Source organism: Ruditapes philippinarum, unplaced genomic scaffold (assembly GCF_026571515.1).
Source record: "Ruditapes philippinarum isolate M1 unplaced genomic scaffold, ASM2657151v2 ctg1180_1_1_1_1, whole genome shotgun sequence".
NCBI lineage: Eukaryota > Metazoa > Mollusca > Bivalvia > Venerida > Veneridae > Ruditapes > Ruditapes philippinarum.
Window position 1 is genome coordinate 1 of NW_026860099.1, and position 72089 is coordinate 72089.

At 32.9% G+C, this 72089-nt stretch overlaps 1 protein-coding gene across 1 annotated transcript; it reads right to left on the minus strand.

The window, feature by feature from the left end:
* Positions 1–14: 14 nt before the first annotated feature.
* On the minus strand, positions 15–53545 carry LOC132758894 (uncharacterized; the record flags this gene model as incomplete). The annotated part of the gene is given in 16 exon segments (XM_060750603.1): positions 15–51; positions 4774–4980; positions 10453–10629; positions 10815–11045; positions 11555–11711; positions 15003–15196; positions 17239–17416; positions 18603–18757; positions 19075–19285; positions 20016–20143; positions 21429–21521; positions 27643–27843; positions 28163–28248; positions 39079–39160; positions 39484–39547; positions 53369–53545. Coding segments are annotated over 16 exon segments (2255 nt in total), but the record flags the coding sequence as incomplete, so codon positions are not given.
* Between the last annotated feature and the right edge of the window lie 18544 nt (positions 53546–72089).

Sequence of the window (72089 nt, forward strand, 5' to 3'; positions counted from 1 at the left end):
GTACACGTGGTACATTAGAGTTTGCTATTTGAGGTACTGGACAGGTTTTTTCTAAAATATTAGAATTTTAAAAGATATTCTTGTATATGATATGTACTAAATTAAATATCTTGGGCATACACTGTATAAGTACTTTTTTCTGCGGGAACTTTATTTCTTGTAAACCTACTAATATGCATAGTAGTAAAATGTGAATTTAAAACATCGTTCTAGATAAAAAAAAAAGACATGTAGAAAATTGATATTTAATGCAATTTTCATGTTTCATGCTTAAATTTTAATCCATGATATCCGTCTTGCATTTCGTTTCGGTAAGGCTGGTAGTTAAAATGGATGTAATTTGTATGTTCTTGTTATACTATATATATAAATATTGTTATTATTGTACTAAATTCATGCAAGGGTTATCTTTCTTTTTACGAGAAAGATAACATATTACTACATGTATCTCAATGTATATATATATATATATACAAATTCTGATTGTAATTTAAGGAGAAAATAATGTTTTTCAGATTACTAGTCTTAACAAATTTATATTAAAGTCATACTTTAAATGATATGAAATGAAATTATTAAGAATATTAAGATTTCTTATGTCATGCTTGACCTTCTCCAATGAAAAGTTTATGTAAATCTAATATTAATTTTGTTCGCTGTATTATGCACATAAATCATGCTCACTTTGTATTGTACATGTATATATGTATGCTTGTATTGCCATCATGGGCGAATAGCCTTATGGAATAAATGAAATAAACTCTAAAAAAAAACTCTTTCTGCTATTTCTGCGGTTCGTAACGACACCGCAAATTTAAAAACCGCAGAAAATTAAGCCTTCCCATATGTCTATGTCGGAATATGTCAACTACCGGTACTGTATAAGAACATTACCCTGTACTGTTATCGGCTTTAAAAGATATGTTTCTTTATGTATCTGTCATGAATAAAATATTAGAAAAAAAAGTAAATTTACTTGTTCTTTCTGTTTAAATAAATATCATGTTTGTATGATTTTCGCTCACACTAAGCTTGATTTTTTGTGTGAAATAAAACTATAATAGTGTGACGGGTGCAATAAACATACCCTTTTGTATTTGTACAATATTTTGTGTTTACGTGCAATTTTACCATTGTTTATTTTTCACACTACATATTTATAATACACATGCAGTATTACAATTAATTGTTGTCATTGCACGTTGTTCAATTCAATTCAAATATCTTTATTCACCCAGGTATTAATAAAATACATAAGGGGTTTACAAAATAATATTTTACAATATATATATATGTTCCGGTTGTAAAGTCCTGAAAAGATAATACAATATTAATAGTCATTTAGTTATTTTTAAACAGAATGTAAAAAATAATATACATTTTTAATGTTTTAAAGAAAGAAATGGGGGTTCAAGTGAGGATATATTAGCACCTTATATAACATAAATACTGGGAAGTACACAATGCCTTATTGCACGCTCTAGTAATTTTATTTACTACGCCGGGTTTTTTTTGTGTGTGAATGAATGCCTCGTGCAAATTGTTCTTGTCGCGCAGTAATTCGGTTCAGACAACACATGTGTAACCTTGTCAATTCCCCCCCCCCCCCCCAAAAAAAAAAAAAAAATAAATAAATTCGCATGTTTCACAGGCAATTGGAATAAATATTCACCGGATTTATTAGGATTTACGCAATAAGGTACCGTTTACCCCGTAAAAGTTAATATAATGTAATGTGTAATTCAGTAATGAGTAATTTTATAATGCATAAGTGCCGTCGAGGGTACGGGACCTCTTCGAAATTCTTTACTTTTCAAATTTGAAATGCTTTAACAAGATCGACGTACTCACGGCGGGACTTATCTAGCGTATTTCAGGACATGCATATCAAATGACACATTTAACACAATCATTTTTTTTTTCAACATTAATACAATAATAACAGATGAATTTATGTTTTCAATGGCTATACTTTTAATGTCTGCGGAACTCACCTAACGCACATGCTTGAGCAATATTGATAAGAATTTACAGAGTATCTTAAGATCATTTTCCGACTGTATGTTGACAATTCGTTTAAAGTTAAGATCATTATTTTCAAGGCAGAAAGTTTGTAAAATGTTTTGTCTTTGTTCTTCGAATTTTTCGCAACGTAATAAATAGTGTTTGCTATTGCCAATAGCGTTTTCTGAACAAAGTACGCATCGCCTATTTTCTGGAGACGTCCCGTCCCAGCGTCCCGTTTCTTCTGGAAAATGCGTGTTATTTGTTCGAAATTTAAACATTATTTCCCGTTCATACTTTGGTAAACGTATTAGATATTTTTCAATACTATGGGTTTCTTTATAGACTGCATAAGTTCTACCCTTATTAGATGACTGGAGTTGTGTGTTCCATTCCTGATAATACTGATCGATAAGGATTTGTTTTAAGAGAATTTCCAAAGATTGGGGTATTTAGGGCAGGTTGAAGTAACCACACATCTGCTCTACCACTAGATTCAAGTATAGTTTTAATATGTCTCAGCCATTTAAAATCTTTTTCTGGTTGTTTAAGCATATATTGATAAATTTTGTAAGATAACTTTGAGACTTTCCCCAGTAACTAACCTATTCCAGAACGAAATCATCCTATTTTTAATCATAATTGATATCGGTATTACTCCAGTCTCGCCAAATAACATATATTTAGGTGTTGATTTACGAGCACTAGTAATTTTTCTAAGAAACTCGCACTGAACTTTTTCAATAATTTCTAAAGATTCATAGCCAAAAATTTCTGATCCATACATAAGAATTGGGAGAACAGTATGGTCAAAAAGCTTAAGAATTAAATCAAATGGTAAACTTGAATTATTTACCTTTGTTAAAAGAAGGTATAGGCCCTTTTTTGCTTGTTGGACGATGTGTTTACGAGCTTGTAAAAAAGAACCATTACTAGAGAAAGTTATTCCGAGGTATAAATATTTTTCCGTTATTTCTAAATTTGATTCGCCTATATGAAATTGGAAATTTCTTACATTTCTTGCGCCGAATATCACTACCTTTGTTTTGTTTGTGTTAATATTTAAATGCCATTGTTCGCAGAATTGATTAAAGTGTAGTAGTGTATTTTGGAAATCAATTTTTGAATTGGATATAATCACTGTATCATCGGCATAGAGTAAAACTAGCAGCGTCGAGTGTATCTGTTAACTCTATCCCTACTGATCCTTTTGATTCTAAATATTCTTGTAAATCATTTAAAAAGATGGAAAATAAAACCGGACTTAAATTTTCACCCTGTCTGACGCCTGTATTTGAACAGAAACAATCAGAAAATTCTCCTAAATGCGTTATTCTTGATTTTATATTTTGGTACATATTAAAAATGACATTAAATATTTTCCCATTTATATTCGTTTTGATTAGTTTTTGCCATAAACCTATTCTCCATACTTTATCAAATGCAGAAGAAAAATCAACATATGCACAGAACAGTTTCTGTTTCTTTTTCTTTAGAATTTCAATGAGAGCATGTAATGTGAATATGGTCTGAGCAGCTGTAGTATTTTCTAAAACCAGCCTGGTTTTCATGAAGAAGGTTATTTGATTCTAAATATAACGTTATTCTATTATTTGATACAGAAGTAAATAATTTTCCAAGTGTACTTAAAATAGTTATTGGGCGATAGCATTCCGGTTTCTTCGAATCGCCCTTATTTTTATATATTGGTATAATATACCCTTCTAACCAGGAGTTAGGGATAAAACCAGTATCTAAAATTACATCGAAAAGTTTAGTGTAAATAGGCAATAAAAGGTCTTGAGTATATTTTATATACTCGTTTAAAATATTATCGGAGGGACTTGCTGCCTTTCCATTATTCAAATTTTTAATACATTTTAAAATTTTGTCTGCGCAAATTTCCTTATTTAAAAAGTAGTTCGCATTAGGATTGTTTACATATTCGCTCGGGTCGAATTCATTATTGTCAGTGTCCGAGTTGTTTATATTCTTGAAATAATCGTAAAATTCCGATACGGTTGGTGACTCATGCGCTTTCGAGTCATGTTTAAGGCCGTTCAAATATTTCCAATATTGCTTTGGGTTGTTGATTTTTGTTTATTAATGTTTATATACCGTTACATGATGATTATGACGAAACACATTATAAGTCGTCTGCATGTTTACCGGAAATATTGTACATGTTAAATCAACAAATCTTGAAATGTTGTCTGTTTGTATGGGTTAATTTTGAAAAATATCTAAATTAAAACGCAGAAATAAAACTCATCAATGCGAGAATGATGACACGGCAGAAATAAGATAATTAGATATGCAGAAATTTAAAACCCCTTATTTAACAAAAATCACAGAATATTAAACCCGCAGAAATAAGTACTTATACGGTATGCTATTGTTATATAAAGATATATTGGCAGAATGACAACTGTATTATAACACTCATTATTTCATATATTCTGAGAAATTTGAAAAAGGAGACATTTTAACAAGATAATTAATGAGTTATTTGCCTTTGAATTTGAAAATTTTACTATTTTCAAGGACAAATAATTTAAAATTTACATTATAACTGTAATCAGAAAAAATAGTGCCTCTTTTTTTAATGGTTTTTAGCTTAAGTATAGTGGGTTCATCTCTGTTAAATCAACTCATAAAATATTTCTTTATACTGTAAAATATTGATATGAGGGACAAATTGTTTGGTTTAAAATGATATAATCATGACAAAAAAACAACAACAATAAAAAACTAAAATTTTCTACATACTTTGACAAGTTGGAGGATTATCAATATGAGTCCATCCTTGTGAATCACAATGTGATAACTTTGGTCCCAACAGTTCATATCCTTCATTACATGAGAATTCTACAACTGTATCAAAGTCAGCATTGTTGTTGGTAAATTCATTACCTCGTATGATCTCATATTTTCCATTAGTTAGCATATTTTGACTCAATGCTGAACATTGGGAGGCTGAAAATAAATTATGTATCGATTTTATTTGACTTTTTGAAGTCTCACAAACTTATTTTTGTATACAATAAATAAATCTTGTTAGTTATTATATAATATTATAAAACAAAAAAGATAACAAAGACAAGAAAACTACTAACATAAAAATACTCTGATATAATTTCTATCTTCTAACACATGAAAACTTTGATGTTATAACATGATATAATCTATATCTCTTAACACATGAAAACTTTGATGTTATAACATGATAGAATCTCTATCTTCTAACACATGAACACTTTGATGTTATAACATGATATAATCTCTATCGTCTAACACATAAAATCTCTGATGTTATAACATGATAGAATCTCAATCTTCTTACACATGCAAAACTTTGATGTTATAATATGAAAGAATCTCTATCTTCTAACACATGAAACTTTTGATGTTATAACATGATATAATCTATATCTCTTAACACATGAAAACTTTGATGTTATAACATGATAGAATCTCTATCTTCTAACACATGAACACTTTCATGTTATAACATGATATAATCTCTATCTTCTAACACATGAAAACTTTGATGTTATAACATGATAGAAAATTATATCTTCTAACACATAAAAACTTTGATTTTATAACATGATAGAATCTCTATTTTCTTACACATGAAACTTTTGATGTTATAACATGATATAATCTATATATCTTAACACATGAAAACTTTGATGTTATAACATAATAGAATCTCTATCTTCTAACACATGAACACTTTGATGTTATAACATGATATAATCTCTATCTTCTAACACATGGAAACTTTGATGTTATAACATGATAGAAAATTATATCTTCTAACACATGAAAACTTTGATGTTATAACATGATAGAATCTCTATTTTCTTACACATGAAACTTTTGATGTTATAACATGATAGAATCTATATCTTCTAACACATGAAACTTTTGATGTTATAACATGATAGAATCTATATCTTCTAACACATGAAACTTTTGATGCTATAACATCATGATAGAATCTATATCTTCTAACACATGAAATTTTTGATGTTATAACATGATATAATCTCTATCGTCTTACACATGAAATCTCTGATGTTATAACATGATAGAATCTCTATCTTCTAACACATGAAAACTTTGATGTTATAACATGATAGAATCTCTATCGTCTAACACATGAAATCTCTGATGTTATAACATGATATAATCTCTATCTTCTAACACATGCAAAACTTTGATGTTATAACATGATAGAATCTCCATCTTCTAACACATGAAAACTTTGATGTTATAACATGATAGAATCTCTATTTTCTAACACATGAAAACTTTGATTTTATAACATGATAGAATCTCTATTTTCTTACACATGAAACTTTTGATGTTATAACATGATAGAATCTATATCTTCTAACACATGAAACTTTTGATGTTATAACATGATAGAATCTATATCTTCTAACACATGAAACTTTTGATGCTATAACATCATGATAGAATCTATATCTTCTAACACATGAAATTTTTGATGTTATAACATGATATAATCTCTATCGTCTTACACATGAAATCTCTGATGTTATAACATGATAGAATCTCTATCTTCTAACACATGAAAACTTTGATGTTATAACATGATAGAATCTCTATCGTCTAACACATGAAATCTCTGATGTTATAACATGATATAATCTCTATCTTCTAACACATGCAAAACTTTGATGTTATAACATGATAGAATCTCCATCTTCTAACACATGAAAACTTTGATGTTATAACATGATAGAAAATTATATCTTCTAACACATGAAAACTTTGATGTTATAACATGAAAGAATCTATATCTTCTAACACATGCAAAACTTCGATGTTATAACATGATAGAATCTATATCTTCTTACACATGAAACTTTTGATGTTATAACATGATAGAATCTCTATCTTCTAACACATGAAACTTTTGATGTTATAACATGATAGAATCTCTATCTTCTAACACATGAAATCTCTGATGTTATAACATGATAGAATCTATATCTTCTAACACATGAAAACCTTGATGTTATAACATGATAGAATCTATATATTCTAACACATGAAACTTTTGATGTTATAACATAATAGAATCTTTATTTTCTAACACATGAAATCTCTGATGTTATAACATGATATAATCTCTATCTTCTAACAAATGAAAACTTTGATGTTATAACATGATAGAATCTCTATCTTCTAACACATGAAAACTTTGATTTTATAACATGATAGAATCACTATTTTCTTACACATGACACTTTTGATGTTATAACATGATAGAATCTATATCTTCTAACACATCAAACTTTTGATGTTATAACATGATAGAATCTATATCTTCTAACACATGAAACTTTTGATGTTATAACATCATGATAGAATCTATATCTTCTAACACATGAAACTTTTGATGTTATAACATGATATAATCTCTATCGTCTTACACATGAAATCTCTGATGTTATAACATGATATAATCTCTATCGTCTTACACATGCAAAACTGTGATGTTATAACATGATAGAATCTCTATCATCTAACACATGAACACTTTGATGTTATAACATGATAGAATCTCTATCGTCTAACACATGAAATCTCTGATGTTATAACATCATGATAGAATCTCTATCTTCTAACACATGAACACTTTGATGTTATAACATGATAGAATCTCTATCGTCTAACACATGAAATCTCTGATGTTATAACATGATATAATCTCCATCTTCTAACACATGAAAACTTTGATGTTATAACATGATAGAAAATTATATCTTCTAACACATGAAAACTTTGATGTTATAACATGATAGAATCTATATCTTCTAACACATGCAAAACTTCGATGTTATAACATGATAGAATCTCTATCGTCTAACACATGAAATCTCTGATGTTATAACATGATATAATCTCCATCTTCTAACACATGAAAACTTTGATGTTATAACATGATAGAAAATTATATCTTCTAACACATGAAAACTTTGATGTTATAACATGATAGAATCTATATCTTCTAACACATGCAAAACTTCGATGTTATAACATGATAGAATCTATATCTTCTTACACATGAAACTTTTGATGTTATAACATGATAGAATCTCTATCTTCTTACACATGAAACTTTTGATGTTATAACATTATAGAATCTCTATCTTCTAACACATGAAATCTCTGATGTTATAACATGATAGAATATCTATCTTCTAACACATGAAAAGTTTGATTTTATAACATGATATAATCTCTATTTTCTAACACATGAAACTTTTGATGTTATAACATGAAAGAATCTATATCTTCTAACACATGAAACTTTTGATGTTATAACATGATAGAATCTATATCTTCTAACACATGAAAACCTTGATGTTATAACATGATAGAATCTATATATTCTAACACATGAAACTTTTGATGTTATAACATCATGATAGAATCTATATCTCCAAACACATGAAACTTTTGATGTTATAACATGATATAATCTCTATCGTCTAACACATGAAATCTCTGATGTTATAACATGATAGAATCTCTATCTTCTAACACATGAAAACTTTGATGTTATAACATGATAGAATCTCTATCTTCTAACACATGAAAACTTTGATGTTATAACATGATAGAATCTCTATCATCTAACACATGAACACTTTGATGTTATAACATGATATAATCTCTATCGTCTAACACATGAAATCTCTGATGTTATAACATGATAGAATCTCTATCTTCTAACACATGCAAAACTTTGATGTTATAACATGATAGAATCTCCATCTTCTAACACATGAAAACTTTGATGTTATAACATGATAGAAAATTATATATTCTAACACATGAAAACTTTGATGTTATAACATGATAGAATCTATATCTTCTTACACATGAAACTTTTGATGTTATAACATGATAAAATCTCTATCTTCTAACACATGAAACTTTTGATGTTATAACATGATAGAATCTCTATCTTCTAACACATGAAAACTCTAATGTTATAACATAATAAAATCTCTATCTATTGCTTTTCATTGGATAATCGTGACGTTTATATAGTTTTATATACAAGCTGCTATCGATTTAGAAAGAAATCTCGCTTTATTCCTGTAAAAATGATGCTTGCTGTATTATAAATTTGTTACAAATATTTCTGACAGATTATATGGCCGTATATAAACGGTTGTATTTACAAACAAGCATTTATATAGGGCCATATATATAACCTGTCAAAAATCTTTATAACTAAGACTACTTCTCTTATACCACTAATGCAATTTCAATGAAACTTTACAGGATTGATCTGTAGCTCAAGTCCTTGCGCATATTGCACGGGTTTTCCGGTTGAATGATTTTTGGCCGAGTTATGGCCCTTTGATAAAAAGGTGTTTTTTTTCTGTGTGTTGCCAGAAACACAAAAGCTTGTCCGGACTACTCCTCATAAACTACTGGTGCAATTTCATCCAAACTTTACAGGAATGATCAGTACCAAGTCTAGTTGTGCATATTGTCAGCATTTTTCGGTTCAATGATTTTTGTCAGAGTTATGTCCCTTTAATAATTTTTATTTTTAAAGTTTGTCCGGATTACTTCTCTTATACCACTAATGCAATTTCAATGAAACTTTACAGGATTGATCTGTAGCTCAAGTCCTTTCGCATATTGCACGGGTTTTCCGGTTGAATGATTTTTGGCCGAGTTATGGCCCTTTGATAAAAAGGTGTTTTTTTTCTGTGTGTTGCCAGATACGCAAAAGCTTGTCCGGACTACTCCTCATATACTACTGGTGCAATTTTATCCAATCTTTACAGGAATGATCAGTACCAAGTCTAGTTGTGCACAGTCCGTCTGTCTGTCCGTCTGTCAAAAAATTTGTCCCAATATGAAATTGGCAATCATGAGGCGACACATGTGATTACTGATCGCTCTTGTGTAAGAAAGATGTATTTAAGATTTATTAACCTTAAATAATTTGTGTAATAACATTTATTTTCAGCTGCAAGTAGGAAGGCAAACCTAAAACTGTTGTTAATGGTTACTGTTGTTACAGTCAAACTGTGATCAAATGACACCCAAGGGAGAGACAAATAATGGTCTTAATGCACAAGTGGCCTTTATTTGGAGGTTAGTTTATTCAATTATATCAATAAGGGTTATCAAAAATTACTCATAGTATTTGAACAATTAGATGATTGGTGGTTTGATTTGTGAATTGTCAGGTCTGGATTGTGGATTATGGAATGCCATCTAGCTGGCAAAACACAGCCCTCCATACTACTTATATGTATTTTTAATTGTATCAGAGCACAAGTATACTAGCATATACATAGCAACAATTAATATACATGCCAAAAGAAAGAAAAATGCGGCATTTTGAAGACAAAACTAATAATGTATACATTTACTTACAAGTACATGTTGGTACATTTTTCCAATTGCCATCCTCTCCACATGTAGCATTTATATTCAGTGGGTTCTTTGTAAATCCTTCATTACAGAAATATTTAGCAGCTTTGTTGTATGTAACCCCAGTTACTAACTCAATTCCACCATTCTGAATCTTATCAGGGGGTCCACAGTAAATCTCTGCAAAAATCAATTTCATTCTTTAAATCATATTTATACTTACAAAGCCTGTATTATCATGATAACTTATAAAGTATTCAATTTTCATTTTTACCATTACTTATTTTCATAGTTTTAAAAATCAATTTAAATAAGCATGATTTAACTAATATAACATTTAAGAAATCATCTGATATTTTATTTACCTTGACATTCAGGTATAGCTCCTGGATTTTCACCACCTATTGTCCACATGCCGGGACCTTTTGGGTCTGCATAATATGTCGGGTCACATTGAAGAGTAACTTTTTCAGAGTTACGGTATTTCTCCATGTGGAATTTATAACCAGTTGGACATTCAAGTTCAACATTTTCCTTGTAAAAGGTGTTGTTGGTGCTTTTCTCAGTTTCCTCGGATAAATCTAAATCTTCACAATCTAGAAATAAAAGTTCAGTATCATGATTAATAAATTTTGTCAGCTACAGTATACATGAGGCTCAAGTGGGCCTGTAACGTTTACCTTAAACAATGGACATTTTATCAGGATATATTAATTTCCCTTTAGCTAGGATATGGCTTTGGTAATTTTACAATACATATAATTTTAGTAGTGGTCTACTAGATAATGTTACATACATGTACTAATGAATAAATAAAAGTGGCATACTGTGTGGGTGTAGTTTTACTTTATAAATGTGTGAGTTTAACATAAAAGTGACTATGTCAAAAATGGGAAATCTGAAGGAATGTTACAGCTTTGCTCCCTGAAAATGAAATAAAGTAAAATATTATTTCACTTCTTCATTGTTAATTGTTAAGCAACACTATATTTTATCTATTAACCATTATGACATTTTTTGTGTCTTCAAAAATAAATGACAAAACGACTTTCAAGGGTTAGGGTTAGGTTTAAAACTGATGAAGTAAAATATCTGTAAGCCATACCTGTTCCAAAAGCAATTGTGAAACCTTTTGACATGAAAGCTGAGTTTGATTTGAATTCCACATTGAAATGTCCTCCAGGTGCATGTATAATATTGTCTATATCATTATTATACACATCAAGATATGGTACTTGTTCAGTGCTTTTATCAGCATAGATCTAGAAAAAATAGTAAAATCAGTTGAATTAAACAGTGTATTCTTATCATGGTACTACAAACAGTGTATTCTGATTGTTGAACAAACAGTGTATTCTGATTTTGGTACAAACAGTGTATTCTGATTGAAGTACAAACAGTGTATTCTGATTGTGGTACAAACAGTGTATTCTGATTTAAGTACAAACAGTGTATTCTGATTATGGTACAAACAGTGTATTCTGATTGAAGTACAAACAGTGTATTCTGATTGGGGTTCAAACAGTGTATTCTGATTGTTGAACAAACAGAGTATTCTGATTGTGGTACTAAAAGTGTATTCTGATTGTGGTACAAACAGTGTTTTCTGATTGTGATACAAACAGTGTATTCTGATTGTTTAACAAACTGTGTATTCTGATTGTGGTACTAAATGTGTATTCTGATTGTGGTACAAACAGTGTATTCTGATTGTGGTACTAAAAGTGTATTCTGATTGAAGTACAAACAGTGTATTCTGATTGTGGTACAAACAGTGTATTCTGATTGTGGTACAAACAGTGTATTCTGATTGTGATACTAAAAGTGTATTCTGATTGAAGTACAAACAGTGTATTTTGATTGTGGTACAAACAGTGTATTCTGATTGTTGTACAAACAGTGTATTCTGATTGTGGTACAAACAGTGTATTCTGATTGTGGTACAAACAGTGTATTATGATTGTGGTACAAACAGTGTATTCTGATTGTGGTACAAACAGTGTATTCTGATTGTGGTACTAAAAGTGTATTCTGATTGAAGTACAAACAGTGTTTTCTGATTGTGGTACAAACAGTGTATTCTGATTGTGGTACAAACAGTGTATTCTGATTGTTGAACAAACAGTGTATTCTGATTGTGGTACAGACAGTGTATTCTGATTGTGGTACAAACAGTGTATTTCTGATTGTGGTACAAACAGTGTATTCTGATTGTGGTACAAACAGTGTATTCTGATTGTGGTACAAACAGTGTATTCTGATTGTGGTACAAACAGTGTATTCTGATTGTGGTACAAACAGTGTATTCTGATTGTGGTACAAACAGTGTATTCTGATTGTGGTACAAACAGTGTATTCTGATTGTGGTACAAACAGTGTATTCTGATTGTGATTCAAACAGTGTATTCTGATTCTGGTACAAACAGTGTATTCTGCTTGTGGTTCAAACAGTGTATTCTGATTGTGGAACAAACAGTGTATTCTGATTGTGGTAGAAAAAGTGTATTCTGATTGTGGTACGAACAGTGTATTCTGATTGTGGTACAAACAGTGCATTCTGGTTATGGTACAAACAGTGCATTCTGATTGTGGTACAAACAGTGTATTCTGATTGTGGTACAAACAGTGCATTCTGATTGTGGTACAAACAGTGTATTCTGATTATGGTACAAACAGTGTATTCTGATTGTGGTACACACAGTGTATTCTGATTATGGTACAAACAGTGTATTCTGATTGTGGTAGAAAAAGTGTATTCTGATTGTGATACAAACAGTGTATTCTGATTGTGGTACAAACAGTGTATTCTGATTGTGGTACATAGAAAACATTTTAAACAGTCATTAAGATGTAACTTCTATGTAGATTTCACACTATGCATGTTCTTACTTCTTCTAGAATACCATTATCTTATAAAAAAATAAAATGACCATTTTCTGGAATAATGTATAATATTATAGATATCATTATTATACAGAGCAATTTCTCGTATTTGTTTAGTGCTATGGTCAGCATAGACCTAGAAAACACATAAAAACAGTGTATTCTGATGGTGGTACTCGCAACATAGTAAATGACAAGACATGGAAAGGTGTCCATTGGACACGGGTGTTCCCATACTCCACTGTTTTGTCAATCTTATGACTTAAGATCAAATATTTTTTAGGCTACATGTGCCGAGGTGCATTATTACATGGCTGACCAACATTCCTGAAAACAGGTGCACAACTCAACTACACATGCTGATCAAGATTTCTGTAAAGTTTCATGACTCTAGGTCAAATACTTTTTGAGCTACATGTGACACAAGTTGAAAATTGCAAACATTTACTAAGTCAAGGGCAAGATCTTTACAAATACTGAATAAATCCACAAGCAACCCCCAAGGTGCATAAGTACATAGCTGACCAACATTCTTGCAAACTTTAAGACCTACAGGTCAAATATTTTTCAAGTTATGCATGAACATGTTGAAAATTGTAAATTTTTACTAAGTCAAGGGCAATAACTCTAAAAATGCAGATGCACTACTTCACATGCTAATCAACATTTCTATAAAGTTCGATGACACTAGGTCAAATACTTTTCGTGCGATTTTTTTAGCTGAAATACTAAATATAGCCACACAAAAAATACCCAGGTGCGCAACTACACATGCTTATCAGCATTCCTGTAAATTTTCATGGCACTGGATCAAATACTCTTTGAGTTACATGCAACACAAGTTGAAAATTGTATATTTTTACTAAGTCAGGGGCAATAACTCTAAAAATATCCATACAACAATAACCAGGTGCACAACTTCACATGCTGATCAACATTTCTGTGAGTTTCATGACACTAAGTCAAATACTTTTTGAGCTACGTGCGACACAAGTTGAAATTGTAAATTTTTTACTAAGTCAAGGGCAATAACTCAACTAAATAATTATATCCACACGAAAATACCCTGGTGCACAACAACACATGCTGATCAACATTTCTATAAAGAATCATGACTCTAAGTCAATTTGACTCTAAGTCAAATACATTTTGAGCATGTGCGACACAAAAGAGAACGGATGGACGGACAAGGGTTAATCTCAATGCCCCCCCACCCCCTCCCTAAAGTGGGGGCACAAAAATCAAGAGGCCGAGGCCCTTTCCTAAATCAATTAAGAACATCCACTACAAGGAAATCTAAAATATCATACACATTAACTAGCTAAAGTAAAACACATTGCACTTTTTAACAACAAAATTGTTTTGATGTTTAAATCTAAAATCTTTTAATGAATAATAAATTTATCATACTTTCAGAATTTTGAACAATTTATCTCGCAGGGCCATGCCACTTAGATCAACATTATAGTTTTATACGTAGAGGATATGTTTACAAATTGATGGATGTCTGTATGCAGGGCATGGACAGAAAGGAGGGAAAATTACTCTTCAACTAACAATAAATGTTACAGCACAGAAATTTTGAGCACACTGAACTTATTCCATACACAAAAGAAGAATAAAAAAATCAAATAATTTTCTATTGTTAAACATGAAGTAAAACACCTTACCATAAATTTATCTTCTGATCGAGTAGTTGGATTGATTCTAGAATCCTGTGCCAGATTCAGAGTAAGAAATTTTAGAACCATTCCTCTGGATGCTTTTTCCCCAGCATCAAGTGTCCATGTACACATGAGGTCATTGGGTACAGGATGAGGAGAAACTATAACACCATATGTGTCCACTATTTCCACTCCACACCCTTCAGAAATCAGACCAAAGAAGTTAAAATGAAATAAATATGAAACAAGAATTAAAGAATTATTTATCATTATAAATTTGTTTTGAACAAAATAATTGGCATAATATTTTATGAAGGTCTTAAATAATTCTATTATAATGAGACAGATAAAATTAATAAAAAAAACTGAAATGTACCTAACATATAATCATCTGATATATATCTATAATCATTTATCCAGACAATCCTAAAACATTGAACACATCTAGGCAAGTATGATCATTTGTTCAATAGCCAAATCCAGTTTAGCATAATCATTCCATCAATGTACAGATCCTGGCCAGCATAATCATTTCATCAATGTACAGATCCTGGCCAGCATAATCATTCCATCAATGAACAGATCCTGGCCAGCATAATCATTCCATCAATGTACAGATCCTGGCCAGCATAATCATTTCATCAATGAACAGATCCAGGCTGGCATAATCATTTCTTCAATGTACAGATCCTGGCCAGCATAATCATTTCATCAATGTACAGATCCTGGCCAGCATAATCATTTCATCAATGTACAGATCCTGGCCAGCATAATCATTTCATCAATGTACAGATCCTGGCCAGCATAATCATTTCATCAATGTACAATTCCTGGCCAGCATAATCATTTCATCAATGTACAGATCCTGGCCAGCATAATCATTTCATCAATGTACAGATCCTGGCCAGCATAATCATTTCATCAATGTACAGATTTCCTGCCAGCATAATCATTTCATCAATGTACAGATCCTGGCCAGCATAATCATTTCATCAATGTACAGATCCTGGCCAGCATAATCATTTCATCAATGTACAGATCCTGGCCAGCATAATCATTTCATCAATGTACAGATCCTGGCCAGCATAATCATTTCATCAATGTACAGATCCTGGCCAGCATAATCATTTCCTCAATGTACAGATCCTGGCCAGCATAATCATTTCATCAATGTACAGATCCTGGCCAGCATAATCATTTCATCAATGTACAGATCCTGGCCAGCATAATCATTTCATCAATGTACAATTCCTGGCCAGCATAATCATTTCATCAGTGTACAGATCCTGGCCAGCATTATCATTTCATCAATGTACAGATCCTGGCCAGCATTATTATTCATCAATTAACAGATCCTGGCCAGCATGCATAATCATTGCATCCGGGTCAGCATAATCAATTGCTCAGTCTGCAGATTAAGGCAGGCATGCTCATTTTTCAATCTACAGATAAAGGCCAGCATAAACATCAGTGACATGCATATATCCAAGTCAGCATAAACATGCAAAGATCTAAGCCAGCATAAACATCAGTGACATGCACAGATCCATGCCAACATAAACATCAGTGACATGCATATATCCAAGTCAGCATAAACATGCAAAGATCTAAGCCAGCATAAACATCAGTGACATGTTTATATCCAGACCAGCCTAAACATCAGTGCCATGCACTTATACATGATTTTTACTTTTATTAAATTAGAGAATAATACATATGTTTACTTTATCCACCACCTTTGCTTTGTAAAGGTGTTTAGATAAACAAGCATGTGTCAGTCCAAAAATGTTGTCAGGCTTATACAAGCGACGCTCTGATTGGTCCATCTGATGATCATAAGTCAGAAGCGTTTACAACTCTCCACGCAGCATCACCGATTAATAATCGCTCATGACTAAATACTTTTTTGGTAAAGTTGATTTTCCTTTGATCTTTCAAAATAGTGAAATGGGGATACAGTGCAGATAATTTGTGCCGACTCCCTCGCAATAAGCCCTGAACATTTTTTATTTGTACATGTATTATAATTTATAAATAAAAAGAAAGTAATCATTTGCCAGTTAAATATACCGAGTATAGTACTAGTACCACCGCTTAAACTGTATTGTTTTGGTTTTTAGCAATTGTGTAAAAATTGTAACTTGGGAGCCTGTAACCCCCAAATAAAGGTGGCAATTTGTTCATTCATATTCGTAGAATAATATTTGTTAATAATTTTTATTATACACAATTTTGAACTGACCTATTTTGTATGTCAAAGTTACATGGCCATTGACAGGGACGTAGTAAGACATCAATTTTACTTCATTAGTTGTTGATGTATAATAATGGCGGTAAGTTAGAGAGTCTTCTATTCCGTCAACATTTAATTCATACTTTACTTCATCCACAGAAAACCCTGATTTAGGGGTAACTTGCACCTTTAAGCAGAAATAATATAATAACATCAATTTAATCAATCAAAGCGAAACTTGAGAGGCATTTATAGGGTTTCATTATTAGCTTGCTGTAGGAAACAAATGTAGGTGTAGGACAAAAGCCCTCCCGGACAAAAGCCCTCCCGTCAGAAAGTGACAAGGCGGACAAAAGCCCTCCCGTAAAAATAACAAGGCGGACAAAAGCCCTCCCGTGAAAATGACAGGGCGGACAAAAGCCCTCTCTTAAAAATGACTTGGCGGACAAAAGCCCTCCTGTGAAAATAATAGGGCGGACAAAAGCCCTCCCGCAGCAAATACATATGTACTTTGAATAGTTTATATTTTTCAATGCACTCAACATATTAAAATTGTAATCATGAATATTTTTGTTTTCCATTGGCATTAACAGTGTTTGTATGAGCTTGAGCACATTCCTGAGAGGCATCTGCATAATTAGTACTAAAGTCTGTAAGTGCATATTTATTCACGTAGATATGAATATTTACTCCTATATGAAGTTAAGATTAATAGAGAAATAAATGACGAAAAGAAGTTAAAATTACCTAACTTAAAAGTTAAAGACATTTATAATGTGCCTTGTAATGTGTCAATTACTTTTAAAAGTAACTTTGATTTTAACGACATTCGTGTAAAAAGTTACCTCGTTAAACATTTCAGGAAGGTATGTTCAGAATAAAAGGTGATTCTAGCTCAAACACATACTTAGGCCAGTTGAAAATAACAATAAATATATGTAACAATTTTAATATGACTGTTGAGTGCATTGAAAAAAACACAGGTATTTATCTTTGTTACGGGAGGGCTTTTGTCCGCCTTGTTAATTTCACGGGAGGGCTTTTGTCCGCCCTGTTATTTTCACGGGAGGGCTTTTGTCCGCCCTGTCATTTTCATGGGAGGGCTTTTGTCCGCCTTGTCATTTTTTGACGGGAGGGCTTTTGTCCGGGGGGGGGGGGGCTTTTGTCCGTTTCCCAAATTTACTCTCTTTATTACGGGTTGTTACTGATTTTTCTTATATGATAAAATACTAGTAGTGCCTAAAACAAGTATCAATGTGATTTAACTTATACAGTACACGTATTCATCATCTGTTCAAAATATGCAAAATATATTTATAATAGTGTATTGCGCTACATCTTATAGTACATAGACACAAGGATGAAATACATACAAAATAGGTTATCACATTTCCCTCGTTTGCATTAATTTGCCAACTCAGCTTCAGATTTTTTGGTGTATACTCCTCATTAGTAAATGGCATACTGATACTTTTCCAATTATTAATTGCCGTTTCTTGTTTTGTTCCCGCTGGTATTGATGGTATTTCTACAAAAAAAAAATAATTTTTCGTGTTTTTCTAATTTTTCTTCATTTTTATAAAAATATATATATTTTTGATTCAATCTTTCAACTCTATCTAAAATGAATAAATCAGGTATGGCAAAATAAATGAAACACTGCTTTACTTATTTGAAACATATAATTAATTGAAACATATAATTTAAAATTTTAAATTTTGAAACAGGTGCTGTATTGCTTTTACTATAATACTGTGAAAAATCATCACAATTAAATATGATTTAATATTTTCCATGCCGACATTTATGCCAAACAAAACCGCATACATCAGTGCTTTAGCATACCTGTAATCCATCCGAAACTGTATGTTCCCACATTTCTACTTAAATCACTAGCAGCATAAAATCTAATGGAAAGGTAATGGTTTGTTGAGTATAGATATTTGCTGCTGACACTGCCAGTAAAACGTCCCAACATCTCGGAATATTGAAATAAGAAGCTACCAGTCCAAATCTCTAAAAATACGACATTTTCTTCAAGATTCATCTGTGGTATCTGTATATGGGGAAAAGAAATGTAAATAATGTATAATATGTCAACTGTGATGAACATCTAGAAAATATGTTTGTAATATTGTCATACAATATTTTATATTATAATTTTATATACCTGACTGTGTCACAAAGAAATGCAAATATACTGAATGTAAATTAATAATTAAGCTGAGGTATCTGTTTGTGAAAACATAAATAATGTAAATAAAGTTTAGTATGTCATCCGTGATGAACTTCTAGAAAATATGTTTATAGCATTGAGATAGAAAATTTTATATTATACATGTATTTTAATTTTATAAATTTGGCTCATTGTGTGACAAAGAAATGTAAATGTTCTGAACGTAAACCAATGATTTCGCCAAATCATTTTAAAATTATATTTCTAATTACAAAGCCATTGTACAGATAAACATTTTTTAAACTCATGACCTATAACCTCTTGGTGAAACATTGACATTATAACAATCCACACGGCTGTATGATAAAATGTCTTATATTAATATTGTCAATATTTGTGCCAAGTTATTTCAAAGTAACTAATCAGACATAAATACATATGGCATATTGTTTTGATAGTTTAGATAAATTGTTTACATTGATCCTTTAAAAGTTACGTTGACACATAGATAACATACATAGAGTTTGACACACTAATTTACCAAGTTTCACAATATCTGTCTAAAGCTATTCCAAAATTCCCATTTTTAATCAAGAGATGCAACACTTACATAAAGTCTGATTCTTTTTCCTACTCCGGCTTCTAAGACCCATGTTTGTTCTTCAAAATCAGACATAGGCTGAGTCTGGACACTTCCAGTAGTTTCAGATAAGGTAAGATACCAAGTTCCAAGAGGTGCTGAAATAACAGCAATATTTGTTTATAATAATATATGAATAATCAGTATCAAATAAAGTATAAGAGAAATACATTTCAACATCAGGACAAGCTTATTAATAATGATGCCAATGAGAAGGCCGATGCCAATGACAGGGCTGTTGCAAAGGATAGGGCTGTGATAATAGCTCCATTTTTCTTCTTGGAAAATGATATAAATAAACACCCAAATAAAATCAAAGCTTGAGTGATAGATTAAATGACATAAGTATTTAGAAATAAAGGTTATATATTGATGGTTACTTGACACATGACGATATAGACATGTTTAGTCCTTATCCACATCATAAAATACCTTAAATAGAGTTATCCATCTTTCAATCTGGACAAAACCATTTCCTATTTTTTGGGAAAATGTGAAACATTTAGTGACTGAATATAGCAAACAGTGAATACCATGATCAACAGGGACATCCTTGGTCTGTACTGGTTCATGGGAATAATTAGCTGGCACTTTCCAGCTTATCATTTAACAGAAAATGATGAAAATACTTGAAATTACTCTAAATCGCGTTTTTCCATGTTTAAACATGGCCTGTCATATAAATTTGAAGAAAAATTGTTGTTTTGTAGATTTTTTGATTTTTTTTATTAACCCATTACTTCATGAGCATTTTGTGAAAAATGGCTGTTTTCATTGAAAAGTCTCCCGTTACAAGTTCAAATTGCTATAATACTATAAAAACTGCTTCAACACTAATCAAACTTGGCACAAATGTTGACTGGACCATTGTCCTTGCAACAACATGCTCAGGCTTAAATTTTCTGTTACCATGGCAACGAGGGGACATCTCAAAATTGCCAAAAATCACTATTTTGCGTTGATTTTTTCCATTATAATTGATTTCAAAGTGTTGCAACTTCTCAATGGATTGTGATAGAGTCAAATGCTTTTCAGCGTTGGTTACACGTTACCTTATGATCAATCTGGGGTCATTTATAGCCTCTCACAAGTCCAAAATTTTCTTGGCGATGAGGGGGACTCCGCCCCCCTTCAAACCCCCCAAACTGAAGGGGGCACATCCCCCTTCTGGCAACCCCCTGGTGTATCTTTTGGTTGGGGGGCCGCGCCGAAAAAGTGGTCACTTTTTTTAACAACATTTCTCAACCAAAAATAAGTGTTAAGGGCCTAAATAATGCATTTTTTCACCATTTGAGACAACAAAAAGGGGGGGGGGTGAAAAAGGCGTTAAAAGGCGTGTATATGAAGTAATGGGTTAAAATAATATTTGTATGATTGACTTACGACAATTGTTTTCATCTCTTTCATCTACACATTCAGGTAAACCATTACAGACCTGTTGTGAAGGTATGCATTTCGCATCACAACGCATGTAACCTGAAATTCAGAGGTATATAATATATACATATGATGCAGTGTTATTAGTTATAATGTTTTAAACAGGTTATATATAGCCCGATATAAATTATTGTTTTCATACAAATTGTATCGCAACCAACCATTTATATACGATCATATAACCGGTCAAGATTCTTTTATAACAAATTTATAATACAGGAAATTCCTTTGTTTACAGAAAAATAATTGTTCATAAATTAACAGCAGCCATATATATATAGAGAGAGAAAGAACGAGAGAGCTTGTTTCAATGTGTAGTGCAGTTTGTGACTGTATATAAAGCTGTTCTTAAACCATCATTTTTGTGATGGTGGATGAGCAGTGGCTGTGCTTTCATGACTTTTCTGCTAGGCGCTGTGCCGTAATTGGACTGGCATATCGATGTGGTGGTATGTGTGTATATATTCTCTCATTTCTATAACAATTTATCTGCACACTTGTATCTTTAGTGATCCCACGCAGGGGAAAGTATGACTGTATTGAATTTAATTATCTCCCTTTATATATACTTTATCTGTCTAAATTCATTGTATCCTATGGATATACTTGATCTTACGGGATCCACTGGACTTTCGGAAATAGATATATAGTTCTCTGGTCCCAATCAGTTAAGAAGACAATCAAAATGTCATCGTTGATTTGTGAGACATGATAACAGTGAACAAACTCTATATATGCGAATGTTGAGCTTGTTTCAATATGTAGTTCAGTTTGTGACTGTATATAAAGCTGTTCTGAAACCATCATTGTTTGCTCGCCCATATGGTCTCTTTCCGGTGGCGAGGGTAAACAAACACAAACACACACAATCATTGTTTGTATTCGGGGCCTCCGTGGCCGAGTAGTTAAAGTCGCTGACTTGAGATCACAGGTCCCTCACCACAGTAGGTTCGATCCTCACTCGGGTCGAAATCTTTCATGTGAGGAAGCCATCCAGATGGCTTACGGAAGGTCGGTGGTTCTACCCAGGTGCCCGCTCGTGCCTGAAATAATGCCCGGAGGGGCACCTTGGGTCTTCCTCCACCAATAAAGCTTGGAAAAAAATCGACAAAAAATCTCGGCGGGACGCTCTAGGGTGACCCGATTTGAGTGTACGGTCGCCCATATAGGCTTTCCGGCGACGACCTCTAATAAACGCAATTAAAAAAATCATTTTTGTGATGGTGGATGAGCAGTGGCTGTGCTAGGCGCTGTGCCGTAATCTGACTGGCATATCGATGTATATATTCTCTCATTTCTATAATTTATCTGCACACTTGTATCTTAAGTGATCCCACGCAGGGGAAAGTATGACTGTATTGAATTTAATTATCTCCCTTTATATATACTTTATCTGTCTAAATTCATTGTATCCTATGGATATACTTGATCTTACGGGATCCACTTGACTTTCGGAAATAGATATATAGTTCTCTGGTCCCAATCAGTGAAGAAGACAATCAAAATGTCATTGTTGATTTGTGAGACATGATAACAGTGAACAAACCCTATATATGCGAATGTTGAGCTTGTTTCAATGTGTAGTGCAAATTGTGACTGTATATAAAGCTGTTCTGAAACCATATTTTTTGTGATGGTGGATGAGCAGTGGCTGTGCTTTCATGACTGTTCTGCTAGGCGCTCTGCCGTAATTGGACTGGCATATCGATGTGGTGGTATATATATATATATATATAGTTCAAGATTATCAAATGAAAAGCATTGTTACAAACATGTAGTATTAGTTACAATGTACAGTAAGAGTCATGTTGATACATACTGTATACAATAAGCTAAAGATACATATAGTTGAGTTCATACTAAACTTTCAATCCTTGTGCACTTCTAGTGCACTAGACCATATGACAAAACAGGCCATGGAAGGTGACGCCTAAAGGGTTTATTGCATAACAAGTGACAGGGGTCATCTGTTGTTAGGCAGCTGTTGTAAGAAAAAAAACTTGGGGGATACAAAAATTATAAGTGTAGGAGAAAAGCCCTCCCGTTCAAAATGACAAGGGGGACAAAAGCCCTCCCATGAAAATGACAGCGCGGACAATTGCGCTCCCGTAATAATGACTGTGCGGACAATAGCCTTCGTTAAACATTTCAGAAAGATATATTCTGCATGAGAGGAGGTTCTAGCTCACACACATACTTAGGCCAATTGCAAACAACAACAAATATTTATGTTACAATTTTAGTATGTTGAGTGGATTGGGAAAAACAGGTATTTAACATACATACATTTTTTTGTTACGGGATGGCTTTCGTCTGCCTTGTTAATTTCACGGGTGGGCTTTTGTCTGCCCTGCCATTTTCACGGGAAGGCTTTTGTCCGCCTTGTCAGAACAGAACAGAACAGAACCTTCTCTCTATTTGGAAGACACATATTACAAAATATTTAATTCTGTAATAACATGTGTGCAAATTAATAAACAAAATTTTAAGCAGTGGGAATGGTCAGTTCATAACTGAGAAAAAATTAACATACAAACAAAGTAATAATGAAATAAATATTGATTATGAATAGTGCTATTACTACATCTAAGATGATATCATATCCAAAACTTGTGTTTCATTTTCTTTTCTTTGTATGAATGGTGTTTTTTTTGTTTTACCAATGTGATTCGATTGATATGAAAGTTGTCACTGGATGGACAAATTTTATAGTAAAAATATAATTAAGACTGGTAGATTTAGTATTAAAGAGAAACGGAAACTAAAATAGAAGGAAAAATGAAAATAATAATGATAAAAAGTAGTTGCGTAGTATTAATTAAATTTACATTTCAATAGTCATATAAGCATTTTAAACATATAAGACAATATCATGGTACATGAAAAGTATTGAACTGATTCAGTAAACATGCGGGTCATAATCATTATTGGACGGGAGGGCTTTGGTCCGGGGAGGCTTTTATCCGTTCCCCAAAAATTATGGCATTAAGTAAATTTAAACAGCAGTTTTAACATTTTATTTGCTTTATGTTAAAGCTTAAAATTATTATTATCTTTTTATTTATTGTAATTATATTTTATTAACCAGTATTTAACTGTCAGTATAAAAATAATACCACTTGAAATGCAAATTTATAGAATTAATTTATAGAATTAGGTTTAATTTAAATATGTTTTACCTGTAATGGATAATTAAATGCATTGTTTTAAAAGCTAAAGGTTTTTTTCAATACATAACTTTATATTTTATTTTTTTCTAGTATTCAAACGGGAAAATCATTGTGATAATTCTGGCTGAATTAATTTAGTTTGTAACAAATCAAGAAAGAAAAATATTTACCTTAGGGGCAATTCCTCAATTCCAATATTGAAAGAGAATAAATACATTGATTCTAAAACAATCCATATACTGTGATTATTCAGTGTTCAAATATGAAATGCTTTCATATTTTTTAAAATTGTAAAAATAAATAATTAAAATATTTCCGTGAAATAAATAAATAAATTTGATAGCTCTATTCGCGATTTCATTATTAAAATTGTAATAATTTAATTTAAATGAATTTAAAGGGAATATATGTATATAAGAGGAAAGTGTTCAATGAACACAACCACCACACGACCCAGCAACAAGAACCAGCTGCAAGGAGCCCAAGAGGACCCCAAACAAAAACAGGACAGGGCACAAGGGATGGCACGGACAGGCTTGTCAATAAAATGTTATATAAGAAATAAAAGTAACCGACAAGATAATCAAACTAAAAGAAATCAAATAAATGATTGATTAATAGGCCCACTAAACAAAAGGGCACAGGGGAAGGGGGATAGGAAATTAGCAAATATTTCTGAACAACATATCTTTAAATCATAGCAGCAAATCTTTCATAACAGCACATCGTTATTATCAACAAATCTTTCACAACAGCACATCTTTCATAACCTGCATATTACAAAAGACATGTTTGAAAATATATTTCTTAATACTAGAAATGTGTCATCATGCCACGGATGCCCCCGCATGCAGCCAAAATTTCAGATGATGTAATATTTATTTCCAAATTTGTTTGCAGAAATTATTTTTTTTTTCATTTTAAGTTCAAAGCCCTCAAAACTTTTCAATGTTAACACAATCCATTTTTATACAATATTGAAGGCAATTATTCAGTCTTAACCTTTTGTAAATTGCATATTGCATATTTGTAGCCAAAATAATGGCTACATACATTTCAACAAAAGTATGAGTGCTGAAAATTCAAAAATTTTCCAACATTCAGGAAAAATAAGTTTGTCCAAAATCATTGAACCCCGACGAAATTCAAACTTAAACTGCTTATTCCTAAGATGTATCTATATGTTAAATTTGAGTTAAATGTGTACAACCATTGAGGAGATAATGAACGGAAACTTAAAATTTCTGATTTTTTTCAAAGTTCAAGAGGGATAACTCTGCCAGCTATCATCAAACCATGAAAAAATTCGAAATTGACTAATGCATTCTTATAACATATCCATATCTTTAATTTGAGTTGAATATGTACAAATGTTGGGAAGATAATAAATGGGAACTGAAAATCCTTTTTTTTTCAAAGTTAAAGGGGCATAAATCTGCCAAAAACCATCAAACTATGACAAAATTCAAACTTGGCCTGCGCATTTCTTTGACGTATCCATATGTCAAATTTGAGTTGAATGTGTAATACCGTAGAGGAGATAATGAACGGAAACTGAAAATTTCATATTATTTTCAAAGTTAAAGGGACATAACTCCTGCCAAAAAATAATCGAACCATGACCAAATTCCAACTTGACCTGCACATTCCTTTGACATATCCATATGTCAAATTTGAGTTGAATATGTAACACCGTTAGGGAGATAATGAACAGAAACTGTAAATTTCATATTATTTTCAAAGAGAAAGGGGCATAACTCTGCCAAAAATCATTGAACCATAACCAAATTCGAACCTATCCTGTGCATTCCTTTGAAGTATCCATATGTCAAGTTTGAGATGAATGTGTTGTACAATGCCAAAAATCATTGAACCATGACCAAATTCGAACTTGGTCTGCTTATTTTATTGACATATCCATATGTCAAATTTGAGTTGAATGTGTAATACTGTTGGGGAGATAAAAAATAAACGGAAACTGAAAATTTCATATAATTTCAAAATGAAAGGGGCATAACTCTGCCAAAAATCATTGAACCATAACCAAATTCGAACCTATCCTGTGCATTCCTTTGAAGTATCCATATGTCAAGTTTGAGATGAATGTGTTGTACCATTGGGGAGATAATGAACGGAAACTGAAAATTTCTTAATTTTTTCAAAGTAAAAGAGGCATAACTCTGCCAAAAATCATCGAACCAAGACCAAATTCAAACTTGACCTGTATTTTCTCATGACATATCCATATCTTAAATTTGAGCTGAATGTGTGCAACCGTTACTAAGATAATGAACGGAAACTGATGATGACGGAATGACAGAATGACGGAAGAACGGAAGGACGGAACAGGGTAACACTATATGACTCGGCCATTATATGGCAGGGGCATAATATATAAGGCAGGTTTGAGTCAATAGATATGCATACTTATTAATTTTACATCAGTATTTAAATTTTGCTACCTGCCATTATGCAACAATATGGACTTTATGACCTGCTGATAGTTAATCAATCATTTATGTAACCCTACAACACCTAGACTGAACAAGTCTTCTGCGAGCAGTTTATGTACTAACCAGACACTACTGTTGTCGACTGATAAGGTATTACATGTCTAAAATTCATGTTTATAATATACATTTCCTAGTTCAAAAATTGACAAAATTTAATGTTGTACAAACAAAGTCTTTATGCCGCCGTTTTAGAGCATTCAAATCAGCTGTAAAAGAACAAAGAATGAAGTTCAAAATTAAGTAATTTTCTTTCATAACTAGAAGATTACATTTGGAAACTCTTATTTTGAAGAGGTAATTAAATTGACCTTTATGTCAAAACTTTAGTTTCATCTTCTATCATTTTTATCAAGTTTTTTGTTAGATTCATTAGCAATTGTTCCGTTTTGCACTTAACAACTACATAAGTAAGAAATGCAAATAACTGATAGTATGTTTAAAGAAAGATTCAATACAAAACTCTCAGTCAACACCTACCTTCCAAACATGCAGGATATTTGCATACAAATGGCAATATTCCACCAGCATCATACATCATTACTTCATTCTTTGGATCAACAGCAGTGGCATTACCACCCATCAAGTCAGGTTGGCCATTACCCCATCTTGGTATCATTTCTAATGGAACTTCCCCTCCCAAAATCTTCCATTTGTCATCATCAGAATCTTTCAATAGACCTAGCAAGATAAATGTTATTGTAATGCACATTAAACAGCTTTACAAAGCATTAAAACGTAATGTGTAATAGCAATTAGTATTCATCGCCTTTTGAACATGGTTCGAGATTTGTTTGAGATATGTTCGTAGCAGCTATCATTTATCTTAAATCTTTTAGTCACTTTTTCCAAACCAAATGGACTCTGTCTCCTTTTACGCAAATGTGAAAAATGTTTTGATTTTGAGGATAAATGCAGGGGCCCAGAACATTTATATTGTTACGTTTTTACATGTGCTATATACAAAATAGATAAAAGATTAACATATGTTGCTACTTACCAAACCAAATTTTTTTAGGCAGCAGCTTTGCAACATAATCATGATATTCAATTTCATCTCTAGGGTAATATGGCGCACTTCCTTGTCTGAAAATATTATGTACATTACATTTCAATGAACTATCAATAAAAATTTAGGCAGTGATTCTATTACTTACATGGAACTATAAATTTTCAATCTTCAACCAGATGGATACAATAAGAAAATTAAATCTGTTCATAGTTTTTTTTTCCTGATTTTTACTTTCATTGTTAAACACCTTTTTGGTCCCAGCTGTTGATCCACCTTACCAGCATTCCTTTATAACTATCCAATTATAACCTTTTCTTCGCAGCGGACAACCTACTAATTCCAGACATTTTTCTTTATCAGTGCGGCTGCGATGAGAGACTAAAATGTCTTAAAGAAAGCCCTTGGGCTTGGAACCAGCAAATCCAGGACGCTCCCTACTGTATGGTAGCTAATTTGTGGCATGACGTATTTTCGCTCGACGCGGCGCCCGACAAAACACAAAAATAAGACAAAGTGGCTTTTTGCTCCGTGTGGCGCCCGACAAAATAACAAAAATACAACAATGTAACCACTTTATCTTATTTTCGTGTTTTTGCCAAGCACCTCTCAGAACGAAAAAAGACAAAGTTGCTGCTTTGTTGTATTTTCGTGTTTTTGTCGGGCGCTCGGTGGAGAGAATGACCACTTTGTCTTATTTTTGTGTTTTTATCTGGCGCCCTGCAGAGCGAAAATACGACATATCACAAATCAGCCACCAAAAAATAAGGATCTACATTTGAAGAACTTGATATCCCCATATCTGTGGAAGAGATTGGTCTAGCATCTAAATGTTCAGGAAGTAATAAAGCTTGTTCTGTTGATAATATTTATATGAATACTTTACATCATGCATAAATAATATTGTGAAACCTTTAAAATTCTTGATAGTAGATCTTTCCCGAAAAAAAGGTCATCCGGTATTATTATTCCATTTAAATAATCAAAATGCTGAAAGCACTAAATGCGACGACATGATGAAAAGGGAATCAAAAAAGGATCAAACTTCAGTCATGTTGCACCAAATATTTCTATTTTTACAATGGGCAGTAAAATTCTATGCCTGAGTTTGTTCGGGCTTTGATAGAGACCTTCAATTATGATCTCAAGACATGTATGAGGTATCATGTGAATATTTTCTGTGTTATGTATGCAACATATTACATGTATATAATTTATATCTGACCAGTTGGTATTTCCAATATTATCATTGTTCTATTTTTAGAACATAAACTACATGTATGTACTAGAACTTTCTTAACTGTTGTAGAAAACTCATGCATTATATTTAGATAGAAATTTCCGGAATGATCTTTATTGTTGAAGTTGCTAGATTATGATTACTGTAGAAAATGGAAGACTATTCTAGAAACTTCTTAGCTTAATATATATATAGGAGACATTTTTTCTTTCGTATCACCTTTTGAGTCATCAGTGATCTTTTAAGTCATCAGTTACCTTTTAAGTCATCAATATATTTGGAGTATTATTCAACTTGGATATTAAGTGATTTATTGGAGCCTGGATTATTTAAAAATAGTTAAAATTATTCTAATGGATTTTATTGTTGGAATTTATTCTAAAGTGTTCTTGGATTTAACGTGGATTTAACTGTGCAATTCAAAAAGGGATCATTCCAGGATCAGACAAGACATTTGAGATTTATATTTTTATTTGGATTTCAGGTATTTGTAAAATAAATTGTTCTTTAATTTTTCTTAAATAATTTTTCTGTAATAAATTTGTTATTGTTACAAGTTTGTTGCTGGCTTTTCTTTCTCGTTACGCTTGGCTCGTAACATCTGTTTTCTATCGAAAACTACTGATGTTATATGTTTCGGAATTAAATGAATACCACCAGTATATACATTAACAACTTATTTGCCTGCAAAGCTGTAACATAGAGTGTTCTTACCTAAAAAGGCTTTTACTCTGTTGTTTTTGAAAATTGATGATATACAATTTAACTTAAATTACCGAGGTAATTTGGCATGACAGGACTGGAAATAATTTTTCAATTAATGTTCCATAACTATAGGTCTAGCTCAATCACTTGTATTTCAGATCATGCCCCTCTCTGTTTTCCCAGAATAATTATTCCAGTTGTGGAAAATGACCCAAAATTGAAAAACATTTTAACGCCTTTCCTTCAAATCAGGCTAAGAAAACCACAAAGTATGATTTTCATTTCATTTCTGATGTTCTTTTATAATTATATTGTGCTTATATTCCTGTTTTAAGAGCCTAAGCTGATCTAAGGAAGAAATTCATTTTCCGTTTTAGGCCTTTGGGCCTCAATGACTATTTGACCAAGAATTTTCCGAGCTAACAGAAGGCTAATGATCAGTCAAAATCAATGTGTAATGGTCCTTCGATAAGGATCTCTATTTATGGTAACAAAAAATGCATTCAGATTTAAGTAAATACCTTCAGTAAGTTCACAAAGGACCATAATTCAGTAGAATCCCCCCTCAAAAGTTACGAGTTTTGGATAAATTTTGTTTTGTAAAGTGACATCCAATTATGATCCCGAAGACCTTCAACACACATGATCACTAATCTTCAATGATATAACATTATCAATATTAATCAAAAATTAATTTGGCTCAAAATCGTCAATTCTGTCTAAACAATTGTATTGCATCTCCTATTACGGAAGATTTCAAAGTATTTGTGAAGTTACAAACAAATAGTTTAGTGGTTCATCATGAAATAAAATCCTGTGTGCCCAAAAAATTGCGGTAAAAGGTTGTTATATGTACCTTAACACTAGAACATTACGAATTTCAGACAAAAAAGGGAAGAATTTACTTTTTCGCTGCATCCGCCAACTTAGCTTAAGGTCTTCAGCGTACCCGTTTATATACAATGACATGACGTGAACGCTGAAGATAACCCCGTAGGGAAAGTCCACCAATAATCGTGCCAGGAATCTGACACGCTCGTATTTATTCATCGAACATGCCATGAAGTAAAGTGAAGCATACCTTGATAAAACTATATATAATCTGTTGATCAGCCAAGGATGGACAAATAAAAATCTTATTACATATTACTACCTAATAGTTTCCGACAGGTAAAGATTTCGGCACTTGGCCGCCATATTGCCAAAATTTTTGAAGAGGTGATTACGAGATTGACCTTTATGAACCCATGTGCCTCCAATATTTTTATAAATTACTTTTTTAAAGATATTGAAAAAGGTGATTTACTGACTTTTATATTCAATAAAATCATATTTAAGTTTTAAAAAATAAATGAAAATAAATAAAAACATTATCTTGAATAAAAATATCATGTCAACAAAATGTTCTAAATATAGTACACGACTCTATTCAAATCGTTCCCGCGAATGACGTCATACGAGGTCTCGCGTGGCACCTGAATGTCATGGCCGACTGTAGTCGGCGTAAATTGATGTTTTATAGTTAAATAGGCAATTTTAATGACGGTATTAATATTTTGATACTTTAATTGGTATAGAACGATATTAAAATAACTGTTTTATCGTAAAATGCAAAAGAATTGATTGGGTCAAGTGTTTTTGCAAATGAAAAACAAGAATAAATCAACTTGTGTTATTCTGGTTAGGTTTCGTAACGGGTCTAATCCAAAACTTTAATGCATCAGATGAAAAACAAAAATGTTAAATAGCGGCTTATAAAGTTTTGGAAGCCAGAACTACCGCCTACTTGTTAGTTTGGGTAACGAACGGCGTGATTCTCCCGTGTGCATGCAAATTTGGACTAAAAAGGACCAGAAGTCCACTGATTATAACTGAACCGGAACATGCTTAGCGTAGGGAACGTGTTACAATATCGCGTTTTCCGGTTACAGTATAGAATTTTAAAGATGGAGGATTATTTATGGGAAGGGGGGTAGGGGATTTTTATTCAGGTCCATACTACAAGTATTTTAGATTCTAAAAGATGTTTTTGTGCATTGCTTGTAAGGAACAGGATCCCGAATCTAGTCATATATTTCTTCAGACCCTGCACCGAAGATTTATCTCTATATATTGTCTCATAAATGTGCAGATTGGACGGTTTGAAAATTTGAATCGAGAGACCAACGTATTTTTCTCCCATTCCGTTATCATTTAAGCATGTTCGTTAAATGCGTTTTAAAAAAAAACAAATGTTACAGTATAGATTGAGGTTATTTGTGTTAGGTTACAGCATAGACCGAGCGACTTTGATTCACTTTTGTTACAGTTTATACCCAGGCTTCGGTTACAGTTTAGAAACTTGCCAAATTATATATCCATTATTTTTATGAAATAACTTTCTACTTCATACATTCTTGAAATGTTGTATTATTTTTTCTCTCCAGCAGAAAAGTTATAGTTTGCTATTTTCCTTACTTTAAGTTTCAGATTTGGGATTTTTTGCACAATAAGTAATGTACTAAGTAAGGACTGTTTTCACAAAAACAACAGTAACTTTTATCAAATTGTATGGAGAGAAGAGAGATTTTTGCTTGATTCCATTACACATAATAATAATGCCTATTAGTAATAAAATAAAGAAAAAACAGAATCCTTAACAAAAGTCCAACACGGAAAACAAGAAAATATTGCAGGCTCAATTTGATTGAGCCTGTTCATGGACGGTAGTGGTAATTGCAAGCTACCATCCACGCCTCCTAGCACCGGCTTCAGCAGAATTCACATTAAATAAGAACTAGTAAACTTTAGATTTTTATAACATCGGTGAATGTGTTCATATGGCGGTTATCATGGAACCTTCAATGTGACACCCCCGGTGGATCCGTGGCCCCTTAAGCCCCCAGTGAATCCGTGGCAGTTATTATCACATAGGTATAATTGATATTAAAAAAATCACATACATGTAAAGAAAAGGTCAATTCAACTTTATTTCTCTATTTAATATGTTCAATTTGATATAGCTAAACAACTATTAATAAATATTTTAATAACGTGTGCGAATCGTATTCGTCTAGAATATAGATCGAGATCAAAAATGACAAAATTTATCACACCGTACAATCAAATGGGCAGACAGCTGTTCCAGCGTCCACAGCTGTACCAGTATATACATGTCGGCGCGGGGAATACAATTGACGTACGGTAGGTATTCATCTATTTTTAACATATCTCAACTGTGTTCGAGTAAATCAATGTTATGGATTCATAGTCAACATCCAAAGGAGCATGCTAACAAATTTCTGGCCCTGTGCAAGCTTTACTTCACATGAATTTTGACTGAAAATAACCACACTATCCGATGAGATGCGGTATTTTTAGTTTGAAGTCACAAAAACATATATTTTCTCATGATAATTAATCCTTTTTTCATACGATTCGTTAACGTCAACATTTCGTCATTAAACATTCAAAACCATACCTTCAAAAAAGCTTTTCTGTTAAAGTTATAAGGTATTTAAGTTTGTGTGTCATCAACATTTTAGTAACGTTATCAGCTGCCCGCCTCTTTTTAATGATAACATCGACAGCAATTTATCGGCAAGAACGAATAACGCTGAAAGCTGTTCAAAGAAACAATTACATGTATTTACAACAGCGCTTTTGTCCTACAGTGACTAGGAAAGAGTAAAACTTTTTTTGTTAATTAAGAATATTAAATTATTCCTGATACTTTCTTATTATATTCTTTTTATTATTACTTTCTATTATTTGTTATATCTTAGGTTAGAGACCTTGATCTCCATTTACCGCACTGTATTTCAATATAAAACGGTAGCAAAACCTATTAAAGGGACTCCACTAAGGTTTTTGACATGACGGGACTGGAAATAATTTTTTGAGATTATTTCACCATTTGATGTAGATCAATACTAATAACTTATATGCAAAATTTCCGATCATTAGCTTGCTCCGTTTTTCCAGAATATTATAAAAGTGAAAAAATGACCCAAAATTGAAAAGAGTTTAAACGCTTTTCACTCGCACTGAGAATAGCACAAACATATGATTTTCAATGTATTTCTCCTATATTTCTTGGTTATATTTTATTAATATTTATGTTTTAGTGCTCATGTTTTTTTTATGTGAAAAAATAAAATTTCATGTTTTTAGGCTTATGAACCTCAGTTGAGTTCCTGTAATAGGTTTATGAAATGTTTAAGTCAAAAGGCAAAGGAAAATTTAACGCTTAATATTCAGTCTTGTAAATGAAGGCACCCATCAAGTGTTATCATAAATAATTCATATAATGGACAAGTCCTATGCAGTGAATGGCTGTGTAACCCAAATTATGAAAGTGCATGGAAAACATGTTGTTATTTATCCTTGAAATCTGTTTTAATGTATAGTGCAATAGAAATAATAACCATTCTTAAAAATTATTAATTTTTTTATTTTTTTAAATAAATCATTTTACATGGCAGACATCTGTGGTTACACATCCATTTACTGCATGGGACATGTCTACTATATGCCATTATTTATAATAACACTTGATGGATTTAGTTATAATACAGAGTATTCGTATTCAGCGTTAAATTTGCTTTTACTTTCTTTGAATTTAACATTTCAGAAACATATTAATAGATCTTGCTACCTTTTTATATTATAATATTATCTGTGAAAGTTTGAACAAAATCCGTTGAGAATTGTAGAGGGAGTTCAGCACAGAAGAAATTGTTCACTATATATTCTATATAAGGAAAAAAACAAAGGGCCATAATTAGGTCAAATATTATCCAATCGCAAAACCCCAACAATATGCCCCAGGGCACTTGATGACAAAGCTTCTGTGAAAGTTTGGTCAAAATCCGTTGAGAAATGTAGGAGGAGTTGCGCACAGAAGAAATTGTTCACTATATATTCTTTATAAGGAAAAAAACAAAGGGCCATAATTAGGTCAAATATTATCTAATCGCAAAACCCCGACAATATGCCCCAGGGCACTTGATGACAAAGCTTCTGTGAAAGTTTGGTCAAAATCCGTTGAGAAATGTAGGAGGAGTTGCGCACAGAAGAAATTGTTCACTATATATTCTATATAAGGAAAAAAAACAAAGGGCCATAATTAGGTCAAATAGTATCCAATCGCAAAACCCCGACAATATGCGCCAGGGCACTTGATGACAAAGCTTCTGTGAAAGTTTGGTCAAAATCCGTTGAGAAATGTAGAAGGAGTTGCGCATAGAAGAAATTGTTTACGCCCGCCCGCCCGTCCGCCCATCCGCCCGCCGACATACCTCAATCTAATAACCAGTTTTTTCCTTCGGAAAACCTGGTTAAAAATAATATTTTTATTTAAAGAAGGTTATACATTAATAACATACAATAAAAATCATATATATCTTATTTCCAATGTGGCCTTCTGAAATAGAAAACAACAACAGGACATGCATAGGAAGAAAAATGAATGTATGATATGTAATTTTTATAATATTACAACTCATATACTTTCTACAGACAATTTGTTTTAACATATACGTATATTGCTTCATTCGTTCGTTTGTTCATTCGTTCGTTCATTTATTAATTAATTAATTCATTCATTCATTCATTCATTCATTCACTCACTCATTCATTCATATGAACAATATCAATATTGAAATACAGTGCGGTTAATGGAGATAAAGGCCTCACAGCTAAGATACAACAAATGATAGAAAGTAATAATAAAAATAATATAATTAGAAAGTATCATGAATAAAGTAATATTTTAAATGAACAAAAAAGTTTTACTTTTTCCTAGTGACTGTAGGACAAAAGCTCTGAAAATTGTTTCTTTGAACAGCTTTCAGCGTTATTCATCCTTGCCGATGAATTGCTGTCGATGTTATCGTTAAAAAGAGGCGAACAGCTGATGACGTTACTAAAATTTTGATGACACTCAAACTTAAATACCTTATAACTTTAACAGAAAAGCTTTTTTGAAGGTATGGTTTGGAATATTTAATGACAAAATGTTGACGTTTACGAATCGTATGAAAAAAGGATTAATTATCATGAGAAAATATAAGTTTTTGTGACTTCAAACTAAAAATACCGCATCTCATCGGATAGTGTGGTTATTTTCAGTCATAATTCATTTGAAGTAAAGCTTGCACAGGACCAGAAATTTGTTAGCATGCTTCTTTGGATGTTGACTATGAAATCCATAACATTGATTTACTCGAACACAGTTCGGATATGTTAAAAATAGATAAATACTTATCGTACGTCAATTGTATTCCCCGCGCCGACATGTATATACTGGTACAGCTGTGGACGCTGGAACAGCTGTCTGCCCATTTGATTGTACGGTGTGTTTATGATGCCGGAGAAAAAGACTTGTGTTGATGCTTTTCTTTTGCAAATAATGTTTTTTTTTATGTTTTTCAACACACTCAAGTAGGGCACCCAGAAGGCACCAAACAAAAACCGGGAGTGGACATAAGGGTGAAAGGAGTGGGACATGTTATGTGAAATAATTTACACTAAAACGGGTACATAAGGGAATGAAAGGGATAAGGGCTGTAAGGGTGAAAAGGTGGGGGTGGTAAAAAATGGGAGAGGGGGAAATTGAGAAAACACCTACCGTCAACGACAAACCAACAAGACAGACATCACACAAATGTAAACATCCAAAACAAGTAACAATACAGACATGAAAAACATGTTAAGAAACATAGAGTGGTACAACCTTGGAACGGTCAGTGTTTGTAAAACCACTGGGGAGTTTAAACCGGTTTTAGGCCCGCCAAACCTCACTCTTAGCCCCAATATGTTCCTGAATGACACGAAAATGTAAATAAAACACGTAACAAATTGTGTAAATATGTAGAAAAAGGTACAGCCTTATGACCAATACCAAAGTATTCGATGCCTTAAAGGAAGGCAGAGCAACAAGAAAATCACCTACAAAGGCCCGACGATGTAATCAAAAGAGGAAAACCTAGTCGTAAAAGAGTTTTTAAATTACAATTAAATTTTAAAACTAAGTCTGAATTACGATGCTAAAACTTTGTAAAATATTTACGCAATTGATGGTAGCAATAAGCTTGTTTAAGAAGTTTGTTAGTAATAAATAAATTGCGTTCAATACTCGATTTCAGTGCTTTAATAACTTGTAGGGTCGTATTTTATAGATGGCAAATGAGCTAATATTTATATACATTATTAAGCAGCAGAATTTTAAAATTTTAATTACTTTTTATTTTTGAATCGATTATTTAGATTCTTTATCATTTTAAAGTTCTTTATATTCATATTTTTCATGTGTTTGAAATTTAATCCGATTTTCATGTTTTGCTTTTGTAAAAGAAAACTCGGCTATTTTTCAACTTTGATTTCAATAGTTTTCAGCACCACTTAAGCTCTTTACTAAGAATAAAACAAAATAATGAATTTTTTTATAATGTATAAAATATGAGTTAACAGACATGTCTAATGATATAAAATATTAAACTGTTTCATGAAAAGTAAGTTTGTTATAAATATAATATTATTGTTTTTTGCATTTTATTAGCCACCATATTTTTGACAACCATTCACAAGTTTCCTGTCTTATCACCAATTTGTTACTTTTAATAGATTTCTAAACATAACATGCGACTTGCCTTTAGTTCGCTTAATAAACGGTTATGCATGTTATAAAGAAATGTGCCATCCGTGAAAAGTATTTGATCTCTTTAAAAGGAGACACAGGCAAAATTGTCATTTTTTCATTTTGATTTTTTTTATTCATTAGTCTATAAATGACTTCAAATAAATTCTTTAGGCACTTACAGGAACAAACCATTTCTCGTTATAAAGACTTAAATGGTGATTACCTAACTTGACCAACATGGATCAGGTAAGAATGTTAGGAATTCACAATAGTTGTCAAAGACAGGGAATTCTGGAAACGTTAACGAACATCTGAAATGAATGACTTAGACATGTTTCAATCATACAATATCCCCAATTTCTATAATTGTAACTTCCAGGTTTTGTTCAAATCACATCACTTGTTTCAAACCTACTTTATGATTTTGTTGGCGTATTAACTTCGTAAAGCATGTATACAGAAATTCATGCTGGGACTTTAAAATTGTCATTTTAACGTGATTTGAGTACAAGAGATCATTTTAATATTTTGTCATTACTTTGCTTGAGCATCCTCACAATTTATGTTATGTCGCCAATCTCTGAAATTAGATTATATATCTGAAAGTTTAGGGGGATATCTCGGCAGCACAATTTACCCTACACGTAGTAAACACTACTTGAAGACTTTCCTGTGAGAAAGTGATGAGCTGGATTTTACGGCCATATTTTAATCTGAAACCATGTATATAAGTCCTTTCGATATAAAACTAGTCATACAAAGACATGATATTGGAGTACCGACAAGTACATGCTCCATTAGCTTTTAGGCGAGACATGTTCGTGCGATAGGCACATAGTTATTGCGTTTATAACTGATTTATAGGGGAGTTTCTAAGGCCTCTAAGCCTTTTAGCAGAGCAGGGTAGTGGCTGTTGTAAGGTTTGTTTTTGGAATATGGTCGATCACGTTTTCCTTATATGAATAATTATGTTAGAGTTTAACCAGGATAAATAACAACACACTTAGGTTGTTAAGCAAGGCAGGGGAGTGGCTGTGTTGTACGGTTTGTTTTTGGAGTCTTGTCGATCACGTTTCTCTTACATAGAGTATTATGTTAAAGTTTAGCCAATATAAATCACTATGGTCATAGTAAAACTAACAGTGACAGGCATTTAGATTTAGTAAGTTTTTTTTTTTTAATTTGAGATATTTTCATTATATGAATTTCTTCCCGTTGATGGATTGAGTGGCTGCTAACTCTTTTCCTAACCTCTAACTGTTCAACTGTAAAAATGGAAGTAAGGTGCTAGATTCTAGTATTTGGACGAAGTTTATATGTTAGACTTTTTCAGATACTTACCCAAAACAGACACTATAGGCGACGGCTACTGTTGCTGGAACATCTATTGCCTTGTAACAATTACCGCCGTAAAATGAGAAACCTATGTAAATCAATATAAATAGATGCATCAATTTTATAATTACACCACATTCATTTCTAATAGGCTTGCTATAGTCAAGAAAAGCCGTTCATTAGGGATTGTTTCTTCTTCAAACTATAAACATATTCAAAAATAAAACATGCAGTTTTTTTTTCGTTATATAATTCAGGTTACCATCGACGAAAATTTTAACGTAAGGCTATAAATTGACATCGCGGATAATTTAGATAACTTAACTTTATGAGAAGCTCAGTTTATAACAAATTGACAGCAGCTTCTAACTTTTGTTTATTTTTAAGTCATGTATCGTAACATTTCAATACCTTTTGAACATTCGAAAGTTATACCATTCAGCGTTCCCGTATCATAACTTTTACCATAAACAATCTGAAAATATAGAAACAAATTTATCAATAAAGAAATTGGCCGCGTGGTATTAAAGAGTCGTGCAGCGTTATATATGATCACCTTCTTGACATGTTTATAGTGAGTTAGCAGACCAATGCAGTGCAAACTAACAGACCCGGTCGTCTTAAAGCACGGAAGAGACACGGGTATCTTGGATTATCAAACAATTGCCTAGGATCGTGTGACAGGCACATTTACAGTACCATAGTTGTATAGATTCACTAGTGTTAGATATTGCTGAGGGTAAAATTGAAGCGTTTGTGAAGAGGAAAATTGTCAGACATTGTGAAAGGCAAAAATGACAGTATCGTTTTATTGGAAAAATGGCAGACGTAGTTGTAATCTGTCACCTGTTGGACATGATTTTATTTGGTCATCTGTGCTGTGAGAAAAGTTTTGGTACTTTATGTTTGGGAATTCAAGACATATTTGCTATTAGTCTTTGGGTAGAAATATGTACATTAAGTGACAAATAATTCCAGGTAGAGCAAACACATGTATCCGACGTTCAATATTTTTGGGGTAAAGCAAAGAAAAATACAAAGAATATCATAATGTATGTCAACCAACTTATGTAAAGTAACTTATGTAAAGTTGTCGTTTATCTTCTTTGTCAAAATCTTTGAGGAGTGTGGTAGTGCACTTTCGTGTCGGTTGCAGTCTTTATCACATACCCGTGCTGCTTTTACGACTCCGTAGTAAGAGGCCCAAGATGGCCCTATATCGCTCACTTGACCCATCGAACTGATCCGAGCAATTACTTAGACAAGTATTCTGACCAAGTTGGATGACAATTGAGTCAAAAATGTGACATCTAGGGTGTTAACAAGATTATTCCATAATTGGGCAGTGTGACCTAGTTTTTGACCCCAGGTTACCCATATTCGAATTCGACCTAGAAATCATAATAACAAACTTGCAGACCAATTTCCAGAATATTTGGATAAAAACAGTAGCGAATAGAGAGTTAACAAGATTTTTTTTCTATTTTAGCTCCTGTGACCTATTTTTTATTTGATATGACCCATGTTCGAACACATTTTAGCAATTAACAAGACAAGCATCCTGACCAAGTTTGATGACAATTGAGTAAAAAATATAACCACTTGAGTGTTAATAAGCCTCTTTCATCCTTGGGCGGTGTGACCTAGTTTTTCACCATAGGAGACCCAAATTCGAAATTGACTTAAAAATCATAAAAACAAACTTTCAGACCAATTTCCAAGATAATTAGATCAAAACAGTAGCCACTAGAGTGTTAACTTTGATTTTTAATATTTTTAACTCCTGTGACCTTGTTTTTCATCCGAGATAACCCATGTTCGAAATCATCCGAGCAATCACCTAGACAAGCAACTTGCCAAAGTTTGATGGGGATTGGGGCAAACAATGTCACCACTAGAGTGTTGGCGAACAAATGTGGACGGACGACATACAATTGACAGACGACGGACATTCAACGATCCTAAAAGCTTACCCTGAGCTAGCTCAGGTGAGCTTAAATTGGTATTGCACGGTCGTACATATATAATGACGTCACGTCATTTAGGTTATACAAAAACAGCATTTAGAAGCGCTAAATGTAAGCGTTAAACTATATGCGCGTCAATGAAAATGGTTATTTTTCAATTCACACATTCTCTATTTTTTGGTATGTGATAAATAGAATTTTAAATTCGTGTATGTTTATATTAATTTATACTTAATTTATTGAACTCATTGAATAAAATAATATTAGGCTCACATAATATGATTTATTCAACTCTTTCAATAAATTCAGTATTAAACATACACTCATTCAATATCTTTTATATACGCTCGTATGTCAAATGTAGTCAAAGAATCGTCCATCTTCATACAGAACTACATTTTATTACTAGCGAGATAATATATTTGTCAAAGATTCTAGTAAATAATTTTAAGTATCACGGATATCTTGGTAGGTCATCACAAATACATAAAGCTAATGTGTAGAATAAAACATGGTTTTCTTAAATCCTTGGGCCCGTCTTATCAACGGCCGTACGACCGTTTTTATCGTACGATTGTCGAACGTCGATCGTACGATTTTGGCGGTGTCTTATCAAACGTCGCAGATTTTCATAATCGTACGATTATCGTTAGATCGTGCATTTTTTCTACGATCGCTGAGAAGCAGTCGTAGATCAAACAAATGGCTGCCGTGCCTCCTGTAAATGCTACAAGGTCGTAGAAAAAGTAGGCCTTTCAGGCACCAAGTGCAACTATTGGATTGCCCGAGTGGTCATTTAGTTGTGGCCGACTATCAGCTTGGTTAATTTTCATTAAAGAAACCTATGATCTTAAGAACTTGATAAAGTTTCAACAACTTAATTGCATATTATACTTTAATTAACAAAATTTGAAACTGCTTCCTTAATAATATTATTCATAAAATAAAAATGTTGCTTACAATAATTCTCACCATGAGAGAAAATAATATAAATAAAACTTAAATTCCTGTGAAGAAAAAAAAATGAAAATAAATATATGATATTTCTTTAGGGAGGTGGGGGCTATCAGGGGAGGAAAATGATGGAAACGGTTCGAGTGAGAACTGTCAGACGGAGGAACTGGTTAGGGTGAGAATAGTGTGTCATTCATCCAAGACATATGTGTTTCTTTTTCTTTCTGAAAGATGAGCAGTTTGTTCTGAAATGTGAAACAGTAAATTAATTCAAGTAAAATTAGAAATTAGAAAGTGGTAAATGATGATTGATCTTCATATTGCTTTAATCTAGCCCCAATAAACACATTTTGATATAATGTAAGACTGTTATTAATTTTCTTTAGTACTAAACAACAAATAATGTAAAAAATCAAATATAACTACATGTACATGTACAAGTTGGCTTGTAATACATGTCTGCAAAATTCATTTCACTATTTATCTATATTGTCTGCGTTTCTCGCAAGTTCTATATACTATATATTGTCTGCATTTTACTATAATTATACTGTAAATAAAAGCTATACATGTCTGCAAAATTTATTTTCACTATATATCTATATTGTCTGCGTTTCTCGCAGTTACTTTATACGCTATATCGTGTGCATTTTACTCTAGGTTTATTAGCAGTATAGAACATATAGTAAAATGCAGACAATAAAGAGTATATAGTAATTGCAAGAAAAGCAGACAATATAGATATATAAAGTCATTTGATATTGTACATATATTTTTTTTAATGATAATTATATTTATATTTTTACATCACATTGTTGTTTTTTTTAATAATTATAAATGCTTTGTAACATTGTTTTATAAACTATTTAATGATTACTTTGTAGATGGACTATGTATAAAAATCAAATAAAAATATGTTCTGTTTTTTAAATTTGTTTTGAAATTTACTTTATTGTCCCCATTAAAATTCTGCTTATTAAAGTTAACAAAACTTATATTAGACATTTTATCTTAAATTCATAAAAGTTAATACAAATCAAGCATAGTATGTCAAAAAATCTTTTTAATATCACTATTTATTATTTCTTAATTTATATCATCTTAATAAAAAATCTAATCTATTATCAAATATTTATACCTACAAATCTCTAATATCTTAAACTTTTGATCTTAAACATACAAATCTAAACAGCTTCTAAGTATCTTATTTACACCTTCTTATTCTATATTGTCTGTGTTTTGTGAAAACACTCTATATCATTCTATATTGTCTGCGTTTACTATATATCCTTTATTGTCTGCATATAAGCGTCTGCGTTTTAGACCGACCCGTGATACTGCGCAGGCGTAAGAACCGTGCGTCTATGAAAATCATAAGACGGGAACCTTGGTTCGCAGCAAACAATCATACTGTGTGTTCTCCATGGTCAATGAGGATTAATGTTAATACTGTGCCCTTTTAGTAATTGTTCAATTCAAGGAATTGGTCAAGATGCACAACTTTGCAACTCTTTCTTAATATCATGAGTGTAACAATGAAGTTAGTCATTCGAAGAATGATTTTGTTGTTGTTGTTGTTGGGATGATTTCAAGTGACATTCGGGTTTAGATCATATCGCTACTTAACCGTTTTCCGTTCATTATTCATGCAGGACGAACCGGAAACTATATGTGCAGCAACAGCTTTTCCTTACTATTTGTTTGTAACTTCCTCATATGAAAGTTCCTATCTGAATTCAAAAGTGCCGTGTTAAGCCCTTAAACCCTTCATGAAAATGTCAAGCAGCCCATTATATAGATTTAGAAGAAAAGCATTGATGCAAAGCATCAAAGGGCGTCCAAGCAAGAAATGCAACATTTGACGATGACCTAGTAATCATCTCACGACAAGATATTTTCTAATAAACTTTTCAATGGTTAATTGAATTTTCCAGAATTGTATATTATACTTTTTCATAGCTGACGAAAGACATTGTTCATCGTTTACTTTGGTAGCCTTGCTCATTATTATATCATAATTATGTATTTTGTTTGAAACATACAAAACAGTAGTCAAAATGAACAAAGTCTGTTTGTTTGTTTCTTTTTATTATGAATATAACAAATAAACAAACATTATATAAAAATAGTAACAAATAGTACCTCGGACTAAAGATACAGTAGTTATATTTTAAGTCCCAGATAAATAGTGAAAAGAACACCCACTGGAATGAAAAATTTGGGATGAACTTCAAAGTGACCAAATTCAGGATGTTTTTGTTGCTGTAATATGTGTAAACAAAAATAATGGTACATTAAGGTACAAACAATCATGAATAAGTTTGCATTGCATGTTGATATTGTGACACATTATTTTGCTATAAACGGAAGACTGTTATCTGAATTTTACATTTTTATGATTTATAATTGATTCATTTAGAGATCAATCTACTTTTTTGATGCATTGCTTCAAAAACTCGCCTGACCCACCAGATAAACCCAAATAAAAACTGCAGACGAAGTTTTCTGTTGTTAAAGTTCACATTATTTGGCAATTCAACATTCCATTCAAACTACCATAAAATCGATTGCCTTGAAACAAAATAGAATCAACTTTTTTTCCAGCAAAAAATATTGGGAACTTAGGGTTGATTCAAGGTAAAACAAAATGTGCAATAAGGACCGTACAAAAGAAAGAAGCAATTAATTTTCCGAAATAACCTTCGGAAAAGAAAATTATTTCGGAATGATAAAAACTTATGATATAACAATTCGTAAAAAAAATGGTCTACGTTTATACTTTAAATAATTTTTCAGATACATTTATAAAAATAAATCCAATTTACTGTTAGATATGTTTGCATTTCATTTCCTGCAAATGTATCCAGTTCTTTATTTATTACCATAGGAGGACACGAATGACCGTTTTGTATATACAACCAGTTCACAAATCGGAACGTCCGAAAAGTTGCTATTGCCCTTTTACAAAATCTGAATTCATTCCATAAGGTAGCACTCCACAGTTAATTTCAAGATCCTGCCGTCAATGTCCTACAAGCAAAACGTCTAATAATTCTGATACCAAACTACACAACCTGGAAAAAGAAAACACAGTTTGTTGAGAACATATATGACATAAGATTGCAAATCTACAAAGAAATTATCCCATCTGCAATAGGCAGGCAGTCAAAAAAGTTGCAATTCATTCCGTTAAACCCCAAAATCTACAGTGGCCCGAGACCCAAAACAACACATTTCGTCCCTCTGGCAAAAAATATCTGCAAATATACAGGCTAAAGGAATACCGTCTCTGCTTAAGCAACTCCCTATACATGCAAAATATCACAAAGAAACAAGTCCTCAACCTTGTAGATTTTTTGCTAATGCTAAAAGTTTGTACCCCCTGTAAAATGACTTCTTTTTACCGTGCATGCTGTTTAAAAGCAACAAAAAATGGCGGCCTTGACATATATAATCAACAGCATGTGATTTCTGGCCATGTTTTCGAATTTGCCAGTGATCATATTAGATGTCACAAAAACAAATTTCATGCTGAAAATGCATTTTAAAGACAACCAGTCATTTAAATCCAGAATATTCACTATATCCAAGAAATTCTCCCTGGCCATTCGAAGCTGTGGCTTACATTACTGTGGTGTGCTACCTAAAGGGCGTCGCACTTCGGCGCAAACGTCAAAGATATTATCAACAAGATCAACAGAAGAAAATATTCGGAAGACTTATCTTTTATATGAAACGTAAACATTGAATAAAATCTCTGTTAAACTAGTTATATATTAAGGTTGGTTGAAACTTAAAACATATCTTAATATTTAACATTTTTTAAGTTTATTTTCTTAAAGTATATTTGTAACAGGATGAGATCATGTTATATTATATTTGTAATTTATAATACGAACATTCATCCGTTAATATGATACGCTCAGCTGTAACTTAAATCTTCGATAAAGAAGACAAAGACAACTTTGTACGTACATCCAATGTTTAGCACGTGTCATATTCTAAAATTCCCCAGGTTTTACAATTGAAAAGAAACAGTTATTAATAGGTTTTGAACTAAGATCAATTATCCCACTTAAACAGTAAACGTTACTTGTAACATTGTAAAATTCCTGATAATGTAAATATATATACTCGTCTTTTTAGTAAAGCTACATGATTCCTTTAGTAAGTCTTATTTTTAATTATGATACCCTAACAGCAAAATCAAAAGGTAGCAGTAATCTTGAAGATTGTGCCGAGCTTGGACAATAGTCTGAGAAAGAAAGAAATTGTTGTTGGGATGATTATATATATACTTAAACAGCAAGCACGATTAAATTACTGTTCTCTACCAAATCACAAAAAGCGTTCATATGAAACACTTATCCCGACTAGAACTGAGACTGGGAAACAAGAGGCAACGGACAAGATGGCTCAAGAATGCATAATAGTACATGTGGACGACTTGAGACAATAGCTTTTTTCGGGATGATATTCGTCTATATGCGGGATGATATTCGTCTATATGCACAAAAGGCGAACGCCGACATTGACCCTGAAGCTCCGCTGCAGCATGTTTATAATAATGTATCTCCTAAGATGAGATGCAGACTGATGTATAATGACGACAGGTTGTGGAGGTAGTTGAGAAGTACGAATAAGCGTAAGGAAAGATTAATGAGGAAGAAAGTGTGACTCATGTTCTTATTGAACCTGCCTATTTGGAAAGGTTGAACATTCCCATCTAGAAAGGTTGAACTGTCTCATCTAGAAAGGTTGAACCTGCCTATTTAGAAAAATTGAGCGTGCCCATTTAGAAAGACTGAACCTGCCCATTTAGAAAGGTTGAACCTTACAATCGAGAAAAGTTAAACCTGTTCATTTAAAAAGGTAGAACCTGTTTATTAAGAAAGGTTGAACCGTCCTATTAGGAAGGCAGAACAGGTCATTTTGTCAGGTTGAACAAGTCCTTTTAGATAGATCGAAACAGTCCTTATCCTGCTCGTTTCAAAAGGTCGAACCTCCCGATTTAGAATGTTTGAACCAGCCCATTTAGGAAGGTCGAATCTTCCCATTTAGAAAGGTCGAACCAGACCAATAAGGAAGGTCGAACCAGTCCTTTTAGACGGTTAAAACTACATCTTTTAGAGTGGTCGAACAAGACCTTGGAGAGACGTCGAATCTTTCTATTTAGAAAGTTTATGTTAAATGAGGGTTCATTCGCTCTTTCAACAACAAAAAACGGCTTTCGCTGTCAAGTACAGGCCCCGGACTTGTCACCAGTCAGGCCCTTAACGGATTAATATTGAAAAAAAATGGTGATAATTTACCTCAGAGTACTAGCAAAAGATATTAATTTTGAGCCCAAAGTAGTTCACTATAAGGCCGTTAATGTGAAACTAAATGTAGAATAACCTGAAAGGAGGTAGCCCTTTAAAGGGATGTTATTGCCTAACAAGCCGTCTATCTCTGATAGGGGCACACGCACCCTGGTACATCATCTTCGTCGTTTCTGCCAATATCTTAGGGCAACTCACCTAGGCATAAGTCAGGACACCAGCAGCTGGTCCGCAGTTCAAGTTCTAGTCGTTTTAGCTGTCCAAAGTCTTCAAATCTTCTGTCGATGCCCTGTGTCATCTCAGCGACGCGCACGATCCGAGGTGCAGCATAACGTTGAGAAGTTTTGCCAGGCACGTTGTTCGTTTCAATTTAGAGCGTGGCCGGTAACTGTCATCACGTGTACATTACCAAAAAGTTTAATTTCACGGCAAAGGCAAGTCAAAATAACTTAAGTAAGCCACGAATGAAATATATGCAAGAAAGATAAATCAATGAATAGAACGCGTCGAATCGTTAAAAGGCTTTAATTTCTACGCGCCTATATTGAAAGATAAAACCAACATTTTTTTTCTTAAATTAATATTCAACATGGGTTTATACAACTTTCATAGACATACCTCAAGTACGAATATACTTGAGTTCTGCTGCACTTAAATTTATTTACCGAAGTCACGATTTTGTCGTCGGTTATTTGTCATAATTACACAATATACTACCTATGCAGTATAAAATGTCATACAATTTCCGAAGTAGATTCAAGTTTTAAGTTGTATTTGCTCTTCAACTGACACATATGTTGGCTTACTTGGGCTATTCGTGTTTTCGCCCCGCGACCCCGCCAAGCATATATTTCGAGGATTAACATGTTAAAATGGCAGGTGCGAAAACACTCTAATGAGCAGGGGTGCGGGGCGATTTGATTGGTACAACGTCGCCCCGCGGCGGCGTGGAACGAGAGTTAAGAAATAAAACGGCGAGGGCGCGGAGCTAAAACACGGTTATTAGCGGGGGCGAGGGGCGAAGTTTAACGCTCATTTGCGGGGGCAGGGCGAAGTTTAAAAAAACCCGCGCCCTCGCCCTTTTATTCATTAAATCTTCCTCGACGACCTTTTTTATATTAAACTTTGCACCGCGACCCATTTAACAAGCGTGTTTACGCCCCGTGCTCCCGCCATTTTAACTTGTCACAAGTAATTGTCGATTTTTCGCTTGGCGGGGGTCGCGGGGGTTTAAACAGGAATTGCAGAAATCAGCCACTACACACATCATCCGCTCTGGTTTTATTTTTTGGGGCTTTTTTGTTGTTTTTTTTTTTTTTTTTTCTTAAGAAATTTAATTGATCGATTGTGGAGGAACGAAGTTCAACTATATTTGTAACTCTAAAGTCCTATTATAAAATAAACAAAATAATTTTCCCAGGAGTCTAAAGCGTAAAAACAAATTCTCGAATTACAGTTAATGATATGACATAAAGAATATTGTAGATTAAGAGTTAAAAGCTAAAGCTTATATTACATAATTACACATTCTCTAATATTTCTCTTTCTCAGTTCATAAATAAAGTCTACAAATGAATGACAAATAATTTCGTAAAATAGAAAACGAAACGACGAGATAATTATATATATCATGATTATGTTTTACATACTAGTGTTGATTTTGCGACTCCGTAAATATTGTAATGCACGGCCATATATTCTGACGTGACGTCATTAACGTTATATAAACATTGCGTTTAGACGCGCTAAATGTAAGCGTTACATTATAGTCTTTATTTGGTGTATGTGAGTTATAGAATATTATATTCATGAAGGTTCATTACTGAATTGAATAAATAATATTTTGCTCGCCAGAGGCTCGCATAATATGATTTTATTTAACTCGTTCAATATCACCTAACCTAATATATAGTGTTGAGAAACAATCTAATAGAGATTAGATAATTGGCATTTAATGATCAGTGTAACAAAGTGTACAGCGTATTTTTTTTTCCCGAAGACACAGAACCGTATACATATTTTCCGGCCAGTTTCATTTAAAAAGAGAATATCACGTGATTTGATTCGATTTATCACGTGACAATAAAAAGTTATTGCGATGATTGTTATAGTGGATAGAAACAAAATAAATTCAATTTTATAAATAGTACATGTACAAAATTTACAAAACATTGACAGGGTGAAAGGAGTGAAATAAATAAAAAATAGGGTTTTTTGCAACCATATGTTGCTGTATTTCACAGATGAATATGTTTTACTGTTAATTTTGTTCACATCATTTCTTTTTAGATACATTCAACTTTTGAATTTATTTTGCTTCTTTTTTCCACATTAAAATGTAATATTGTAGACATAAAGGATCTTCTCAACGGAAAAAAATAATTACGATTACTGGAATTCGCTTTGAGAAAATAAGCTTAAATTGTCATTGATAATTACAATCAATTCAATAATTGCTTGAACATTTATATCAAATAGCGAGGGATTTATTTTCACGAAACTAAGTTAAAGTAATGGTCTTTGTATAAGAACATGTAATGTCAAAATCAATGTTTTACGTGTATATTTATAACAAAAAATCAACAGTAATAAAGTCTCTGTTTTTTACCTATTATGCAATTAGTACAATTGCTGTTAACATAATACTTGTAGTAGACGACACGGTTTTTTTTTGTTACTGTTTATTGATTTGTTTTTTATGCATGTAATAAGATAATTAGAATAATCGATACAAAGTACGGGCAACGTTTGTTCTTGGGTAATTCAATGATCATGACTATAAACAGATATACAAAATAAGGTGAAATGTAAAAATTTGAGGATTTTTGTGGATACGTATAAGTTAAAACATCTTGTTTGTGATACACGTGTTATACCCAACCCAGGCAACATCCCACCCGCTTATCATACTTATCCCCAAAATGAATCCAGATGCATGCCAAATCAAAAGATAAGCTTAAAAGACACAAAAATCTCCCAGGTCAGAAAACACATCAGAGTATATTTCAGGAACGCCACAAAGCTCTTGATCAATCAGGTACAGAATCAGAATGCCTTGATGCTATTTCGGATAGTTCGAACACTCGAATTACACAATATCTATCACACAAGATCATGTTTTCCAAGGAGGAACTTGAGGAAGTTCATGCAGTTCATGTAGATTTACAGGCCGGAAGATCATCAGTTGCACGTCCTTCTCTACCGGTGCTGTGGCTAAAATGCTAGAGAAATTGAAGGTTGATCTTATTCATGAACTAAAAAGATAATTTTAATCAGAAATTGATCATATTGTGAATGCCTTAATGGCAACATTGCAAAATGAGGTCACAGACCGGCGCCAAGAGGTATTACATCTACGAAACTGTATTAAAACTGCAAACCAAAATAACAATGTCCTGAAACAATGTGGTAGGCGAATGATGTTGGATATTTCTAACATACTTAGAGATACGGGATACCCTCAGGAAGATGTTAAGGGTAACATTGTGAAATGTGCCAATAATCAGTTTAACCGCTAGAGTAATTGATAAAGCCCACAGAATAGGTAGATTTGATAAAGGGTTATCCAGGAATAGACCTATGATAGTAAAATTCGTACATTCCAAAGCACGCCAGCGTGAATACACATGTAAGTCAGCACCTGACGGCATTTTCATACAGGAATGCCTATCAAGAAAACGTGAGAAACTTGCAAATTAAGCCAGAAAATTGAAACAGGGAAATCTTCAACAAAAACATGGATAGCAGTAACAGTTATGGGTCTATGCTTATAACCAGCAATTTAGAATAAAAGTAACAATAAAGCCCCTTGAAGCCATCAAAAAAAAGTGAGGGTAATGCACCAAATAACCATGCTCCAATATATCCATAAACAAAACCACTGTATTGTGCTAACTGGGCAAGACTTTGGTTATATTATGTAGACCTCAGTTATAAATATAATATTTTATAGACAATCTATTAATAGCAACTGCGTTCTAAAAAAATAACCTGTATTATTGTCAAACATAAATCAGATTTATTAGTTACATAGATTAAATGTTTAAATTATCATTGATATATAGATGGACATAAAATTTTATATGTACATTATAACATGTCAATAAAATTGTCAAATTCAAAATGTTGCTAAATCGTATGTGACATAAATCGCATAGCACAAGAATTATGTTTTTTTTTTTTTTTTTTTTTTAGTGTTTTGTTTTCTTTTGTTGTTGTTTTTTGATGGTTGTTGTTTTGTTGGGGGTTTTTTTTCGTCAATTTTGTTTGCTGTAATCTGCTTTCGGATAAGAACACTGTGTGTAGTTTCTTTGAAACGAGATACGTTTTTTTACCGGAAATACGATTACGTGTTTAATACAGATTTATTATCAATTCTTTTTAGGGCTATTGTATTTATTTTTAATTGATCTGTTATTATTTTTTCTATAAATCAATAACCAAGCTTGAGGTAGAATATATATTTAAGTCATTGTATATTAAAATCTGTTATGTTCTGTTCATTATATGAAACTGTATTATTCGGTAATGAGATTATTTGGTACCTTTAATGACATAAACAGGTTACTTTTCTAAACATATGATTGGTAATGAATGCTTATGTTTATTTTGCAATGTTTTTTTTTCTTTTCTGTTTCTTGTGTGCTTCCTCGAAGCTTAATTTTTATAGTATAACATAGCGTGTATTATTTTCATATGAAATTATTTAAATGATGTATGTTATCTATCATATTCTTTTATCCATGATTATTGTCATTATACCCTTGACATTTTACCAAAATGTCTTTCTAATTATCATTTTTAAGTTTTATTTTTTTATTTGTTTTGTCTCAGTGTCTTTTTTGTTATTTCGCCGCCGCCAAAACGGTCCAATTATGCATTTATCAAGTGACCCATATTTAGTTGTCCATTTTCTATATGTAGCTAATAATACCTACATGGGTAATGATCTAATGTCATGGTATGCAATTGCCTCACGTGCCTTTAAATAAAAACTTAGCATGTATTTTTGCAAAAATGTTAACATTTATTTCTTTAAGTATCTGTAAGCAAATACTCAATTTTGCAAAACTAACCTCTGGATTCGCTCTTAACCTTCAATTCATTTTTGTCTTTTTTTTAATCACGAGCCTATACATACTATGATCTATAAACATCCAAGTCAATCTAGCGAATATATGTCACTCGACACTTTAAAATTATTATCTATTTCTTATACTGAGTGTATCTATGGATCATTGAGGATAGCCCAGGTCCACTGATTAATCGAGAAAATTGTTTATTTATACTTTCACAAAATATTCGGAGCATTAGAAACACATTTTATTTTATAAATATTGATTATTTAGATATGGATATTTTGTGTTTTACGGAGTTCAAACTTGGCGTATATATACAAGACAATACTTTAAGATTAACATATTTTGGTTTTATATTTAGAAAGGATATATCCAGTTACTGCGGCGGAATTGTGTGCTTGCATTTTTAAGACCTAAACATCTTTTTAATCTAGAACATGTACTTCCTGGATCAGTTTGAATAGAGATGAATTATAAAAAACAGTCATTTCTATTATGTACAATTTATAGACCGTAACACTACAACGTCACATTTTTGGACAAATTGATAGATGTTAAGAAAAAGCTCTTATTACTGTGAAATTTTAAACTAGAATTAACTTGAGCAATACATTACAAAAAACACAGCACTACCATTTACGTTAGTTTGACTTTTTTTCTCTCAAAATTGTGCCTTTCTATAATTGAAACAAAATATTACTATGATAATTCAGTATTTTTGTGTCACTTAAATTAGAAAACTGTTAGCTAATTAAACAAATTAAAACAGACAAACACATATCATAATGTCAAGCTTTAAAGCTACTTTCGATAATGAATTCTCACAGTATTCTAAAATCAATAAAAATTACACCTTACATAACTAGAAATGATTTGTTTCATAGTTAGCAAATACATGATATATTTATATTTCTTCCTTTATTTATATTTATTATATTGGTATTTCATTTCTATTTATATAAATCTATACTCTTACCTGCTCTGTTTGTAGAAGCAGACAGACGGATAGTATCACCCTCGAAACTTTCATATTTCCATGTCCAATAAAAAGCTCAACTTAAACACTTATAAACTTGGTACGGGTATTGCGCAGTGTAACAATATCGGCAAACGCCATATACACTCAACAAATGTCATAAGTGTGCATGTATATATATCTTATAATGTAAGTCAATATTGACCAAGTTGAGAGACATGGAATGATATTCCATTATTCAATTTCATAAGACACACAAACTCAACACACATGTCCAATTAAAGTGCATAAAAAGTAAATGTTGCATAATTATAACACATGCAATCTCTATTCTAAATAAACGTATGCTTACGTTGACTTTGATACCAAGATGGTAGTTTGATTTATCTTGGCCCATTACTGTGCGATGGTCAGGGAAGACTGTTGATATTAGCAAGGGGTTCATTAAAGATCCTGTAACACATTTTTTATGGTTTTATATAAAAAAAATATCATGCTCAATTTAAGATTTATCAATATTGTAAGTTTCAAAAAGAATTATCTATAAAGGTATTACCGAATTTAATATTTCATGTAAAAAAGGAAGATAATCCAATAAGAAATGAATGCATATAATATAATGATTACATTTAATGTGTACAAATATTTGCAATACACATTTAACAAATTCTTCGATGTTTGAAAATTGTTGTATTAGCATAATTATATCCATATATAATTTCACGTAAGTGTGGTATACAGCCTCCGTGGCCGAGTGGTTAAGGTCGCTGACTTGAGATCACAGGTCCCTCAACGCTGTAGGTTCGATCCGCACTCGGGTCGACATCTTTCATGTGAAAAGCCATCCAGCTGGCTTACGGAAGGTCGGTGTTTCTACCTAGGTGCCCGCTCGTGCCTGAAATAGATGCACCTGGAGTCTTCCTCTACCAATAAAAGCTGAAAAAAATCGACGAAAAAATCTCGGCGGGACGCTCTAGGATTGTACGGTCGCCCATATGGGCTTTCTGGCAGCGACATTAAATAAACGCATTAAAAAAAGTATACAGCCTCAACCACAAATCGTACAGAATCTTTAACGGTAATTTCAGCGCCTATAATAACCAATAAGAGCTAAAATAATCAGCTTCGAACCACATTAGTGATATAGCCCTTATCTCTGTATAAAAAAATGTTTTAAGGGCTATATCACTAATACACGCATATTTTGTGATCTATTGATTAAATGTCAAGTTCCTGTGTTCGAACTAAGATTTAATAAATGTCTAAAGAACAAAGTATATAGTTGCAGTTTCTACAGGATGTCTGAGAAGCACACGTCCAGACATTTTTTCTGAACATTAATTAACAACATCAACTAAATAAAGTATCACCAGACTTAAATGTGAAAGAAATAATACAGAAATATGATACAAACGATACGGGCTGAAATGAATCGTCTCATAAGTTTTGGTAAGTTCACAAACCATCGCTTACGAATATAAGAAAATTGTCCAATATTGATAGTCCAATACCCCAGTATGATGAGAAATATTGGGTCACATCCATGCGACAACGCTGCCAGGTTGAAATCAACGGTCAGCATCTACGACATAGACACTTTCAATGAAACTTTTATTTTGGGAAAGTAGTAGCAGCCGGATAGTAAGAGGTTTTAAGTTGTTATATCTGGATTAAGGATTAATGACGTAATTAATCGACTTGAAATTAGGTGTTTATCATGTCTACTTGAGACGTATTTTGTTCTGTAGGTGGTTATTAAGTGCTTTTGAGATGCCAATTTCCTTTTAAAAGTCAAAATTGCGGTAAGCCTTTAAAGTTCTTTTCAAATTAAATTAAATATGGCCATAAACCTTTCAAGTGTTATTTCAAATAAGATTAAAAATGGCGCCTTCTTGGAGAGAGATTTAGGGAATGCAAAAAAATTTCGATACACAGAATACATGACATGTAAAACGATAATAAAAATAATAACAATAATGAGGCATAGTAATTGCAGGAGGCCGTTGCTCGTATACACGGCGGTCTGTGTTATTTGGCAGTAATTATTCGACAACATGCCAGAGTTACTTATTGGCGGAGAAAACCTTTAAGGTTAAAATGGTCAACATTGAAGAAAGATCGACTTTACTGAACACGACTTGCTCAGACATTTTGCCAGAGAGCAGAAGCTTCAGCATTGGCGTGGGGGAAGAGCAACGGGGTGGCTTGTCGACCTCTAGCGACTTCGAGACTTGTGGCAAGAGTCTACCGAAATTCCGCGTGACATTTGTCGATTAGATTTATGCCGACAGTTAATTTTTCGATTCAAAAGGGTCAAATCAACTGTTGATAGCTCTGCCGTTGGGTACGTTCTGCCTGCCTAGCTCCGGACTGAAGTACAGGAAAGCACTACAGACAACGTCTGGGCAAGATTGGACCAGATGAGAACAGTGATGTCGGAAAGAAAACGAAATTGGAGTATGTGGAACGAATCTACAGTGGCTTGTTGCATTCGGCGATCTTTGGCGGGCCCAGGAGACTGCAAAAGGAGCGGACAGAGAGTATATATCACGTGAGCACGAAAGAGGCGATTTCGTTTCTAGAGTCTCAGGACACGTACAGTACAAGCAGGCCCGTTCGTATGCGCTTCAAGGGAAAGAGGATTTTGGTCAGTGGCCTTCTTCAACATGGATCTCTGCGACATGAGAAAATCTCAGACATTATCATAGAGATAGGGGCATCCACTTCCTTTTTACCGTAATAGACGTGTTCAGTAGGTTTGTACTATTCAAGCGGCTGCGCAATAAGTCTGGGAAGGTCGATGCCGAAGCACTGGTGCAGATTTTGACGCTGCCGGTCAGACGGTGACACGGAATTCACGTGCAAGGCAGTGGTCGATCTACTACAGCGACAGGGAGTCAAACAGTAATTTATAGATGCTTAATGACCCCATATACAAGTGGTGTTATTAGAACAGGTCATTCGCTTACGTTATGGTACTGGACGATCTTGTTGATATCTTCAACCAGAGGGTCCACTTTTCACTGTTTGCAGATGAACTCATCCAACGAGGCCAGTCTGTAGAATCTAATGTACGTAGAAAGGAGACAGGGAGCGAGGAACGAAGGACCAAACTTTATAAATACCAGGTGGAAGAACTCTTGAGAATTAGCTTAGGTAAGCGAACGTTTGAATGATCGTACGATGAAAAAAACAAGAATAAAGATCAACAAGGCAAAGGCAATGTTCACAGGACACGGCCCCCGACACACTCAAGTAGGGCACCCAGAAGGAACCAAACAAAAACCTGGAGTGCACATAAGTGTGAAAGGAGTGGGACAAGTAATGTGAAATAATATAAACTAAAACGGGCCCATAAGGGAATTAAAGGGATAAGGGCTGTAAGGGTGAAAAGTTGGGAGGGTAAAAAATGGGAGGGGGAAGTCAGAAAACACCTACCGTCGACGACAATCCAATAAGACAGACATCACAATATATGTAAACATCCAAAACAAGCAACAAAACAGACATGAAAAACACGTGAAGGCACACAGAGGGGTACCGCCTTGGAACGGTCAGTGGTAGTTAAACCACTGGGGAGTTTAAACCGGTTTTAGACGCGCCAAACCACACTCTTAGCCCAAATATGTTCCAGAATGATACGAAAATGTATATGAAATTAATCCCCGCCAAGTGAAAAGTTCACATCGCAAATACAGTGTAACTTCCGAATTTCGGAACTTCTAAAATTCGGAAACTTCTGAAATCCAAACATTTTTAAGGGTCTCTAAATTTCTCCTTCTGTTTTCTATATAATTAGTACCATTGAATTACGGAACTTCTAAATTCTGAATTCCGAACGACTTTCTGGTAAAATTTTGGGTTTAATCAATTAAAATTTACTTCCAAAATCCGGAAATTTCAAAAAGGGGTGAAGGAATATTATACTTGTGAAACCGTTAAAATGTCAATGTCTTCTAAAAAACAGTTACATGAAACCATTTATCTTGACACCTTTTAGAATCACAACCTGTCAACCATGTTAAACAATTGATTAAATTGTGAAAGTAGTAAATTAGTATAATGTGATTTTATTACAGATAAATAGCAGGCAGGTACCACATGAAATGTACTAAAGGATAAATTGTGATAATAAATATTATCCTACTGTTTCAACCAATTCATTTATAGGTGATAATGAAATTTGAAATAGTGTTTTTTAACCTATAACTTTGCTATTTTATAAATTAATGAATTTCATACATTTCTCAAATACACGTAAATATATGTAGCACATACTGTGGCGATCTGTACCCTTTGAATACCGGCAGTGAGTTTAGGGTGATGTTGGGCGAAAAGCAGATATTTAAAGATTGATGATGGTCAGTTGCCCGTGAAAAGTGCACTTGACGTCAATGATCTTAATGGTCAGGAGCTGTACGTTTGCTCTAACGTTTTGGGAATGTAAATTTACCGTAGACACAGTTAAAGATTTGTTTTATAAACGGGCCCCGTACCATGCAGGAGTTAAAGGGCATTTACGTGTACGTATTTAAAAAAACGGACAGAAATTCGAGCTCATATCAGAGTGTGTTGTGGGTGTCGCCTTACATTTTAAGTGCTTCATAATTGTTAAGGGGCAGTGCTTATGTGCTTTCGTACAAAACACTGTCAGCAAAAAGCCGAGCCAGTCTGTGATAGGGCAGAACTGTCTTATTTTTACATGTGAAACGCTTTCAGAAGAGCACAACGAACAGCAACGCTAACCATTAAAGTCACCTTTATATACCGGACTTAATAAAGGCATAGGATCATATTTAACAAGGGAGCTAACACTTCCAGCCTTATGTGTATATAACTAACTGACCATTATTAGATTTTCGAGATGTAGGGTAAATATCACAGTATATGTAATTTTACGGATATTATCTAACAGGTGATTTTGGACTCTATCAACGATACCGAGTATAAACCGTTCGATTTCAGCGATTTGCCACTGTGAGACCTCTTTCAACTCGAACGCAATCTCATAAATGATGTCCACCTTAAGTTTGTGCTTCTACCGAAATAGTCATACAATATTCAACACGTAAATTCTCTAAGTTATTCTTCTAGGTTTTAAAGCAGCATGCCTTCATATTCATGTATATATAATGTATATTAAAATTGAAAAAGAAAAACAAAAACAATACATTTTTAAAGTTAGACATTGTTATATGAACACACCAAGTTATTTACACGTTTATGACGTAAATGACAAAAAAGATTGATAAAGGCATAAATAGCTTTAAATCCAACTTTTTACAGCTGCCACACAGCAATTGACATCTGCTGTTGTGAAGTATAAAAATCTAGAAACAAAGTGATCTCTCGGAAGAATTAATCGAAATGAAATTACATGAACATTGCAGACTCGGTTGAATGAGTCTGTACATGCGGGATAATGAATAAGTGTCGGCTTTAGCGGTACTCAATTCTCAACACTTGACACCTGCTGTTGTGAAGTATAAAAATCTGGAAACAAATTAAATAACGTATACTTCATAACTCTATTGTAAATATTTCAACTTCTCTTTAAGTCATAGTACATTTTTCACAAGTTTTATTTTTTAATCATTTGGTTCATCTACAGGCATGTAGCTTTAAAGAGAAAACTTAAGCGCTATATCCATATATCAATTTCTATTTTTTCAGCATAAATGACTTAGTTGTTGTTTTTTCTTAGCTCATCAAGACTCATTTTAGGGGCCACTAAAGCTAAAAAAAGAAATACCTGTAAACGTCTGCTTCTACAGAACTAATTGATGGATGATCACAAAACTTTGTCTGTAGCATTCTTAGGTAGTGTTTTATCAAGTTTGCTCATATTATTTTATATCTATATCTATAAAGCTTAAAATTGAAAACCTTTTAAACGTCTCCTTTTTATTTGATTGGCCCCTTGCATGGGGCAGCTAAAGCTAAAAATAGAAATACCTTTAAATGTTTCCTTCTACAGAAGTAATGGATGGATGATCACCAAATTGTGTTCGTAGCATTCTTTGGTGGTCTTTTATCAAGTTCGCTCATATTAATTTGACTGCCCCCTTTGAGATGCCTCTAAAGGTAAAAATAGAAAAACCTTTGAACATCATCTACTGATATATTTGATGGATGATCACCAAACCTTGTCTGTAGAATTCTTAGGTAGTCTTGTATCAAGTTTGCTCATATTAATTAAATTTGCCCCGTTTAAGCTCAAGTTTAAATGCCCCAGGTCATGGCATTTCTTCAAATTATAGTTAACTCAAAAATAATATAAGAAAATATTGACGTTGGATAATTTCCAACACTGAAAAGCAGTTGTTTCTTGTGAGCGACTCAGGGCCATCCTGGCCCTCTTGTTTTCGTTGATCTGAAAGTGATTCTAGATGAAATTTGTTTTATTCACTAGCAATAACGGCATATGTCTGTTTATGTTCGTGGTGTAAGTGGAAAATATCTACAGTGGTCTCTACCACTAAACCTGGAAACGAAAAACTTTCTCCGGGTCCGTAAACAGCGTCGAAGATGTGATGCATTCTGAAAATGTTTAAACTTTTTAGGGCGTCTGCGCACTTGTCTTTGTCGGGCCACCGGCTGTTCCTGACATTATAGATAGTTGTTTTTATAATATTTACCTCACTTGCCAAAAGTTGCGGTCATTTTTGGGAGGTCAATATTCTATATAGTATAATATAATTGACAAAATATGGAAACATAAATATAAATAGCCGATTTATATGGATTTTCAAATTCTTTTATACCTACAAAGGAATATAATATCATAGCACTAGTATGAGAAATATTTTTATTAGTTTTCATGAGGATGAATTAGGAGATTTTCGAGATTTTCATGTAACCTTAAAAGCATTATTTCTTATATACATGTATATTGTAAAATTTATTGATATTAAACAATGATTTTCTTTTAAACATAACTTTTCATTCTCCTGTTAATAGATCATTATTACCATCACTACGGAGACGGTAAATTCATTATTATTAATGTTAATTATTAATGATAATTTCAGTTGACATCTGTACAAATTACAAATTACAAATATAAAGAAAAGTGTAAAATAAGTTTTATTAGCAATTTTTATAAAATGCGAACTAACAATGCAATAATTATCTACAAAACTGATGGAATGTAAAATATGTTTAGATAATAAACTAGCATACAATATACGGGTGGATTTACGCTTAAAAAACATTTACACAATTAGAGTCACATGTAAAAAGGCTCAAGTTACATGACTGATGCCTGGATAGATTCTTTACCTATCAACAATGCAAATGTCCTAGCGGAAATGTTATTGAGTGCGTGGAAAATTTAAGCAAAGACTTGTGTTCGTTATCTAAACACTTGTGTTCGTTATCTTTTTAAATTTCATAATGTGTTTTCTTTCTTTTTTATTAAATTTTCTCCCTTTTTTTCTTCCTTATTCGCAGATACATACATACTTTTCCTTATGTTGTTTAAATTTCGTTAATTGAATTAAAATTGAAATGCGATTTTGAGATATTTCAAAACCAGCAAGGCAATAGTCTAAACACAAATGTCCATTCAAATTCATACAATTATAGTTTAAACAAACAAACAAAGAAATTAAGAAAGAAACAAATGAACATAGACTAATTTAGTTTGCTATAAAGTGTTTTGTCACCCGTTGAATGAAGAATTTTATTATTTAGTTTTGAAATACGGGAGAGAAAAGGAAATAGTATTACAAAAGCTTCACTGAGCAAGACTTGTCTATTTCCAATAAAGCGTCATATTCGGCATAGAAAATGCAGTTCATGTTTTGAGCCATCAAACTACCGAATCTAACATGTTTGGGGACCGGAGTGAGGTGACCGGACGAGGGATGTACATTTTCCGTAGACACAGTTGAAGATTTGTTTTAAAAATGGGCCCCGTACCAGGAGTTGAAGGGCATTTTCGAGTACGTACTTAAAAACACCTGGACAGAAATTCGAGCTCACTGTTTATCAATTCGAAATGAAATCCTTCTTCTATGACTGGTGTCATGTCGAAAACGCGAAATTTCTTGACATGTTTGCAGGTCAGATTTGGTGATACTCAGGTGCCTCCGGTCTCCACCGCTTATTCCCTCAATAGCGGTGGAAAGGGGGCGCACCTGTGTGAGGCCATATAACGGCTCAAACACATGCGTGGTAAGGCCCTCCGTGTAGGTGACTTTAATGGGATTCTCTGGGAAAACAACTCCCATGACGCACAAGTTTATCTGACTTAGGTCAAAATATTCCATATTGAAATGGTTCAATTTCAGAGAACCTAGTAACACACTACCGTCCACAAATGATACAATCACAAAATTTAGTTAAAATGGAAGGGATAATGTGATGCCACGAAAAAACACTCTAATCACAGGCAATATTTGCGCATTTGGCCTCACTGCAAATATTTTTATACGGGTATTTTGCTATTTTGTGTCACAGTCTGGAAAAACTTTGAATGGGCAACAAGGATAGCTGGATTTGCCCTGGTCGCCCTCTTCGCCACTTAAGACAGAAATCCGAACTGTTTTTGTGTAACACCCAAAGTGGACCACATTTTTGAGACAGCGGTCGATACAGCCCATCTTTAAGATAATATCTGTAAAATACATATACATGTACTGGCTCGGAAATCTAATAAGCGTCAATTGATTTTATACACACCAGGCCGAAGGAGTTAGCTCCCTTTACATATAATCAATTGTGATGTTTAAATCGAACGAAAGGGTAATCTCCCTTTAACTGCAGGAAAGGTAAAAAATTCTGAAAACAAAGTGATCCCCTAACATAAGAATTGCAGACTCGGTTTGATTGAGTCTGTACATGAGGGATAATGAATAAGTGCAACATCCCTCACGTCCCCTAGCACCGGCTTGAGCGGTACTCAATTCTCAACACTTTATGTGTTGGCTTCAATGATCCCGAAGAAACAGAAAATATAACAACACTGAAGTGAAGTACGGGGCAACTTTTTACGGATGCCACACGGCACTTGACACCTGCTGTTGTGAAGTACAAAATTCTGGAAACAAAGTGATCCCTCGGAAGCATTCATCACAACAAAATAACATAAGAATTGCAGACTCGGTTTGATTGAGTCTGTACATGAGGGATAATGAATAAGTGCAACATCCCTCACGCCCCCTAGCACCGGCTTGAGCGGTACTCAATTCTCAACACTTTATAGTGTTGGCATCAATGATCCCGAAGGACCAAAAACATAATCGAATTTCTTCATCTTTTAACATAGACGACAAATGTTGGCTGTCTTTGTTTTTTACTTTTTTACTATCATCATTGTTATCACTATCATCGCATTGTATTCATAATTATCATCTACATTGTAATCATAATTATCAATTTTATTATTATCATAGAGGATAGAAACGATAATAGAATAATCATATAATTAATTAAATAATTAATAAATTACTTATTCCTCAATTAATATGTTTGGCATCAAAAATATAACTTATGAAGAAGTACATAAACTTAACGGCATAAGGTCTTGTTTCTCCCGAAAGTCCAGAATCGGTACCAGTGTACAGATCTATTTCAAACTTCGCACCACCATCAGTGTTTACGCCACATCAAAACAGTTTGTAAAATTAGTTTTTGTATGGATACAGGTCTCCGCTGGAATCGACTAGGGCTCTGTTTATGTGCAAGTCCACATTTCTGAACAAAGAATGAAAGAGAGAGTCATGTCGTCGAAACGGCGTGTGCCGTCGACATGAAGGATCCTCATTTTAAAAAACGTCTACAGGATGGCAGATCACAATATGTGTCTCCTTAAAGAGACGTTTTGAACACAAGCGGTGCGCCAGTGCTGTCGAACCGACCGAATATCCTCCTGATGGTATATCTGAAGCGCAACCTGGTTAGGGTACATTCGGGAAATGTAAAAGGCCTCCGGGGCACTTTCATTTTCGCTCAGGGACGAGAGAACTGACATGGTATGTCGCTATCTAGATATAATTAATATGTCGTTCAGTGTTCGATAGCTGAACTTTTTCGAGTTTCTCCTTTTCTCACCCGTGTTAGCTAGTTTCTTTTCCATATCTGAGGGGATGCCTTTTTCTCGATAGACTGCCTTAAAATTGAGCCCCAGGTCAGTTTCTTACTTGCCAATCGCTTCTCTTTCGGGAGAAACCAATCTTTTCTCTGGTTAATGTTCTCACCTGCCTTAGAGTCCGGTATATTAAAATGACTGGTGTGGTTAGAGTTGATGTTCACTGTGTTCGACTGACTGTGTTCACGTGTTGATAAATAAGCCTGTTCTGTACTATCAAAAATTGCACGGCCCTTTGTTGACAGTGTATTGTACAAATGCGCATAAGCACTGCCCCTTTTCCTATCTAAAGCATGTGAAATGTAAGGTTACTGACACAACACACTCAGATGTGAGCTCGAATTTCTGTCCAGATATTTTAAGTACGTACAACGGAATGCCCTTCAATTCTTGGTGCGGAGCCCATTTATAAAAACAATAATTTTCAAATTGGAAAATGCACATCTCTATCCGGATTCCTCACTCCGGTCCCAAAACAAATTCGGCAGACATGCACTATGAATCCTAGACAGATATGTAGACACATGTATCAGTACAAAGCTAAGTCTGGATCTGTCAATAAACGCAAAAACCAAGGACATCAAATTTCATTTTTACATGAGCAGACTGATGTTAAATCAGTAATTATTATTGATGATGAGGACTGCAGCTACCAAATAAAGAGTGACACAGCAAGTCTGTCACATTTAAGTTTTAGCAAAAACACAGAATCTGACACCACTGAAAGTAAAAGTGCTAAAGCACCTATAGAAAAAGTGACTTTGCAGTACAGTGTGATCTTCAAGCCCGAAACAAAACAGAAAAAAACTTTCACAGTCAGCTGAAATTATGAACAGTAATCTAAATGCTCGGCTACTCATCCTAGAGGAAGAAATGCAAAAATTGAAACAAACCAATTAGTCCTTAAAACAGGAAAGGAATATTCTCAGAGAAAAATGTCATCAAACCAAAGCCAAAAATAAAATAGTGAAACCATCAGGGATGATATAGCAGATATAAAGGATAAAATGTCAGACTTCTTACTGAATCTTGAAATGTTAAAGAAACAAACTTATGTATCTTCTCCAGAGTGAAATGAGGAATATAAAGAAAGAGCAAAAAGATTAAATCAACCAATAAACATTACCAACTTCTAAACTAATACAGAGCAATGAAACCTCAGTTACAGAGACAGCCCAAGAGTCAAACATCAACATGCAAGGCATGGAAGTACACACTGGTGAGCAAAAAAAAACAACAGAAAACCGACACCAATAGGCATTTAAAAATCCAGCAAGGTATAAAACAAGTATTGATCCTTTGCGACTCTGTGACTAAAGATCTACGTAAAGACAAAAGAGCACAAATTCAACAACAGTAGATATCAAATCCCATCGTGGGGCAACTGTTAAAAGCATTTAGGCAGCTATAACTGACCCAAGAATGCAACCCAAAACAATTTAGAATGCAGATATAGTCATCATACATGCTGGTAAAAACAATATATCAAATGCAGACAATCCAACTGATATCTTTGAGGAGTGTCTTAATTTTACTCATGCGATTCAAGGAATCAACTCAAGACCCAAGTAATGATTTCGTCAGTTCTACCAAAGAAAAGAGACCTTTTGTCCACTGAAAACATATTTGTCACCAATAACCTTCTGAAAAACATGTTTACAGAAAAAGGGTTCATATTTATTGACAATGACAGTAAAATGATAAAGAATGGAAAAGTGAATCAAAATTCTCTTCTATGATGAAGTCCATCTTAACATTGAAAGGTCAATTGAATTATGGAAACAACTTAACAAAGCTATACGCACATCTCTTGGATTGCAACAGAATTCTTCAAGAAAACTCGTAAAATTTCAGAAGGTTCAACATCACCAACAACTGGATCCAAACAGGAAATACCATACACGTACACAAAACAGGGGCTTTCCAGCAACCCCAAGATATTGGCAATGGAATCCTTGAATGCATCTAAAGTGGTAGCCGACACTGTCAAATATCTCAAAGAAAATGATAATACTAAAACAATATTCAATACAGTGTTTATAATGTAGATAATATCAATATGAAAAGGAACAGTACTGAAGTAAGTAGTGATAATTACACAGATCCAAACGCTAACCAATCAGATGTCAATATTGATTCACCACAAGCTAATTTGATGCTTAAAGACGTAAAATGTGATAGAAATGGCATTGACTTTATGAATCTGAACATACATTATCGTTATCAAGATTAGTGGCATTCAATTTTTAATTAATAAATTTCCAAATATTTACATACTTGAACGGCAAGAAACTTTCCTTAGTGACAAATTTTCAAACAATGAAATCCATTTAAATAATCATCATCTTTCCAGACATGACAGGGAGTCTAATGGGGTGGGATAGCTTAATATATAAAGTAAAGCCTACCATGTGAGCTAAGAGCTGATATTTTAGTGATATTGAGGCTATATGGGTAGAAATGAAGCTTGAAAAACAAAAACCCTTTATTGTAGGATATATTTATAGGCCCTAATCATCGCCAGCTTCTTGGAATGACCAGATTGAAAATGTTTTAGATACACTTTATGTTGAGATAATCGATGTGTTAACAGAACCTGATGATGCCCTGGACACTTTCTCTGATTTATTTCAAACAGTTTTGATTTACATGATCAATATAAACAAAAAAGGGTAAAACGCAAAAACCAAAATGAATGGTTCACAGATGAAATAGCTAATGCAATAAAAGAACGAGATTTTGCAAAAAAAAGAGAATTAACATTGAGGAATTTAAATACTGAAGATCGTAAGTCAAGTTGCTTTCTCACATATCAAAAAAAATTCTTTAATCAAGGGATATCTTCAAAAAACAAAAATCCTAAAAAGCTATGGAAAATGTAAAAGCCTTGAATGGAAAAGCTGAAAACCACCAAACTAATTAAATTATGACGACAGTGGAAATCCTGCTTCTGTTCGGCAAATCGACATTGATGTTAAGAAAACACAAGCGCGTATGTTATGAATAAGCAAAAATATCTAATGGCATGTATAATTACATATCCTGGTCGAAAAAAACTATTTAAAAAAATGCCTACCTACCTACTCTATTTTGTTTACCCATGTCACAAACAATATTTTTAGGTCTTATTCAAGCTAAAAGGCAGTACATATCCTATATTATATGTTATTTTGATTTTGGAGTGATATATGTGGATATATTACCTGATATTTTATTTTGGCAGGTAATATATCCACATATATTACTCCAAAACCAAAATAATAATTTTATTACCCTTAATATATCCACATATATTACTCCAAAACCAAAATAATAATTTTATAACCCGAGTTAAAACGATTTTAAATAAATCATTGCTACTTCAAATTAAATGTCGAAATAAGATTCCCTTTAGGGTACCCCTTCACCACTACATGACGTGACATAAAATACATGACGTATTTTCTTTCGAATCTACAATTTTACATCTTATGGAAATAGTGCTCACAAAAAACAACTTCCGGAAGTTTGGTGATACAAAATTTAGGAACAGCTATGGGCACTAAAATGGCACCATCTTATGCTTCATTATTTATGGGAAAATTTGAAATGGACTTTTTAAATACATGTGACAGTAAACCCTCAATATGGCTTCGATTTCTTTATGATATTTTTTCATTTGGGACCACAGTGAAAAGGAGCTTATTACATTTTTAATGAAATTAACAACTATCACAACACTATTAAATTTACTTATAACTACTCAAAAACAAATGCAACATTTCTAGATATAAATTTGGAAAAGAATGGTAACTGCGAAATTGAAGCTAGTGTCTATGAAAAAATAACAAATGCCCATCAATATAATGATTTTTCTTCATGCAATCCTTTGTCATGTAAGAAAGGTATTCCATTTAGCCAGGCTAAACGATACAGAAGAATTACATCAGATAACAACATATATGAAAAAGACTGTGACAAACTACGAGGTTATTTCCGTGCCAGAAATTATCCAGAAAATATCATTACAGACACAATTACCAATGCATCAACTTTATCGAGGGAGGATACATTAAAATTAAAAGACAAATTAGAAGAACGTGAAAATATTATCCGTTTTGTGTGTACATATAATCCATCTTAACCTAGTATAAGTAAAATAATTAACCAATATTTGAGCCTATTGAAATTTTCTCCAAATGAAAGTGTACGTAAATTATACAAATACAAACCAATTGTTGCTTATAAGAGACCGAGAAATTGACAAGACAATTTATAGTTCATACCCATTTAAGTTGGTTCAGTATCTAAATGCTGTCGACCTCGTTGTACTCATTGTAATAATATTGTTGAATGTAATCATTTTTCAAGTACTACTATACCTAAAGAATTTCCTATAAAACGTGATTGTTCATGCATATGTAAAAAAATGTAAAAACAATGTGTTGGTCTAACTCAGCAAAATTGTAGCCAAAGAATGATTTGTCACAATTTTGTTATAAAACACTTTCCTGCCACTTTCACCAATGTATATTTTAATTCTGAAGGGCATTCTATCAAAGATTTTTCATTCATGCCAATTGATAAAGTAAAAAATAATTGGCAAAGATTATTAAAAGAAACTTCATGGATGTATAAGCTAGGTACAATTATTCATGGTGGAATGAATTCCAAAATACTTTATTAATTTTGTAGATTATATAGAGGATATTTGTTTAGTTCAGTGTAAGATCGGAATATATTTCACCGAGTGAGCACCAAAAGGTATATTTCACGAGTGGCGCAGCCACGAGTGAAATATGAATTTTTGGTGTTCACGAGGTGAAATATATTTCGATCTTACACTAAACTAAACAAATTTTCTTTTTGATATATGTAAATAAACGTTTTAAAAAGACATTAAACTTAATACTGAATTAAAAGCGCGCCAAATAATGAAACAATGTGACGTCATTTACGACGTCACGTCATTAAGTTTGTACCCAGTACTGTGCACACTAGTATTTCACTGAAACAACGTAAGGGGCTTAAATTCAAAACAGTGAAATTATCAGTTTTATATCACTGATATATTTCTATAAACCACCAAAAAGCATGTAATAAAATTCTTCATTTTAATATTTTTTTATAAAAATGTATTCTCTATTTTTTACTTATGACTAAAAACTAAAACCATGTCTATATGTAGTTTATGCTGGTTTTCTAATTTTGCATTGCTTTTGACTGCATCTTCACCAGTCGTTTGTATCTTTTAATAAGATCCTACATGTTACATTTATACGTCAAATTATGTATTACATTTTGACGTCGTTGTCCTTGACGTCATATGACGTTGACGTCAATTCCTGTAAACAAAGTATACCTGATGAAGACGTTTGAGTCGAAACGTTGTATATTTTACAAATAAAATAATGACATTTTTAAATTGAAACTGGAGTTTATTTCTATTTCGAATCTAACGAATGTAAACAAGAGAAAAGGAGTAGTCTGTTGAACGCACTTTTTTTTAATAAATATCAAGCTTTCACAAGGTCTTATTTGTTTTCAATACTGAAGCGAATATGTACGCTTACTCTATTTTGGTAAATATTTATCATTTGACAGTTAAAAAGTGCTTGTAGATCGGAATTTACATCGCGTAAAATCAAACCGTACGCGCATCGCCACAGCGCATGTTGTTTAGAACGAGGGGTACCCAACGGGGAAATTTAGTGTTTATATTACCCGTCTGGCTCGGTAATATCAATTTCTTTCGAGTTATCAATATCCAATCAAAAAGGAAGGGTAATATATGCGTATAGCTAACAGTGACTTGCAAACTGACGTAAAGATAAAGCTTTTTGATCAAACAATTGTACCTATTCTAACATATAACTGTGAAGTCTGGGGGTTGAAAATTTGGATTCAATCGAAAGGGTTCACACCGACTTCCTCAGCAAAAAAACAAATAGCAAGAAAAGTACGCCCATATACATGTTATAAGATGAGTTAGGTCGTTATCCGCTTGAAATAGTCATTAAAACAAGAATAATAAATTATTGGTGAAACATCTTATGGGCAGTGAGTCTAAAATTTCTAGGCAATGTTGAGTTCAAGTTGAATTCAGAAATAAACAAGTTAAATGTTGATGCTGCATATCAAAGACGCCGCCAAATGATCTCAACAGTCACAAGTAATGTACAAAATCTGAATTGAAAATCGTTCTCAATTACAGTTGAATATCCGAAGCACTAATCAATTTTTTCTCCATGTTCTTGTTATGTGTCTGAAAGTCTGAAATGCTTGTCTGTTGCGACAATGATTGAAACGTTTGGTCGAAGCAAGATAAATTGGATAACATGAATAATTGAAATGATTGGTAAACTTAAAATGAATTCAAGACAATAGGCGTCGAGAAAATGTCCATTTGAATATGTGTGCGAATTGCATAATGTTCGTTCGAATGAATTTGAGGACAAACAAAAATATGTCTGTATATCAAATGATAGTTATGAATAAATTGATATACATATAATCAATTCTTAGTTACGTTTTGTTTTCTTATTTATAAAAGATTAAACTACTTGATTAAACTCAAGATTGCATATTCGCCTAGAATCTAGGTATAGGACCACTAAATGTTGTAAAAAATCAAGGTGAAAGAGAACAATCGTCAGTCACAGAATCCTTCAAAATAACCTATTGCAAATATTTTGGATACATTTTAAAATAAATGTATTTTTTTCAATCAGTTAATATGTTTTATAACTTAAATGTTAATTATTTTCATGAATTTCATTTCGAACACGTTTTGCTTGTTTTGCAAAATATATTCCCGCTGTGTCCCTATCGCCAATAAAATCTCCGCTGCGTAGTTTAATGATACCTCTTGTTCCCTGCCCGAATTTGGTTCCCGTCATTAGACTAGAACGATCGACTATAGACTGGCTCATTGGCACGTTATTAATAAGGTAATAAAATTAGGTAATTACAAAAAGAATAAAAAATTCAAACATGGCACTATCACTTCAGAGAAAACGTTCATTTTGATCCCTTAAAGCTCTGTGACATGTTGTACATCAGAAAAGCTATTTTTATTAGAAACTTTGAATAACAAATGGTAAAATTATGTAAAAAAAATATTCTAGATTTTACCGGAAATAAATACTAATTATTTATCAACCAGAAATTTCTCATTTTAAAGAACGTAGGTAAATTAATAAAAAGAGCATTACTTGACCAGTTTATATGGAAATTCAACGAGAATCTAGCAAACTTCTCGAAAGGAACAATTATAGATTATTTAAATATGATATTAAATTTAGACCATATTTAAACATATTCACCCAAATAAATGACTACCAATATTCCATTTTAGGAAAAATAATCATAGACTGTCAGTAGAAACAGGCAGGTGGCGCAATTGTACACTACCTTATGGAGACAGAAAGTGTAAGTTATGTTCACTTAATGACGTGGTGATGAATTTCACTATCTTCTTTTATGTGCATCTGTTTATAGAATAGAAATATGAATTTCTTCATGTTAATTGCTCTATTTATAGTGCAATTGGTCGTACAGAATCATTACATTTTGTATTGTAACTGCGTGTTGCTAAAAAGCTTTTTCGATGCACATATCTTTTCTATCTTGAGAACATATTAGAAATTATAGTTAAACGTCTCAATTCCGACTAAAAGGACACAAATAATAGAGGAATTGATAAAATATTGACCTTGATTATCAGAATATTAGCCATTTTGATGGTATTTTGCCATCGATGGCAGCATTTAAAATAAGTATCTGCCTACAACGGACCAGATTAAACGTCTGTAAAACTTTCAAGAAAAGACTCACTGGGTAGATATTTGGTTTGCATGGCCCCAATAGATGAACGTCTATATTAATAACACGAAATCCTGCCATTTAGTTTAAACTTGAAATATTTTGAACAAAAAAACAGACATTTTCACGGATTTTTCCGGAGCTGTCACTTTTAACCTGCTCAAAATCTAGTCTCAAAACAGGAAAAAACGAGTCCAAAATTACCTAATAGTATCTCCAGCAGTCAATGGACAATAGTTTCATAGCAATGAAATGGGCCGTACATGTACCGAGCTGTAAATTTCAGCTATCTGTCTCCACTGGCGTCAATATTACGGTGTAGGAACGTAAATCTCATTAACAATTTGGCAAAAACGCATTTTTATACTCAAGGGCCATAACTCAGTCAAAAAGTTTTCAACTGGAAACTCATAAGTGGTGTGCAAGTACTTTAGAAGAAGTCAGGAAGAAATTTAAAAAATGGGACATAACTGACAAATTTCATTGAACTGGAAAATTCCGACGAAATGCACATCTAGACTTGGTACTAATATTTCCCGTACAGTTTGGTTGAAAATGCACAAGACGTTTTTGAGTAGTAGTCCGGACAAAAATTGTGACGGACATAGGGACAGACAGTGATACCGACTGACGGACAGACACATGACAAAGAGGTGATCCTTATAAGTCGTGGCTATTTTGTAGCATGTATGAGCTGCTGTAAATCAATCAATCAAAAAAGTTTTATTAAAATTCCATAACTACTTTAAGAGAAGTTGCCCGGACAAACTGAAAAAAATTGAAATCATTAAAGGGCAATAACTCTGACAAAAATATTGACCTGAA